This window comes from Ornithodoros turicata, chromosome 7 (assembly GCF_037126465.1).
Source record: "Ornithodoros turicata isolate Travis chromosome 7, ASM3712646v1, whole genome shotgun sequence".
Taxonomy (NCBI): Eukaryota; Metazoa; Arthropoda; class Arachnida; order Ixodida; family Argasidae; genus Ornithodoros; species Ornithodoros turicata.
Window position 1 is genome coordinate 13819844 of NC_088207.1, and position 72089 is coordinate 13891932.

Below are 72089 nucleotides of genomic sequence, written 5' to 3' on the forward strand. Positions count from 1 at the left end.
GATGCAGGACAGCAGTTCCATCGCTGTAGTGGGTGCTCGTGATTGGAATTGCTTGTGTAAGTCCCGGGGGAGTCCATGTAAGATGAGTGGGACGATTGAGCTCTCTGGTAGGTTGCTATCTGCCACCTGGAGCAACTTGCGCTTTTCATAGAAGTATTCGACGGGACTTCCTGACCGGTATTTGTAGAAAATTGCCTGGTCCCATCTCTGGACCGGATTTTCCCAAAATGCAGTTAAAAAGCTGAGCTTCCACTGCTCCCATGTCTCTTCGGTTTCCTTGAGTATCTTGAGCTCGAACCAGCTTTTCGCCATCTTGGTCAGGAATGGTCGAAGGTTCGTGATTTTATCGTCGTCGGTTGTCCAATTATTTTTGCCGCAGGCGTATTCATAGAAGTCCATCCACGCCTGGGGACTTGCTGAGTGGCCGTGAAATTGGTCGGGCTGCACCAACTCTAACCTGGGCCGCGGCGTGAAGATTGTGGCAGCCACACAACGGAGTAGCTCCAACTGCTGCGATGATTGTTCCTGCTGTAGTGTCAGCATACGCAACAGTATGTCGTTAGTCGTCACCGCCGAGGACGACGTTTGAGGTGACTGTCGCATCACGTGCAGCACCTTGGACTGAAACTTGCACATCTTTACATTGATCTTGACAGTTCCTTTGCTCAGAATTTCCTCCTTGTCCTTCTTACTCTTGGAGGTCACGTACTGAATTGTCTCTGCTGTGCTCACGGCAGCTGGTAACGTCACTGGCTCATCATCAAGCTGGCAACGGTCCAATATAAATCCTCCTTAAGACGGCTTTACAAAGAATTCTATCCACATCCTGTCGGCTGTGCCAAAATGTAGTGTTCTTCTTCTTCTTCTTCAGCCACAAAGGAAATGTCCCTCAGCCACACAGAGCGATTGGCCAGGAGTATGAGAGGGGAGTATAGTTTCTGGGGGACGGGCGGGTGTTGTAGAGACGGGAACGGTGGTGGGGGTTAGGTGGTCAGGCTACTCAGGCCGGGCGACTCAAAAGCGGCCGCAGGTAGCTAAGAAGGCAGCGACGCTGGACGCCACTTCGGGGATCCATTTCTCCGTGTGTGAGGCTCCGAAGGAGAGTAAGGACGATAAGGAGACAGGGATGCCTTGTCTGGCAAAGGGCAGGGTGAAATGGTTGCGGCGGGGCCTGTCGTACAGGCGACAGTGCAGCAGCAGATGCTCAGTGGTCTCGTCCTGCCCGCAGTGAGGGCACGCTGGCGATGGATGGGTACCCGCGCGGTGAAGGTAAATGTTTAGAGGCAAGGCGTGGCATCGAAGGTGCGTCAGCAGGACTTCAACACGGCGCGAAGGGCAGCGATCAGTCTGCCACGCGAAGGAAAGGTGATCGTAACGGGGGTCAGGCAAGCGGCGCCCAGACAGCTCCAGCAGCCTCCTATATCTGGCCCGAGTTACTGCGGGCAATGGAGGTAACAGGTCGATGAATGGCCCAGCGAGGGTTGCCTTGGCCAGGTTATCAGCCAACTCGTTGATAGAGAGGCCACGATGTCCTGGACGATATAACTTGGAGTAAGGGACAGGAAGGCGTTCCAGGAATCGGCAGAGGGGTCCGACAGAGCTGCGATGACAGACAGAGAGTCTGACAGGAGCAGAACCTTGCAGAATTGAGGAGGGACCATGCGGAGAGCCAGTATCATGACGAGGAGCTCGCTCTCAAATACTGGAGTGAAGTCCGGGAGGCGAATCAGGAAGTGCGCATCCAGATGCGGGAAGACAATTCCAGCACCCGCCAGCCCGGTGGACACGGAAGCATCTGTGGCAACAACCAGGTGGGAGTGCAACCGGCTCACGTGGTCTGTGAGGAGGGCCTCGAGCCTGGCCGGAGGAGCTAGGACACGTCCAGGGAGGAAAGCTTCGGCGATCAGCAGAGACAGGTCCCTCAGCGGGCGGGTGGGTGGGGCCAGATCAGACAACGATATCTTCAGGAGTGCCAAAAGGGAGTCGACGCATACAAGTTGGGGGGTGTTGGACCTGCGCCACCGCCGAGAGACCCACCGAGTCAAGTTCCTGAGGGACTCATTGTGTCTGAACGCCAGTGGGCTCTGGCAGAGGGAAAGGAAGCAGTTCACTGACAGCAGGCGAGACCAGGTCTTGAGGGGAGGGATACGAGCTTCGGCATAAAGCGCCTGGTTGGCTGCATACTTAGGGAGACCCAAGCATAGGCGCAAGGCTTTCCTCTCGATAACGTTGTCCATGACCAGACCCCTCGAAGGAATTTTCTTAACGATGACCACCTTGGCCACCTTCCAGTCCTCTGGGAGCCGTGTTCTTTTTCTTCGTCCAAGGAGATGATGGCCGTGTTCCTATAGTGTTCCTGAAAGAACCCTTCTTCTTCTATATCTCGTCCTCCTCTTCCTCCTCTAACCTGTCCCGTTCTGACCAGCGCACACCACAGGAAGTAAAATATTTTGAGCTACGAGAGTTCTAGTATTGGAAGCCCAAATACGGTGGCTGCTTCGTGTAAAGCATCACCTCAGAGAACTGGAACAGAATGACATGAGCACTTAATCCTCGAAACTCTTAGAGTTCTGGCTTACACAAGAGTTTCAACACTTGCTCATCCGTCACTGTGAGGCGGCTGTCTACAAATTTTCTCAATGCATACAGCTGCGACCGTAAACGAGGTTGATCCTCAATTTGTTCTGTTGTTTTTCGAATGCATTAGTGGCATTTTTTGTCAGTTTATGGCTGAAGGCCACATAGTCTCAGAAGAAAGTAATCTGGTTGAATTTTAGAACTCTGTGAACCTTTGTCGCTCGTAGTCCCATTGCATGTACAATTCTAAATTGCGATAGTGAAGGAAGTACTTCTCTTTGTTGAATAGTGTTAGCGCTAGCTCTGGCTCAGTAGCTTTTTACGAGAGGTAAACGTTTCCATCAAGTCTTTCTGATAGTCTGACAATAGGTCGTAGGGAATGAACATATGTTCTCCGGTGCAATTGGAAGATCCCTGTCTCAATCGAATGCATTAGTGACATTTTTTGTCAGTTTATGGTTGAAGGCCACATAGTCTCAGAAGAAAGTAATCTGGTTGAATTTTAGAACTCTGTGAACCTTTGTCGCTCGTAGTCCCATTGCATGTACAATTCTAAATTGCGATAGTGAAGGAAGTACTTCTCTTTGTTGAATAGTGTTAGCGCTAGCTCTGGCTCAGTAGCTTTTTACGAGAGGTAAACGTTTCCATCAAGTCTTTCTGATAGTCTGACAATAGGTCGTAGGGAATGAACATATGTTCTCCGGTGCAATTGGAAGATCCCTGTCTCAATCGAATGCATTAGTGACATTTTTTGTCAGTTTATGGTTGAAGGCCACATAGTCTCAGAAGAAAGTAATCTGGTTGAATTTTAGAACTCTGTGAACCTTTGTCGCTCGTAGTCCCATTGCATGTACAATTCTAAATTGCGATAGTGAAGGAAGTACTTCTCTTTGTTGAATAGTGTTAGCGCTAGCTCTGGCTCAGTAGCTTTTTACGAGAGGTAAACGTTTCCATCAAGTCTTTCTGATAGTCTGACAATAGGTCGTAGGGAATGAACATGTTGCCTGGTGCAATTGGAAGATCCCTGTCTCGATCGAATGCATTAGTGGCATTTTTTCGCAGTTTATGTTTGAAGTCCACATAGTCTCAGAAGAAAGTAATCTGGTTGAATGTTAGAACTCTGTGAACCTTTGTCGCTCGTAGTCCCAGTGCATGTACAATTGCAAATTGCGATAGTGAAGGAAGTACATCTCTTTGTTGAATAGTGTTAGCACTAGCTCTGGCTCAGTAGCTTTTTACGAGAGGTAAACGTTTCCATCAAGTCTTTCTGATAGTCTGACAATAGGTCGTAGGGAATGAACATGTTGCCTGGTGCAATTGGAAGATCCCTGTCTCGATCGAATGCATTAGTGGCATTTTTTCGCAGTTTATGTTTGAAGTCCACATAGTCTCAGAAGAAAGTAATCTGGTTGAATGTTAGAACTCTGTGAACCTTTGTCGCTCGTAGTCCCAGTGCATGTACAATTCTAAATTGCGATAGTGAAGGAAGTACTTCTCTTTGTTGAATAGTGTTAGCGCTAGCTCTGGCTCAGTAGCTTTTTACGAGAGGTAAACGTTTCCATCAAGTCTTTCTGATAGTCTGACAATAGGTCGTAGGGAATGAACATGTTGCCTGGTGCAATTGGAAGATCCCTGTCTCAATCGAATGCATTAGTGACATTTTTTGTCAGTTTATGGTTGAAGGCCACATAGTCTCAGAAGAAAGTAATCTGGTTGAATTTTAGAACTCTGTGAACCTTTGTCGCTCGTAGTCCCATTGCATGTACAATTCTAAATTGCGATAGTGAAGGAAGTACTTCTCTTTGTTGAATAGTGTTAGCGCTAGCTCTGGCTCAGTAGCTTTTTACGAGAGGTAAACGTTTCCATCAAGTCTTTCTGATAGTCTGACAATAGGTCGTAGGGAATGAACATATGTTCTCCGGTGCAATTGGAAGATCCCTGTCTCAATCGAATGCATTAGTGACATTTTTTGTCAGTTTATGGTTGAAGGCCACATAGTCTCAGAAGAAAGTAATCTGGTTGAATTTTAGAACTCTGTGAACCTTTGTCGCTCGTAGTCCCATTGCATGTACAATTCTAAATTGCGATAGTGAAGGAAGTACTTCTCTTTGTTGAATAGTGTTAGCGCTAGCTCTGGCTCAGTAGCTTTTTACGAGAGGTAAACGTTTCCATCAAGTCTTTCTGATAGTCTGACAATAGGTCGTAGGGAATGAACATATGTTCTCCGGTGCAATTGGAAGATCCCTGTCTCAATCGAATGCATTAGTGACATTTTTTGTCAGTTTATGGTTGAAGGCCACATAGTCTCAGAAGAAAGTAATCTGGTTGAATTTTAGAACTCTGTGAACCTTTGTCGCTCGTAGTCCCATTGCATGTACAATTCTAAATTGCGATAGTGAAGGAAGTACTTCTCTTTGTTGAATAGTGTTAGCGCTAGCTCTGGCTCAGTAGCTTTTTACGAGAGGTAAACGTTTCCATCAAGTCTTTCTGATAGTCTGACAATAGGTCGTAGGGAATGAACATATGTTCTCCGGTGCAATTGGAAGATCCCTGTCTCAATCGAATGCATTAGTGACATTTTTTGTCAGTTTATGGTTGAAGGCCACATAGTCTCAGAAGAAAGTAATCTGGTTGAATTTTAGAACTCTGTGAACCTTTGTCGCTCGTAGTCCCATTGCATGTACAATTCTAAATTGCGATAGTGAAGGAAGTACTTCTCTTTGTTGAATAGTGTTAGCGCTAGCTCTGGCTCAGTAGCTTTTTACGAGAGGTAAACGTTTCCATCAAGTCTTTCTGATAGTCTGACAATAGGTCGTAGGGAATGAACATATGTTCTCCGGTGCAATTGGAAGATCCCTGTCTCAATCGAATGCATTAGTGACATTTTTTGTCAGTTTATGGCTGAAGGCCACATAGTCTCAGAAGAAAGTAATCTGGTTGAATTTTAGAACTCTGTGAACCTTTGTCGCTCGTAGTCCCATTGCATGTACAATTCTAAATTGCGATAGTGAAGGAAGTACTTCTCTTTGTTGAATAGTGTTAGCGCTAGCTCTGGCTCAGTAGCTTTTTACGAGAGGTAAACGTTTCCATCAAGTCTTTCTGATAGTCTGACAATAGGTCGTAGGGAATGAACATATGTTCTCCGGTGCAATTGGAAGATCCCTGTCTCAATCGAATGCATTAGTGACATTTTTTGTCAGTTTATGGTTGAAGGCCACATAGTCTCAGAAGAAAGTAATCTGGTTGAATTTTAGAACTCTGTGAACCTTTGTCGCTCGTAGTCCCATTGCATGTACAATTCTAAATTGCGATAGTGAAGGAAGTACTTCTCTTTGTTGAATAGTGTTAGCGCTAGCTCTGGCTCAGTAGCTTTTTACGAGAGGTAAACGTTTCCATCAAGTCTTTCTGATAGTCTGACAATAGGTCGTAGGGAATGAACATGTTGCCTGGTGCAATTGGAAGATCCCTGTCTCGATCGAATGCATTAGTGGCATTTTTTCGCAGTTTATGTTTGAAGTCCACATAGTCTCAGAAGAAAGTAATCTGGTTGAATGTTAGAACTCTGTGAACCTTTGTCGCTCGTAGTCCCAGTGCATGTACAATTGCAAATTGCGATAGTGAAGGAAGTACATCTCTTTGTTGAATAGTGTTAGCACTAGCTCTGGCTCAGTAGCTTTTTACGAGAGGTAAACGTTTCCATCAAGTCTTTCTGATAGTCTGACAATAGGTCGTAGGGAATGAACATGTTGCCTGGTGCAATTGGAAGATCCCTGTCTCGATCGAATGCATTAGTGGCATTTTTTCGCAGTTTATGTTTGAAGTCCACATAGTCTCAGAAGAAAGTAATCTGGTTGAATGTTAGAACTCTGTGAACCTTTGTCGCTCGTAGTCCCAGTGCATGTACAATTCTAAATTGCGATAGTGAAGGAAGTACTTCTCTTTGTTGAATAGTGTTAGCGCTAGCTCTGGCTCAGTAGCTTTTTACGAGAGGTAAACGTTTCCATCAAGTCTTTCTGATAGTCTGACAATAGGTCGTAGGGAATGAACATGTTGCCTGGTGCAATTGGAAGATCCCTGTCTCAATCGAATGCATTAGTGACATTTTTTGTCAGTTTATGGTTGAAGGCCACATAGTCTCAGAAGAAAGTAATCTGGTTGAATTTTAGAACTCTGTGAACCTTTGTCGCTCGTAGTCCCATTGCATGTACAATTCTAAATTGCGATAGTGAAGGAAGTACTTCTCTTTGTTGAATAGTGTTAGCGCTAGCTCTGGCTCAGTAGCTTTTTACGAGAGGTAAACGTTTCCATCAAGTCTTTCTGATAGTCTGACAATAGGTCGTAGGGAATGAACATATGTTCTCCGGTGCAATTGGAAGATCCCTGTCTCAATCGAATGCATTAGTGACATTTTTTGTCAGTTTATGGTTGAAGGCCACATAGTCTCAGAAGAAAGTAATCTGGTTGAATTTTAGAACTCTGTGAACCTTTGTCGCTCGTAGTCCCATTGCATGTACAATTCTAAATTGCGATAGTGAAGGAAGTACTTCTCTTTGTTGAATAGTGTTAGCGCTAGCTCTGGCTCAGTAGCTTTTTACGAGAGGTAAACGTTTCCATCAAGTCTTTCTGATAGTCTGACAATAGGTCGTAGGGAATGAACATATGTTCTCCGGTGCAATTGGAAGATCCCTGTCTCAATCGAATGCATTAGTGACATTTTTTGTCAGTTTATGGTTGAAGGCCACATAGTCTCAGAAGAAAGTAATCTGGTTGAATTTTAGAACTCTGTGAACCTTTGTCGCTCGTAGTCCCATTGCATGTACAATTCTAAATTGCGATAGTGAAGGAAGTACTTCTCTTTGTTGAATAGTGTTAGCGCTAGCTCTGGCTCAGTAGCTTTTTACGAGAGGTAAACGTTTCCATCAAGTCTTTCTGATAGTCTGACAATAGGTCGTAGGGAATGAACATATGTTCTCCGGTGCAATTGGAAGATCCCTGTCTCAATCGAATGCATTAGTGACATTTTTTGTCAGTTTATGGTTGAAGGCCACATAGTCTCAGAAGAAAGTAATCTGGTTGAATTTTAGAACTCTGTGAACCTTTGTCGCTCGTAGTCCCATTGCATGTACAATTCTAAATTGCGATAGTGAAGGAAGTACTTCTCTTTGTTGAATAGTGTTAGCGCTAGCTCTGGCTCAGTAGCTTTTTACGAGAGGTAAACGTTTCCATCAAGTCTTTCTGATAGTCTGACAATAGGTCGTAGGGAATGAACATATGTTCTCCGGTGCAATTGGAAGATCCCTGTCTCAATCGAATGCATTAGTGACATTTTTTGTCAGTTTATGGCTGAAGGCCACATAGTCTCAGAAGAAAGTAATCTGGTTGAATTTTAGAACTCTGTGAACCTTTGTCGCTCGTAGTCCCATTGCATGTACAATTCTAAATTGCGATAGTGAAGGAAGTACTTCTCTTTGTTGAATAGTGTTAGCGCTAGCTCTGGCTCAGTAGCTTTTTACGAGAGGTAAACGTTTCCATCAAGTCTTTCTGATAGTCTGACAATAGGTCGTAGGGAATGAACATATGTTCTCCGGTGCAATTGGAAGATCCCTGTCTCAATCGAATGCATTAGTGACATTTTTTGTCAGTTTATGGCTGAAGGCCACATAGTCTCAGAAGAAAGTAATCTGGTTGAATTTTAGAACTCTGTGAACCTTTGTCGCTCGTAGTCCCATTGCATGTACAATTCTAAATTGCGATAGTGAAGGAAGTACTTCTCTTTGTTGAATAGTGTTAGCGCTAGCTCTGGCTCAGTAGCTTTTTACGAGAGGTAAACGTTTCCATCAAGTCTTTCTGATAGTCTGACAATAGGTCGTAGGGAATGAACATATGTTCTCCGGTGCAATTGGAAGATCCCTGTCTCAATCGAATGCATTAGTGACATTTTTTGTCAGTTTATGGTTGAAGGCCACATAGTCTCAGAAGAAAGTAATCTGGTTGAATTTTAGAACTCTGTGAACCTTTGTCGCTCGTAGTCCCATTGCATGTACAATTCTAAATTGCGATAGTGAAGGAAGTACTTCTCTTTGTTGAATAGTGTTAGCGCTAGCTCTGGCTCAGTAGCTTTTTACGAGAGGTAAACGTTTCCATCAAGTCTTTCTGATAGTCTGACAATAGGTCGTAGGGAATGAACATATGTTCTCCGGTGCAATTGGAAGATCCCTGTCTCAATCGAATGCATTAGTGACATTTTTTGTCAGTTTATGGCTGAAGGCCACATAGTCTCAGAAGAAAGTAATCTGGTTGAATTTTAGAACTCTGTGAACCTTTGTCGCTCGTAGTCCCATTGCATGTACAATTCTAAATTGCGATAGTGAAGGAAGTACTTCTCTTTGTTGAATAGTGTTAGCGCTAGCTCTGGCTCAGTAGCTTTTTACGAGAGGTAAACGTTTCCATCAAGTCTTTCTGATAGTCTGACAATAGGTCGTAGGGAATGAACATATGTTCTCCGGTGCAATTGGAAGATCCCTGTCTCAATCGAATGCATTAGTGACATTTTTTGTCAGTTTATGGTTGAAGGCCACATAGTCTCAGAAGAAAGTAATCTGGTTGAATTTTAGAACTCTGTGAACCTTTGTCGCTCGTAGTCCCATTGCATGTACAATTCTAAATTGCGATAGTGAAGGAAGTACTTCTCTTTGTTGAATAGTGTTAGCGCTAGCTCTGGCTCAGTAGCTTTTTACGAGAGGTAAACGTTTCCATCAAGTCTTTCTGATAGTCTGACAATAGGTCGTAGGGAATGAACATATGTTCTCCGGTGCAATTGGAAGATCCCTGTCTCAATCGAATGCATTAGTGACATTTTTTGTCAGTTTATGGTTGAAGGCCACATAGTCTCAGAAGAAAGTAATCTGGTTGAATTTTAGAACTCTGTGAACCTTTGTCGCTCGTAGTCCCATTGCATGTACAATTCTAAATTGCGATAGTGAAGGAAGTACTTCTCTTTGTTGAATAGTGTTAGCGCTAGCTCTGGCTCAGTAGCTTTTTACGAGAGGTAAACGTTTCCATCAAGTCTTTCTGATAGTCTGACAATAGGTCGTAGGGAATGAACATATGTTCTCCGGTGCAATTGGAAGATCCCTGTCTCAATCGAATGCATTAGTGACATTTTTTGTCAGTTTATGGTTGAAGGCCACATAGTCTCAGAAGAAAGTAATCTGGTTGAATTTTAGAACTCTGTGAACCTTTGTCGCTCGTAGTCCCATTGCATGTACAATTCTAAATTGCGATAGTGAAGGAAGTACTTCTCTTTGTTGAATAGTGTTAGCGCTAGCTCTGGCTCAGTAGCTTTTTACGAGAGGTAAACGTTTCCATCAAGTCTTTCTGATAGTCTGACAATAGGTCGTAGGGAATGAACATATGTTCTCCGGTGCAATTGGAAGATCCCTGTCTCAATCGAATGCATTAGTGACATTTTTTGTCAGTTTATGGTTGAAGGCCACATAGTCTCAGAAGAAAGTAATCTGGTTGAATTTTAGAACTCTGTGAACCTTTGTCGCTCGTAGTCCCAGTGCATGTACAATTGCAAATTGCGATAGTGAAGGAAGTACATCTCTTTGTTGAATAGTGTTAGCACTAGCTCTGGCTCAGTAGCTTTTTACGAGAGGTAAACGTTTCCATCAAGTCTTTCTGATAGTCTGACAATAGGTCGTAGGGAATGAACATGTTGCCTGGTGCAATTGGAAGATCCCTGTCTCGATCGAATGCATTAGTGGCATTTTTTCGCAGTTTATGTTTGAAGTCCACATAGTCTCAGAAGAAAGTAATCTGGTTGAATTTTAGAACTCTGTGAACCTTTGTCGCTCGTAGTCCCAGTGCATGTACAATTGCAAATTGCGATAGTGAAGGAAGTACATCTCTTTGTTGAATAGTGTTAGCACTAGCTCTGGCTCAGTAGCTTTTTACGAGAGGTAAACGTTTCCATCAAGTCTTTCTGATAGTCTGACAATAGGTCGTAGGGAATGAACATGTTGCCTGGTGCAATTGGAAGATCCCTGTCTCGATCGAATGCATTAGTGGCATTTTTTCGCAGTTTATGTTTGAAGTCCACATAGTCTCAGAAGAAAGTAATCTGGTTGAATGTTAGAACTCTGTGAACCTTTGTCGCTCGTAGTCCCAGTGCATGTACAATTGCAAATTGCGATAGTGAAGGAAGTACATCTCTTTGTTGAATAGTGTTAGCACTAGCTCTGGCTCAGTAGCTTTTTACGAGAGGTAAACGTTTCCATCAAGTCTTTCTGATAGTCTGACAATAGGTCGTAGGGAATGAACATGTTGCCTGGTGCAATTGGAAGATCCCTGTCTCGATCGAATGCATTAGTGGCATTTTTTCGCAGTTTATGTTTGAAGTCCACATAGTCTCAGAAGAAAGTAATCTGGTTGAATGTTAGAACTCTGTGAACCTTTGTCGCTCGTAGTCCCAGTGCATGTACAATTGCAAATTGCGATAGTGAAGGAAGTACATCTCTTTGTTGAATAGTGTTAGCACTAGCTCTGGCTCAGTAGCTTTTTACGAGAGGTAAACGTTTCCATCAAGTCTTTCTGATAGTCTGACAATAGGTCGTAGGGAATGAACATGTTGCCTGGTGCAATTGGAAGATCCCTGTCTCGATCGAATGCATTAGTGGCATTTTTTCGCAGTTTATGTTTGAAGTCCACATAGTCTCAGAAGAAAGTAATCTGGTTGAATGTTAGAACTCTGTGAACCTTTGTCGCTCGTAGTCCCAGTGCATGTACAATTGCAAATTGCGATAGTGAAGGAAGTACATCTCTTTGTTGAATAGTGTTAGCACTAGCTCTGGCTCAGTAGCTTTTTACGAGAGGTAAACGTTTCCATCAAGTCTTTCTGATAGTCTGACAATAGGTCGTAGGGAATGAACATGTTGCCTGGTGCAATTGGAAGATCCCTGTCTCGATCGAATGCATTAGTGGCATTTTTTCGCAGTTTATGTTTGAAGTCCACATAGTCTCAGAAGAAAGTAATCTGGTTGAATGTTAGAACTCTGTGAACCTTTGTCGCTCGTAGTCCCAGTGCATGTACAATTGCAAATTGCGATAGTGAAGGAAGTACATCTCTTTGTTGAATAGTGTTAGCACTAGCTCTGGCTCAGTAGCTTTTTACGAGAGGTAAACGTTTCCATCAAGTCTTTCTGATAGTCTGACAATAGGTCGTAGGGAATGAACATGTTGCCTGGTGCAATTGGAAGATCCCTGTCTCGATCGAATGCATTAGTGGCATTTTTTCGCAGTTTATGTTTGAAGTCCACATAGTCTCAGAAGAAAGTAATCTGGTTGAATGTTAGAACTCTGTGAACCTTTGTCGCTCGTAGTCCCAGTGCATGTACAATTGCAAATTGCGATAGTGAAGGAAGTACATCTCTTTGTTGAATAGTGTTAGCACTAGCTCTGGCTCAGTAGCTTTTTACGAGAGGTAAACGTTTCCATCAAGTCTTTCTGATAGTCTGACAATAGGTCGTAGGGAATGAACATGTTGCCTGGTGCAATTGGAAGATCCCTGTCTCGATCGAATGCATTAGTGGCATTTTTTCGCAGTTTATGTTTGAAGTCCACATAGTCTCAGAAGAAAGTAATCTGGTTGAATGTTAGAACTCTGTGAACCTTTGTCGCTCGTAGTCCCAGTGCATGTACAATTGCAAATTGCGATAGTGAAGGAAGTACATCTCTTTGTTGAATAGTGTTAGCACTAGCTCTGGCTCAGTAGCTTTTTACGAGAGGTAAACGTTTCCATCAAGTCTTTCTGATAGTCTGACAATAGGTCGTAGGGAATGAACATGTTGCCTGGTGCAATTGGAAGATCCCTGTCTCGATCGAATGCATTAGTGGCATTTTTTCGCAGTTTATGTTTGAAGTCCACATAGTCTCAGAAGAAAGTAATCTGGTTGAATGTTAGAACTCTGTGAACCTTTGTCGCTCGTAGTCCCAGTGCATGTACAATTGCAAATTGCGATAGTGAAGGAAGTACTTCTCTTTGTTGAATAGTGTTAGCACTAGCTCTGGCTCAGTAGCTTTTTACGAGAGGTAAACGTTTCCATCAAGTCTTTCTGATAGTCTGACAATAGGTCGTAGGGAATGAACATGTTGCCTGGTGCAATTGGAAGATCCCTGTCTCGATCGAATGCATTAGTGGCATTTTTTCGCAGTTTATGTTTGAAGTCCACATAGTCTCAGAAGAAAGTAATCTGGTTGAATGTTAGAACTCTGTGAACCTTTGTCGCTCGTAGTCCCAGTGCATGTACAATTGCAAATTGCGATAGTGAAGGAAGTACTTCTCTTTGTTGAATAGTGTTAGCACTAGCTCTGGCTCAGTAGCTTTTTACGAGAGGTAAACGTTTCCATCAAGTCTTTCTGATAGTCTGACAATAGGTCGTAGGGAATGAACATGTTGCCTGGTGCAATTGGAAGATCCCTGTCTCGATCGAATGCATTAGTGGCATTTTTTCGCAGTTTATGTTTGAAGTCCACATAGTCTCAGAAGAAAGTAATCTGGTTGAATGTTAGAACTCTGTGAACCTTTGTCGCTCGTAGTCCCAGTGCATGTACAATTGCAAATTGCGATAGTGAAGGAAGTACTTCTCTTTGTTGAATAGTGTTAGCACTAGCTCTGGCTCAGTAGCTTTTTACGAGAGGTAAACGTTTCCATCAAGTCTTTCTGATAGTCTGACAATAGGTCGTAGGGAATGAACATGTTGCCTGGTGCAATTGGAAGATCCCTGTCTCGATCGAATGCATTAGTGGCATTTTTTCGCAGTTTATGTTTGAAGTCCACATAGTCTCAGAAGAAAGTAATCTGGTTGAATGTTAGAACTCTGTGAACCTTTGTCGCTCGTAGTCCCAGTGCATGTACAATTGCAAATTGCGATAGTGAAGGAAGTACTTCTCTTTGTTGAATAGTGTTAGCACTAGCTCTGGCTCAGTAGCTTTTTACGAGAGGTAAACGTTTCCATCAAGTCTTTCTGATAGTCTGACAATAGGTCGTAGGGAATGAACATGTTGCCTGGTGCAATTGGAAGATCCCTGTCTCGATCGAATGCATTAGTGGCATTTTTTCGCAGTTTATGTTTGAAGTCCACATAGTCTCAGAAGAAAGTAATCTGGTTGAATGTTAGAACTCTGTGAACCTTTGTCGCTCGTAGTCCCAGTGCATGTACAATTGCAAATTGCGATAGTGAAGGAAGTACTTCTCTTTGTTGAATAGTGTTAGCACTAGCTCTGGCTCAGTAGCTTTTTACGAGAGGTAAACGTTTCCATCAAGTCTTTCTGATAGTCTGACAATAGGTCGTAGGGAATGAACATGTTGCCTGGTGCAATTGGAAGATCCCTGTCTCGATCGAATGCATTAGTGGCATTTTTTCGCAGTTTATGTTTGAAGTCCACATAGTCTCAGAAGAAAGTAATCTGGTTGAATGTTAGAACTCTGTGAACCTTTGTCGCTCGTAGTCCCAGTGCATGTACAATTGCAAATTGCGATAGTGAAGGAAGTACTTCTCTTTGTTGAATAGTGTTAGCACTAGCTCTGGCTCAGTAGCTTTTTACGAGAGGTAAACGTTTCCATCAAGTCTTTCTGATAGTCTGACAATAGGTCGTAGGGAATGAACATGTTGCCTGGTGCAATTGGAAGATCCCTGTCTCGATCGAATGCATTAGTGGCATTTTTTCGCAGTTTATGTTTGAAGTCCACATAGTCTCGGAAGAAAGTAATCTGGTTGAGTTTTAGAACTCTGTGAACCTTTGTCACTTGTAGTTGCATTGCATGTAAAATCGCAAATTGCGATAGTGAAGAATGTACTTCTCTTTGTTGAATAGTGTTAGCAGTAGCTTTGGCTCAGTAGCTTTTGGTGGGAGGTCAAACTTTTTCATAAAATCTTTGTGATAGTCTGACAATAGCTCGTATAGAATGAACATGTTCTCCGGTGCAGTTGGAAGATCCCTGTCTCGATCGTGAACTTCTTGATCATACGACAGATCCACTTTCAGAAAGGATGCATCGTGGGGATGCGATCTACATCTAGGTTTTCTTCCTCTATCGGGGGAGGGGTGTGTCGACGTAGCTTGCTGTTGTTGGCCGCACACGAGTGGGCATCGTCACGACTACAGCCAAAAACCAAAAAGAAAGACAAGAGACTTGATGAGTTCAAAGTGAGGCAGAAGCAGGATGAATGATACTGATGGGACGGAGGTGCACTGTGGACCAGAGGTGCTCTAGAGTGGTCTTTCCGCGAGGCCCGTTTCTTGAAGAAAACGCACGAGGTTGCGAATTTTTGTAATTCGTTTTTTTTAATTCTTCCTCTGTCAACCACTGAAAATCTCCATATGGCAACGGCTCACGCATTAGTGATTCATACAGACCGTTAACGTCAATGTGGTTAATTATTCTTGTCGGTTGTGCTGGATCACACTGCTCCATTCGCGGTATGTTTGTGGTCGCATTTCAGAGTGAACATTGTGTTACACCACCTCGCAGATCGTTCTCAATTCTCAACCTCTCTCATCGGGGTCATGAAGGAGCTCTAGTTTTATCTCGTTCATTTTTAGAACGCAGGACATGCTTAACCCTGAGAGAGACACAAAATGAAGGAGCTCAATTTTGTGCACATCGAGTCTCCATTGGCGGAAGTTTTGAACCACATCCACTAGGAGCAGCGTGTCGGTGATCAGGTACAGATCCAAATATTCACCTAGACTTGTCATTTGGATTTCTTCCAAGAAGTTCTGCGTGTGGCAGTAGTCCTCTTCGCTTACTTCCACTTTATTGAGTGTTTTGAAGAATTTCTCTGGGGGTAGCAGACAAGGCTCATCATAAACATCGAAGTCTGTGATATGAGTGTCGCAAAAAGACCCCTTTGCGAACGACTAGCCTAAAGCGTTCTTGGTTTGAGAAAAACTGACGCACACAACGAAAGTTTTCCTCTCCCTTGTTGCACAAAATTTTCACCAACATTTCTAGACTTGCATTTAGAAAACTCATGCTGTCCAGAACTCCAAAATAATCAGCGTCATAGGTTTGAATTTTAACAGCTGCTGGCAATCACTTTTATGTCCGATGTTTTAAGCAAATGCATGCGAGACACAAGAAAACTCATATTGTAGTTAGCCATTGTGGGGAATGATTGGAATCTTCTAAGGTGTTCCGAATTTGACGTCTGAACGACTAACACAAGGATTGTCGAAATGTTCCACTCACATGGTCATGGTTACACACTTTGTTTCTTTGCAAACAACTTGTTGCAAAAGTTGCAGTGGGTGGCGGCGTGCTGGCGCTCGTTCGCTTCGCTCATTTCCACAGGTGCAATCTGTCGTATCCACTCCAAATTTCGTCCTGCAATCTGTGCAGTAGATCCGTGAACGCAGCAACACAATTTGGTCCGTGAAAAAGATGCTTTTGGTGAACATTTGAAACTGACGCTCGTATAACTAAGAGGCAGAAGGAAGATGGCATATGATCTTCATATACGTTTCCTTCATCAAGACCTGGTGACAGAACACTCTCAAAGCCACACACACAGTAGAAAGGTACTTCAGTCAATAGATGTTCACAAGCAAGTGCTGACACGTCTCCTTTCTTTGGGTAAACTGGCTTGCCAGCTTTTTGATGTTTGCACATGTTAAATGATTACTCCAGGACAGCTTCTGTAGTGAAACCTATGGTACATCGCTTGCAATGGAAAAGTCCACGTTGTTGAAACAAACCGTTGAAATTTGTGATGACCACAAAATAAGAATATTCATGAGTAGGTCAACATGTTTTTTGCACTCCTCGTTAAAAACTTTTATAGGATAAGCGAATTTACCTGGTCCATGTCTAGTTTAGGGGTGCTGCTCGATTTGAAACTTGAAATCCACATACCTAGATGAAATTATGCAAGGTGCATCGTAATCCATAATTAATAGGTGGCGGGCGGCTCCACAAATTCATCACGAGATCAGTTTCCCCCAGAAAGTTTCGGCAGCGGCGACCATGTCATCTCCATGCGCCCATTGTTCACCAATGATGGCCTACGCACACCTCACACTCTTCCCGGCGTGCTTTTCGCCTGTGTGTTGCAAAGACGCACAGCAGCTCCGCTAGCGGACGACAGCCGGTCGCCTCCTCACACAACTGTTGCGCGCCAAAATTAGCACTGTCTGCTACCAGCACAGTCTCGACCGACTGCGGGGGATTGGGCTACCGCCCACCCCGAACCCACCCCGCGTGGAACATGTAAACCCAAACTGGCCTAACCCCACTACACTTCGCGTAGTAACAGTTGCCCAACCTAAAAACCGGGCTCAACGGCTGACGCATAGGAGTACCCCAAATGATGCCCGTTGAAATCTATCCTTGTGCATTCTCGGCAGCGGGCGAGAGGGAACAAGCGAAAAGCATGCCGGGAAGGTGCGAGGTGTGGGCATAGGCTATCATAGCTAAACAATGGGCGCATGGAGATGACATGGTAGCCGCTGCCGAAACTTTCCGTAGGAAACTGATCTCAGGAGGAATTTGTGGAACCGACCGCCGCTTATTTATGATGGATTACGATGCTCCTTGCATAATTCCATCCAAGTATGTAGATTTTAAGCTTCAAATCGAGTGGCGCTGCTAAACTAGACAGGATCGAGGCTTTATATCATGACTGGCAGAAAAGATGGGACGAAGAGACAAAGAACAAGCTGCACTGCGTCAAACCAACCTTGTCATGGACTAATATTCCTAGTACCATGGACCGTAGAAAGCAAGTAACATATAGTAGATTATGCATTGGGCACACACGGTTCACCCACTCTCACTTACTGGGAGAGGAAGACCCACCATGCTGCAATTTCTGTGAAACACCCCTGACTGTTCTTCACGTTTTACTGACATGCCCTGCATACCATGCACTCTGGCTTAAACACTTTAAGATGAGGTACGACTTGGGTAGCCCTCTCGATATGTCCCTCGTGGTTGGTGAAGAAGCATTCCTACCTGTTGAAAATATATTTGGTTGTCTCCGAGGTACAAAACTTCTCTACACTGTTTAACTCTGAGCTGACACGATTTGAGGTCGTAGGAACGGGCCGGTAGGCCCTCGCTCAGGCGCACCCCGAAGTCCCTCGGACAGAGGAGGATTGGTGACCCCCTCGCCGGAGGTGTTCCCAGAATCCCTCTTTGGGTAGAGGACCCGGTGATCTCCTCGACAGGTGTACTTCTGAAGTTTCACAATTTGCAACAAAAGAATATTTGGTGACTCCCTCGCCTGGAGGTAGCCAAAGTTCCGCACCTCAGTAAAAGTAACATACTTTGCCTATGGCAAGATAACCACTGACAACGGCTCGAAAATTGACCGTACGTTGCTGATTGCATAACATTACCTGAGGTGGATACACACCCAGTGATACAACGTTATGGGCAACGAATCAAACCAGCTAGCCTTCAACAAACCAATATAATTAGTATGTCGCAGCATGATCTTTGCTGCGAGCATATCTTCGCGCAACAATATTGCAAATCAAAACCAAACTCAAACCGCGGAACGCTGTTGCAACTTGCAATCGGGTGACATCAGTGGCGATGGCGGTTTCGAGGAGAGGCGAGGCATTGAGTTTCACCTCCTATGTGCTTGAAGCACATGGAACCTGGAATGCGATACGGGCAGGTTCAGTAGCTGCTTTGCATTGCTCCATACAACCGAAGAAACGTTGGAATCGTCCGAATGCTACGAAGACATGGATTGGATTAGGTTGCCTTCCTTTTCCTGTTTAGTGTTCCTCATGTGATACCCCGAGTGGACCCTGTCTAACCCACTCTGACTTTCGAAGTAGTTCCAGTTTAACCCACGACCTACTAGATTATAACGACCATGTCGTAGGCACCCCTTCCCAGCGCCGCATTTTTGGAAGCTAGCTGTGGTGCTTCTCATCGTCCCAGTTATTGCTTCGTCTACTTCTACAATGCTTTGTACTTCAGCTTACCTTGGTATTTCTGTACAAGCGGTAGACGTTCCACAGATGTTTCATTCTGAGGTTGATTATCATCATCATTCTACGCGTTTTCGTAGGAGCTATCGCTGTCGTCTGCTACGGTAGTCGTACATACGCTCCTGCACGTTCAGAATTCAAATTTCTATCATCCAATCGTGGCGTGCCGATGAGTAGCGCCCTTAGCGGATCGTGCGGACGGGCTCCTCATAGGGGTTGCTGATTATGACATGGTCGTTATAATCTAGTAGGTCGTGGTTTAACCCACCGTGACCATGCAAGTGACTGAAAACAGAAGAGCATCTATGTGCTCCACACGAACCCAGAAACCCCGCCACTTTGCGCGTCGGAATAGAAAGAAGCGCTCGTTGCTGGCTGCCACGGCCGTGACAACGCGCTCCCCATACGTTGGTTGCGTTAAGTAAGAGCCCCGGAGCACGAGTTCAGAGTTTCAGACTCCACTCTCTGAACGCGACACAAGCACCACTCGCGCAGCCGGGAGGGCGAGACTCTGAGCCACTCCCTGCGCACCCGTTTTGAAATGGGGGCTTTGAAGCAGACGACAAGCGCCCGGGTCGGCTTGAGATTTTGCGTGCCGTACTTCCTGCTGAGCGCCGGCAGGACGACCTTGGCTCGGAAGAAAAATACGGACTTTATACGTTTGCCAATGCTCCGATTTTAGTAAAGGGTAATATTTTTATAACTGTTAGCATATGTTTGTGTATTAGTGGACAGCTTCCACACGGATATCGGCGGTTATTTGCGGGAAATGAGGTGCATTAATGCAGACACCTTCACGCCATACAGCAGCCACAGTAAACAACCCCTATGACATCTGTTACAAATCCCCATCTTTTTCCCATTTCATTTGCTGTTACAAGGAGAAGATCTCGCAATCGTAATCGTCTCTTCCAACGTTACTATAGGTTCAAACTAAGCCAATGTGTCCTCCGTCTGTGCACTGCACGAGCAGACAACAGCCAGGAAGCGGCATGAGGAAGCGAGCAGTGGAACGCTCAGAAGTTACTTGTCGCTGTTTAGTTTCCGATCCGGGTGTTTCGTACTCTCGATTTGAGTGCGCCAAAGGATGGACGCCTACTTAATGAAACCATTGAATAGGCCGGTAAACATACCAGTCTTTCTAACTTACCATACATGCAGGGACCCTACGCCGAAGTTCCATGTAGCGTCATCTCAGTAGATGACCGTTAGGGCCGGGTCCCATACCTTTATGGGAGCAGCAGCAGCAAAGCAGCAGCGGTGCAGCAGCAGCAACACCGCAACATGGCAGCAGAGCAGTTTTCTGTTGCCGCGGCTCTGCTGCTAGTGGCGCCCCATAGCTTCGTTTTGAATTAGCGGCTGTAGTGGCGTAGGAGGTCCAAAACGTGTTGGAAACTACGGCATTGTTTACGTTTCAAACATTCCGAAGGCGTACGCAGCAGCTAAGCCTTTTAGTACGCGCACGTAGTAATGCTATTCTAGGTGAAAAGGCCTAAGTGTGTGAGATGTAAGTATGGATGTGTAGCTCACAAGTGGACTATGAAATGATTGTAATGGAGCCTCATATTACGTGGTCGATTCTTCGTTGATATGTAGGAAGTATCGTGATATTGAACGTAGGTTCGTCCTTTCGCACTGCTGTGCAGAACAACCTCTGCTGCCGTTGTACGGAGACTCTTCTGCTGCATTTTGTCGTATAGATATCTCCTGGTTACTAGTATTCGATATATTGATTTATTGTGGCTATCAAATGCGTTGTCGCTCATGATCTCAGTTGTCTCGCGACGTAAAATCCCTAATTACTAAATGTGTATGTTGGTGTTAGTGAAATAAAGCTGTCTAATGAAAACAAAGGCCTCTTCTGTAGTCATCACCAGTTTCTGCCTGTTTTCACAAGGTAGCGAGTTCATTGGCAATCTCTACCGAACCTTTTTGTAGCCTGAACATTGTCTATCGCTATTGAACCCTTTTCAAGGGTCAATGTCATTTATAACAACCTAGCTCGCAAGTCGTCGATCCCCACAGGAAATGTGGTTGGTGTGGTTTTCACGCAGGATCGACGTGGAAGTAATGTACCTGTACGTTATCAGGCCACTGGCTATACAGTACTTACCAGGAAACAAGCAATCACTCTGGAACAACATATGTTTCATGCTTCACGTGCGTTTTGTCGAACACTTTATTAGCTGCAGATAGTAAAATAAATGAACTGAATTAGGTCCTGAAAGCGCACTTCATGCGGTACCGATGGCTGAACACTCACTCCAAACCACTGGTAATCACAAGCGTGTTAAGTTCTTCAGGAACAAATCACAAAACAACCAGACACAAACCTTCAGCCGTCACCGCCCTCGTAACCCTAAACACCGTCGAATGAAAACAACACCAACGGACCTCCTCATTGGCTTGCGAGACCGGCTGCTCAGGCTGCACAGCAACAAAAAATTCGGATAAGAGAGCAGCAGGGAATTTCTGCAGCTCGACAGCGCTGCTGCTCTCACCAAGTGCTATGGGACCGCCCGTGTCCCTCTGCTGCTGCTGCTGCTGCTCAAATCCGGGCTATGGTATACCCCGCCTTTACATTTCGCAGAGGGACGTAAACCTCCCCCATTAACCTGTTAAGGAACCTGTGTCGAGGATGTTAGCGCGAGGAACTCCTGAGGATGAGGAGGATGTCCTTCCTGGGACGAGGAGGGAACCAGAATGATCACGGGAAGGATATCTCAGGTTGTTCCCCCTTGTGCAGATTTCTGTGGCATGCAGACAGATGGCACCACCGCGAACAGCCGAAATCCCAGCAGGTCAGCATCGGCTAACCAGTGCTCACAAAAATCCGTGTAGCAACTCTACGCTTTGACAATAATAACAAAATATGTTTTGTTAATATAGAGTAATGAATCAGGACAATGTCTGTTCATGCATGGGCTTGACTAATAATAAAATCTGTCTGAGCGACAGCTCGCTCAGGATCGTCGAATTACATATCAATCACTTTGACTGTGCTCCTCATAAAACTCGTAGTGTGTGCATGAGTACATAATGAAGTACCGCTATCCATAGTTACTCCTACCCCTGGTGGTTAACAAAAATTGACATTAATAAAATATTTTCATTTGTACAACTGAATGAAGTCTGTTCACTTGGGCCACTGTGAAATTGGTAAGGAGTGAGAATATTGTTTAATATTGAAATGCACCGTCTTGCTCGTTTCTCTTCAGGTATGAACGTTTTCCAGGTGGGCTTTCGTCCTTGACCTGATTGGTACTACAAGTGGCACTACTCCCAGTACCAGAGCCATGGCGAGGCGAGCTTGTGCCCAGGGCAGGGTAACGTGAAGCACCACCCCCTCTCACTGCCGTCAGACGTTTTATAAACAAGGGAAAGAAAACGCATCTTTGCACTGCCGAGATCGTAAATCAGAATTCTCTTCATTCCCTCTTTATGCTGTCTAACCAACCTGCCAGGGTCTGCCCTTAGGCGCCCTCTCTGGCGGGGGCGCCCGGGGCGGAAGCCCCTCTCGCAGCCCCGTCGCTACTGCTTTGCCCAGTACTACTGGCTATAATAAAAGTTTACCCTTGTACCTTTTGTGGACGCCTTTGCTTCGCATGCCTTTGGGGTTGATTAATTCATACTTTAGTAAAAAGTATATAGTCGCAATTGCAAAATGTGACGACTCGCAACATGCTCAGCGGGTGCGCGCGCCGTTATCCAGAGGAGGAATAATCTACAAGGTGTTTGCTCTAACGTGTTCAGAAATTTTATTTAAAGCAAACGATAAAAGAGAAACGAGCGCTAGTTTTCAGCTGTTTGACTAAGAAACAGGTGCTACTCGTGAAGCAGTACCCGTTTATTACTCAAGTAGCAAAAAAGTCCCACTTGCTTTTCTTTTATCGCTCGCTTTAAATATAATTTCTGGACACGTTAGAGCAAACATCCTGTATATCGCATGCGGGGGATTTAAGTGGCGCAGCTGGCCGTTGCTATAGGGGGGAACTAACTGGGGCCCGGTCTCCTGCGCTCAGCCGTTGTACTACTGACTGAGTCTGGGAGGTGGAATATGGGTATGTTGCCGGCAAGATGGGATTGCTCTTCCGACTTGCGAGGAAGTAGGTCGAAGTAACTGAGGAAGTCATCGTCCTGAATAGCGTAGGACATGCCGGCGAAGGTAAACTCCAGCGGACTGTCTGGCGGCGAAGGCTCAGATGCAGAACGCTGCCCACTACGTAGCGGTTTTTGAATTATTGACCGAAGCTACACCTGGGTCTGCTATGGCATTGCTCGGTGGTTGTTTGTATAAAGATGCGGACATCTGCTCCACTGTCATCGAGGAAATGGCACCAGGATATGTGATCTGTGATATGCAAGAGCCGGTTCTTATTGTCCTCAGCCGTTCCAGCAGTGGTTGAGTGCGGCGTTTCCCTCTCCACGAACAGGATGGTTAGCAGTTCCGGGTTGATTCCACGAAGTCTTGATGGGAAAACAGTGATTTCTGTCCGTAGGAGGTGATGTGTGGGATTTGTGGAGGCCTGACGTAGAAGTGCGTGCAGGCAAGCGATTTTGCTGCTGTTGTGGGCCTATAGATGTCACGTTCTGGCCGAAGGTCGGTAAGGCAGGTAGCTCTAGTCACAGAGGACGCCATGACGAAACTGAGAAGCGCACGCAAATATCCCAGTAAACGACAAATGGCTCAGGGATGTCCATGGAATTGGAAAATGAATATTTAGATATACCTGGGACTTCCTCATGGAAGCCTAGGGACGACCATAGGGCGTCCGGAAGACTTAGCTTTTACCCCAAAACGGATGTCCCAAGAATATCCACGAAACGTTAATCGTAAGATTTGGGACATAGATGGGACGTTGATGAACCATGCAGATTTTTCTTTCAAACTGAATATTTTCTACGTGAATAAAAAGCACGACTAAGCCTGAAACATGTTTATAGGTTTCACTGCGCTACCCAGTGGGATGACATACCATTCACCACCATTCGCCATACCATTCATGCTTTTGTCACTCTATCCCAGTAAACCACGAATATCATGGAAACGTCCAAAATGTGTCGCAGACGTCCAAGCCGTCGACACATCCTATGTACGTCCCATGGATGTTCGTGATGTGATCCAAACTATGTCGCAGATGTCACAACTGTAGCTATGTTCCATGGGCGTTGAATGGACGTCCAGTCTGTCTCCTCAAAATATTGTAGTTGTTGGGGATATCCCATTCTCTATATCCTCTGTATGTCCCAAAGAGGTCCCTGGGTACATCGAGATTTGGATATTCTGAGGTGATAGCATCACAAATAAAAATTATGTGCTAAACAGGGGCTGAATGACGTGAAAGAACTGATGTTCTGAGGCTGGAACAACATAGAAGGGACAAATACATACAAAGCCTCAATTTGCCTAAGAAATTAACGATGAAAGATGAAATTCACTGAAAGGGTTAGGCAGCTGTAGGACTCGGACCCACATCTTCTGGATTGTCGGTCCAGGGCTCTACCAATTGAGCTAAGCTAACACGCCTTCTCAGTGACTTCCAGGGTGCGTCATCTGAAGGGACAAACCAGCCACTCTCTCTCACTCATCCTCTTTTCACTCTTACATTTTTGCACACTCATACACGCATTCATACGACGGGATCGACGCAGGCGGCAACTGATGAACATGAAAGAACTGATGTTCTGAGGTTGGAACAACATAGGAGGGACAAATACATACAGGGCCTCAATTTGCCTAAGAAATTAACGATGAAAGATGAAAGTCACTGAATAGGTTAGCCAGCTGTAGGACTCGAACCCACATCTTCTGGATGGCCGGCAATCTGTGTTACATTGAGCGTTATTGCGAAAGAGGCAGAGATACGGAATTCTGTGGCACTCTCTAATTTGACCTTCGATGAACCTACTGTGTCTGAGACTACGAGCAACAAGAAACACGGGCGTTACCTTGTTGCAGAGTTAATACACCACGCAACTCCTCACTTGACTGTTGTTTTTGTGCATAATCGAATTATACTTAGACAGCTCACCCTCCGTTTTGTTTCGGAGGCGAGCAGCACCCTCAAATTCACGGAAGTTCGCGCGACAGTATATATGGACTCAATATATAGTATATGTTTTCTCTTGGAAAGGGAATGCTAGCACCTTTGGAAGCTTTTTGGACTGACAGGTTTTCCATTTCTCTGTTTGCTTTATTTAAACCGCCGCGCTCTGCGTCCATTATGGGAGATACCATAAACGGGCACAGAGGGGAAACAGGGAACAAAATAGATATGTGGTGGCCACTCTCTATACACCCCCCCCCCCGTCACAACTCTCGCAAAATGTTTCAAAATATTGCTAGCTTTGAAGATGATAAAAGCAACTTCGTGCTCCCATAAGCATCCCTCGATCTCCAAGCTCTCGACATCCCACGGACGTCTACTATACGTTTGTGGGATGTTAGTGGAATGTGCAACAGGGGAAGATTTTTTTGTCCCCTGGACGTACAGGTAATGTCTAAGGGATAGTGGCATGCTCCCTGGGACGTTCAAACCTCCGAGTCAGAATATCACATGGATGTTCAAGGGACGTCTCTGGTTTACTGAGTACAATATGGCTACACCTTGTTGCAGTGGAATATTCACCACCGTAGAGCAACACCCTGTGACCAGCCAGCGCAAGTGCCGAACCCCACCCGCCTCACTTGGACCACTTGGGTAAACCCACAGTAACCTCTATTTGCGAGTTGGATGGAACATATACTGAAATACAACTTGTTGCACACTCGTTGGTTAAGGGTAGTGTTGCGTAAAACATTTGTAACGGTGACGATGATGCGTCTTCGCAATTGATGTGTATCTCAAAGTATCTCAAAACAATAACATTCCTGACATCCCTTCCTTCGGGTACTTTGTCTCTATAATGTCCAACAAACCCCTACTGGATCTCCCGTGGATATCCCTTGGATATCCAGGCTGCAATGGGATACTCAAACATCCAGAGCGCTATATCCCACCGACATAGCAGGGTCATCTGATCTTTACTGCATGGACTAAGCCCATAAAAATGCTCAAATCGGATGGCAAGGCATTAATGCGGAGGTTATGAGGTTAAGAACCATCGGCAGACTGCTTCGGGTAGGATTGATCAGTTGTGGGACCTATCAGTTGTTTGTTGTTATCCTATCAGTATCCTATCACCCTGACCTATCAGTGTTGCTATCAGTACCCACAAAATTTTTGTGGGCTTCAGTCCATAGCATTGTTCGACGCCAGCCGTATTAGTCTATATTACATATTTGTCAAATCGCAAAAATTTCTGGAAACACGAAATAAAGACAATCTCAATGCAAATCTGTGAATCAGTAATGACAATCTCAGTGCCAGTATAAGATTTTATTTACACACATGATTCAGCTGTGATTGTTGCGGGTGTTGTTGTAGCTGTTCTTGTTGTTGCCGCTGCTTCTTCAAATGCTTTGCTCGACAAGCACTTCCCATTAAGGCATTTGCCTCGCCTCAAACGTTTGGTCTGTGAAGATGGAAAGACGTATTAATGGAAGTAGGAAGCCTTCAAATATGTGTGTCATAAATGCGGGATAACGCGGGTTATCAGGATAGCTTTCAACGAGGATTGTCTCTCATTCTGCCCTCTCGCTTTTGCCCGAAAGCCCCTAATTCATTCATGAATTTTTGTTAATTTGTCATCCATAGTACACTCTCTTTAAAAAAAAGCGTCTATGCTGCTCTTATAGCTTTTATATAAAAATCTGAGGAGGATAAAAAAAACACCCTGTATGTACACTCCAGGCCTGTTCTCACACAAAACGATTTGCTACACAGCGCTATAAAACAGCGCTGTGTCTTCCTCCTCTCAGAGCAGCAAGCCGCCATAAAACAGCGCTTGTGGAAGTAGAGCCCCCGTCAAGCTTTCAAGCACTACTTTCAGCGTTAAGTCTGCGTTAACCAATCGGGAGCTTCTTTTAGTGGTGACGTCGCGGAAGTGGCTTTATTTTTCTTGCAGCCACTCGAAGCGGCAAAGCGGAAAGGCGGCGCGACAACGACGTGAAAATGGCCACGAGTTTCTCTGGCAACGCATGACAATCACAGCATCAAAAGTGTCATCCGCAATGCTGCTGGGGATACCTGACGCGTATACAGCAAACAGTGAAGGTAGTACCGGTGCATCACGTCGCAACGCGATTTCCCGTGACCCGACCAGGCGATACGTGCTCGGTTGTATGTGAGAAAGGAAAACAGAAAAACAGCGGAAGGTTTCGAGCGCTGCTTTTTAGCGCTATATGTGGGAACCGGTGTTGGGAATTTGAAATCCCGGATTTTCTTTAAACCCAGATTTAAATCCACAACAGAGACTGGTAGGTTTGACTTTCGGATTGAATCACGGTTTTTCTCAAAGATTTGGATTTGTATTCGGATTTACATTGTTTGCTACGAAATTCAGCCTATACAGGGTGTCCCAGAAAACGTGTCATTGAATTATAATAAAAAAACTACTCAACCTAGAATCATGCGGTCAACAACATTTGCTCTTATTAGGTTTTTCCCACCTCCTAATGTGAATGTCATGTACTCCAAGTTTAATTATGTAAATATTTGCGAACTGAACTCGGAAATTTGCCAAGTAAAGGTCACTTTTTTACCCCACCAATATGAAGAGCGTGCCGAATTCACTCAAATTCATGATAATTCACAATGACATTCACGAGCTATCCCATCGGAAAAAATAGCCGAATATCATGCTTTTCGGAGCATCGGACCATAGCGCGCGATGACTTTTTGAGCGCAATCGCTCTCCGTCCGACGAAAGGAGGTTCCGAAGCCAGCCCACAGAGTGATAGTAGAAAAAGTAACAGTCCCTGAAATTGGGAGAGGGAAAGCACTACCACAGCGAAAGTCGGACGTGATAAGCCGTGCATGATTTATCTCTTTCTGCGATGTCGGGGAGGGCTGGGTTTCCAACCTCCTTTCGTCGGACTGACAAAGATTGCGCTGAAAAATTCATCGTGCGCTATTCTGTGCGACCTCCGTAGAGCATGATGTTCGGCTATTTTTTCCGATGGGATAGCTCCTGAATATCCCTGTCAATTATCATTAATTTGACTGAATTAGACACGCTCTTCACATTGGTGGGGTAAGAAAGTGACCTTTACTAGGCAAATTTCCGACTTAAGCTCGCAAAAATTTACATAATTACGCTTACGTTATACGACATTCACATGAGGAGGTGGCAAAAACCCAGAAAGAACAAATGCCATTGACCGCATGACTCTAGGTGGTGTAGTTTTTTTATTATAATTCAATGACACGTTTTCTGGGACACCCTGTATGTATGAGCAATGCGCATGCTAGGGTGACCGTGGCCGCTTGCTCCGGCTCTGTCTACCTCTGCTATACTTTGTAATTTAATGCTGGCAGTAAGTCCAATGCACTTGAGTACAAGGCAAATAAGCCACTGTGGAAACCTTGGCGACACTTCATAGAATAAAAGGTTGTTCTTCGGTGGCACTATACCCGAACACTGCACTGTTACGAAAGTTTCTTCTAGTTGGCGGACAACAGAGCGGCAGCTGCTTCCGTGGCGGCTGTGTCTAGCTCACGACCGTCTCTATAATACATTAACTCTATAGATACACTCTTAAAAATGAACTTCACCACATAGCACGCTCCTCGCCAACCATCATCCCGAATGACAACGTTCTCGTCCCTGACTTGTTGAGAAGAGGAGGCGTACTCCCTTTTTGTGACACCTATGCTGTTCATTGATTGTCACACAAAAAAAACGTACGCCCCCCGTTTTCAACAAATCGGGGCAGATAACGATATCACACGAGATGATGGTAGGCTAGGAGCTCGTTCAATTTTAAGAGTGTACATTAGCTCTATGCATTAGCTCTATACATGCACAGAGAACCTGCGACAATACACAAACATGCACGCAGGAAGAATTAAATAATTCTTACAGTCTTGGGAATTTCTGTGGGGATTGGTAAGGGGACCTTTTCGTTGGAGAGGTTCGCAAGGTATTTTGGAGTAGGATATAGTTTGGTGACTTGTAATTTAATTACGTTACCTTCATTAAATTGGCAACGTGAATTAAGCCTACACCAAACCGTAACGCCAAAACGTGAAACTTCATAAGTGTCATCCACGTAAACCATCAGGAAGGCATAAAGTCAATTATATTCGGTTATAAATTAAAGCTCTGCTAGCACAAAGCGCCCACAACTTGGACACCAATAGGAACGTTACACAAAAATCACAATGAAAGAATTGCTAAAAAGCAAGCGAGTTGGAGATTATAATTCATATTACTAAAACCCGAGGCTAAGGAACTACGAAAACAGCCGGACACTGTCCGCGTGCGTCTGTTTTAGTAGCTCCCTAGTCTCGGGGGTTTTAGTAATATGCAAACTGAAATCACATTACTCGTGTGAAAAATACAATACAGATTTTTGCATGACCAGTCATCTGAAAACACAATAAGCGCAATATAGAGTGAACGGTAGATTCACACGTGAATTTCTAGGCTAGAATGAATAGATAAATCTGCAAGCGGAAGTTGTTACGATACATGAAAGAACTGATGTTCTGAGGCTGGATCCCGTCGTATGAATGTGTGTGTGAGTGAGCGAAAATGTAAGAGTGAAAGGAGGATGAATGAGAGAGATAGTGGCTGGTTTGTCCCTTCAGATGACGCTCCCTGGAAGTCGCTGAGAAGGCGTGTTAGCTTAGCTCAATTGGTAGAGCCCTGGACCGGCAATCCAGAAGATGTGGGTTCGAGTCCCGCACTCTTAAAAATGAAATTCACCGCATAGGACGCTCCTAGCCAACCATCATTGCGAATGATATTGTTATCTGCCCTGATTGGTTGAAAACGGGAGGCGTACGCCTTTTCTGTGACAATTATGAACAGCATAAGTGTCGCAAAAAAAGGCGTACGCCTCCCGTTTTCAACAAATCAAGGCAGATAACTATATCATTCGAGATTATGGTTGGCTAGGAGCGTGCTATGCGGTGAAGTTCCTTTTTAAGAGTGTACAACTGCACTCTTAAAAATGAACTTCACCACATAGCACGGTCCTAGCCAACCATCAACCCGAATGACAACGTTCTCGCCCTAGGTTTGTTGAAAACGTGAGGTGGAGCCTATTTTGTGCTCATTATGCACGGCACAGAATAGGCTCCGCCTCCTGTTTTCAACAAATTAAGGGCGAGAACGTTGTCATTCGGGATGATGGTTGGCTAGGAGAGTGCTATGCGGTGAAGTTCATTTTTAAGAGTGTGGCTAACCTTTTCAGTGACTTTCATCTTTCATTGTTACGATACTTTCTGCTCCTACACTGTTAAAACAGAACTTCACCACATAGCACGCTCCTGACCAACCATCATACCGAATGATTTCATTCTGTGTCATGATTTGTTCAAAACAGGGGGGAGGCGCCTATCTGGGACAAGATAATCTGTCCCAGATAGGCGCCTCCTCTCATTTTCAGCAAATCAATGTACAGAATGATATCATTCGGAATGACGGTTGGCAAGGAGCGTGCTATGCGGTGAAGTTCTGTTTTAACAGTGTAGGAGCTTGAAACAGGTTGGCGTACGCCACAATGAAATGTTGTGCAAAGAATCTACAACAGACGGAATATTTAATTTCGTTTGGTTTTGAAAAAAAAAAGGAAAGAAAACAAGAACACGGGGAATACGCGTCGGTGTTGTTGTTACAGCTCCACTCTTTGGCTTCGTTCCCGCCACGCATCCCTATTTCTCCCTCTTTTTTGTTTGGGGGCCGTACACTAAGTTCCCGCTTTTGTAGCGCGGTTCTCGGAATCGCCTCCCTCTGCTTAGTGCAGTTACGCACCAGCTTCCATGGCATACGTGTGTATTTGCTTCGTCCTGTGTGCCGCTTCTTCATGATGACGTGTGTATACATAAGTTTCTTGATGGTATTCGAATTGTTGCTTCTGTGGACGACGTGAGGAATTTTTCTAAAGACAATGATCGCACAGATTTTCAATCCGAACACGGAATATCCAGTGCACGCTATTTTCCGGAAGGAGGGCGAGAAAACCCGTGGAAGCTTCTTTCTGGAAGGTACGTGAAGGAAATTTTCTTGTATGTAGTTTCTGCTGTATGTGTGTGCGCGCGTGTGTGTCTTGTTTCAAAGCCAAAATTATGCTTGAATATCTTGTGAATGGAAAGTGACACTTTAGGAAGTTGATGTAACTTTGAATTTCTAGTATTTGTGATACCGTATTTTCAGATTCCCTACGATGCGTTTCAGATCGATTGCATGCCGCGTGATAGGCACTGAGGATATCGCTAAGGCCTGCAGCAAACGAAAGCGGATAGCAAAATCAGCGGAACAAACGGAATCAAGCGGAACAAAACCATCAAGGCGTGAGCCGCAACCGCAACAAACGCAGGATAATGTGAGTGTTTACATATATTGAGCGGTGTATTATCGGCACCAAATTTCTGTCCTTCTGTTGCTTTCCATTCGACAACGTGCCTGAGGGTGCTGCTCACCAGACTGTTCATCCCTGTGGTTTGACAAGCATTTATCGTTAGTTTTGCTTGTTGAAAACGTATACGCATATTCTTGGTATGCAGAGCTACTAACCTTATTTGGAGACTCTTGATATGCCTGTGGTCACAACCGTCTACGTTTTGAGTATGCAATTTACCGTAATGAACTTTTATGGTTTTGTCACTGCGTGGAGCAAACTACTTTTGTAGATCCAGATATGCTCACTCAATTTGGTAATTACTATTCGGTATTTCGTGTATTATTTTGTATTACCTCTTTGGTTATCGTACCTGAACTGAATTTTATTTCTAGGTGCATACCTCCAGTGCTTCAAGCTAGAGCAGAGCAGAGGAAGGCGAAGAAATCAGAAAGAAAATGGAGAGTCGCGACACTGAACGACAAATTAAAGTGTCTGAAAAATATTTAGAACCTGATGAGCTCCAATACCAATAAAAAGTCTTTGAACACGAAGTCGTGCTACGGGCGCTCTGTGTTGCCCATGCCTTCAGGTCCAATCTGTGGAAACCTCAGGCCCTGAAGTAACCGTGGGTCCTCAAACTCTGAGGTAACCCCAGGACCTCATGCTCTGAGGTACCCTCAGAACCCCGAGCTCTGAGGTAACCCCAGGACCTCAAGCTCTGAGGCAACCTCAAGACCTCAGATGTCCCATAATGCCTCAAGACCTCAGACCCTGAGGTAACCTCAGGAATTATTTTCAATAGGGTAGGTGGAACCATCAGGATGTGCGGGTTTAGGTGTAGACCAGAGTCCAAATTATCGTTCGAGGATCTGGTATGAGTCTCGTGCGATGAGGCATCGAACACTATCCTTATCTTGATTGTTACACGATCCTCCCTTATCACTGGGTGGTACTACTCCGTAAGTAGTGTTTGCATGTGAAGTAAATTATGTGTCTCCGAAAGTTTTTTCGATTCACTCTTCCTGGACACATGGATGTATAGGTGATGACTCATTGTCTTATTCGGCAATCGATTCAACAAGCAGTGACGTCATTCCCGCACGAAATTGCCGGTGACCTATTTAATTGATCCCTTCTGATTCAGTTCTCCCATTTTCCACCGCTGAGGTGTTGCACCTCCGCACGCATGCGCGGTATCGAGGAAGCAGACGATAACTATACCGTATTTTCACGCGTATTAGCCGCAACGCAGGACTCGTTTTTAGATACATTTTGAAACTGTTTTTGCAGATAAGCCGCACTCGCAGATAAGCCTCCGCCGGAGTCCATGTACTCATGCGAAAGGCTTGGATTCCCGCATACCGAGCAGTCCGCAGTCTACAGGTTTTCCCGTCCATTTTAGTCCAAGCAGGGATCGGACCCGGTATTTTTTTCGGTCCGGTTCGGGTTCGGGTTCAGGCATATTGGTTCGGTTCGGGTTTAGCTCCGCTGAACCGAAATTATCAGCTTGAACGGGTTCAGGTATATCGGTTCGGTTCGGGTTCGGCTCAGGGAGAACCCCCCCACCCCCGCACATACACAGACAAAAAAAATCCGTCAGCGGTCGGGGTATTTACAGGGATTGGAACAGTTACTTTTTTCGGCTCCGGTTTATCCGGTCCACGGGCAGTAATTTTGCTACATGCAAGCAAGCTTACGCTCACCGTACACGGTTGTAAGAGAAAGGTGTGAGATAACCGTTTCAGGGGAACAAAAAAAGGTCTGTCAGTAGTAAAATTAATTCACCTCTGAACCGATTCCCGAAGCGGTAACCGTATGAATTTTTTTTTGGTTCAGTTCTGGTTCAGCTCAGGACAAGCAAAAAAATTGTTCGGGTTCGGTTCGGTTCGGGTTCGTCAGAAAATAACGGTTTTTTCCGGTTTTCAGTTCGGGTTCAGTTCCGGTTCCGATCCCTGAGTCCAAGTGCCACCTGAATTAGTCCAAGTGTCACACGAAATAATACGAGCGCCATTCAATTTAATCCGGGCGCCATCTGAAAAAATTGAGATGCTATTTAATTTAATCCGGGTGTCATCTGAATTAATCCATGGTGTTTTTAAGCTCTATAACCGTGTACTCACACGAGGGACATCTCCCCGCAGAATATTCTACAGACATGTAGTGGAAGGAAAAGTAAAAAGCTGCTCATGGGACTTCTGTTGCGTCTTATGTTGAGCATTCGCACGGCGCTGAGATAATCGAGAGTTAAAGAGACTATCGCATCCGGGAACGTATGTATGATACCGATACGGTAATGTTCCTCACCGCTTCAGAGTCAACTTTGCCAAATTTCTCTTCCGAAAACAGCTTACATATTAAGTAAACGAGCTTTAAAGGTCCGCATTCCATCTGCAGCCAACAGGATGATGACGTAAGCCAGGCGCACGAATGGGAGCGCAGCGCTGGCGATTGTCTCCAAGATCGTCTGCTTGGCGTTCGCATCGCACTATACTAAGTGAAAAGTCCTCGGTAAATACGGGGGCTGACTTTCGCTTACCACTGTGAGTACAGACGTAACCATGTTACGTGAAACACGGCGTTACACTCCTGGCTGTACGAACACGTTCAACGTTAACCAGAAACAACATTCCGCGAGCCGGTAACAGAGAAGACGCCGTCCCCATTCCGCCTCGCCCGCCCGCCTGTCGGTCGGTTGCCAAGGCTACCAAGGTCTCTCCGGCCGTTCCGTGATTGGTATTCTCCATGTCAAAGGGCGCGCAGTGATTGGCCTCGTCCGTGTGACGTTTCCAGAGAGGGAATCCAGGAATGCGTCGTCTGCTCTTGCAAAGTTTTATATCAAACTACACAGGAACGACGCTGCCAATTCGCGTCGGGTTTTCGGCGTTATTATCAGTGATGAACGCGGAGTAAAAACGCAGTACAGTTTCGGAATCGACCGGGACGGATGCGATAGTCCCTTTAAAGCGGAAGCACAGCAGACGACACCATTGGTCATGTCGTCTGCTACAGAATATCTTCTGACTGAGCTGCAGGATATCCCACACGGTTAGAAGAGCACGAAAAAGCATGACCCTCATAGCAGACGACACCACTGGTGCTGTCGTCCGCCACTGACAGTCTTCCCAGCACTGAGCTGCAGGATATTCCACGTGGTTAGCAGAGCACGAAATGCATGACCCACGTAGCAGACACCATTGGTCCTGTCGTCTGCTATATAATATATAACGTAATATAATAGTATATAATGTAATATCTTGTGACTAAGATGCGGGATGTCTTTCCGTGCTCTTCAAGCCGCAGAGAATATCCTGCGGCAGAGTCACAAGATATTCCCCTCGCAGACGACAGGAACACTGGTGTCGTCTGCTATGAGCATCATATCTTTTTGCGTTCTGCTAACCACGCGGAATATCCTGCAGTTCAGTCAGAAGATATTCTGTAGCAGGCGACAGCACCAGTGGTGTCGTGTGCTATGTGAGTGGTGGTTTTCGTGTTCTTCTAACCGTGTGGAATATCCTGCAGTTCAGAAAGAAGATATTCTGTAGAAGACGACAGCACCAGTTGTGTCGTCTGCTATGTGAGTCATGCATTTTCGCGCTCGTCTAACTGCGCGGAATATCCAACAGTTCAGTCTGAAAATATTCTGTAGCAGACTACAGCACAGTAGTAAGTACTGGACTCTCATAGTGCACAACGCTCAACTGTCCTGAACAGGATTTAATTAGCAATTAGAGCTAATTGGGACCCCCCACATTAATCAGCACCCTCCAGGGAGCCACCACACTAATTGGGGAACGTCTAACTCGTGTCCAGACCAGCTGAGCGTTGTGCACTATGAGAGTCCATAAAAAAGAAAAAATAGATAGAGATAGAGTGGAGAGAAGGAGTTTAGTTGAAGATCAAAGACGCCATCTTGAAGAAAGCGGTCCGGAACGGCCGCTGACCGTCGCTGGGCGACGGAGCACAGAGGCAGGTTGCAAATTATCGCAGCTATGACCACCAGTTCCGGACAATCTGTGACGTCAGCTGTGACGTCATCATGGCATGTCTGGGCAAGTTAGGACAGCTCTGGACATGCCAGGAGAAAAACACTCGTAATACAGAGGCTGGGAAAGCAAGAGTAAATATGCGAACCATCAATAGCTAACAAGATAATAGAACTAGTTACACAATAAATGATCCCACCACAACAGGAGCGCAGAACGATGCGACTGCTCTATCCGACAGCCAGGCAGAGAACTGACTCGTAATGTTTTTTTTCTTCTGTATAAAGCTCCACAGCTGCACCCCTAGCAGTTACTTTCTCAACTAATCTCACAACAAAATTATTAAGAATCACGCCAGCGCTACTCCCGTTCCCAAGGCAGAAGAAGATAGAAAATGGTGGGGATGCCCGGACAACAGCAACCAGCACCCGACGTGCACTGGCACAAAAATCGCAAACAAAGTGGGAACAAAGTTGGCGAAAGCATTAGTTACACAACAAATAAGCTCACCACAGCAGCAGCGCAGACCGATGCGACTGCTCTCCGCGACAGCCAGCGAGAAACCGACTGGGACGCCGCTCCGCGGCCGCTAAGCATGCGCGCTCCTAGCGCCCTCTGGGGCGACCACCTCCGAGAGGCTAAGAGAGAAGCGCTCCTGCGCCCCCTGCTGGCCGTTCTCATTTGTCGTGACGTCATCCTATTGTCTCAGTGCTACCCTGTTTTTTTCACTAATGCTCCTCTAGACAAGGTCAATCTGCAATGAAGCCACGGTATGACGTCATCATGCATCTGCGTGGCTCAAGGACGCGTGTGCTCTAGACAGGGGACCTATTATTTATTGATTGAATCACTATCCCAAGATTATTTCCTTTATTCTTCTATAACGATTGAATAGGAAACTATTGCAGAAGAGCACCATGCATGAAAGCTGATCGTAGGAATTCCAAACTCTTACTAAATGAGACTTGCAAAAGAACAAAATATCCTAACACGTAACTCCATCAACGGCAAATAAGAGGACTAGGCACTCAACAAATCAACACAGAGTATGGGTAACCAGGAGCGCAGAACTCAGGGCAGCACTATCGTCAAGACAACAATCTTCCTTGTCAAAAGAGAAAAAATACAAAGCGTCAACAAAGGAAAGCATGCATATCGGGGCATGTCAGGACACGTCAGGATAAATCGTACGACTGCTGGGCAACACAGGAAAACAAACAAACACTCGAACAGAGTGAAAAAGACACTCACCATCATTTTTCCCGTTCACAGCATTCCCTCATTGTAAATCCGCTCGTCACAAAATCCACCTGCATCGTCGAACACCATTCATCAGTGACGAACCACACATCCGCACCCCATCAGAGGCAGATAGAACCCCACCGAAGCTACGCTCTTCCACTGACGGCCAACGCAATTACCAGGACCATAATTTGCGTGTCCAGACCCGTCAGTGTCCAAGAAAGAAGTGAATCCTTGCGCCCCCTGCAGGCCGTTCTCATTGGTCGTGACGTCATCCTATTATTTCAGGGCTACACTGTTTTTTTCCACTAATGCTCCTCTAGACAAGGTCAACCTGAAACAATAGTCTCGCGGTATGACGTCATCATGCAGGTGCGTGGCTCAAGGACGCGTACGCTCTAGACAGGGGACCTCTTATTTATTGAATCACTATCCCTAGATTATTTCCTTTATTCTACTATAATGATTGCATAGGGAACTATTGCAGAAAAACACCATAGACAAGAGGAGATTGTAGCATTTCATACCCAAAGTCTTACTGTACAGGGAAGAAAAAAATGGTTCAGCAAGACATGTCCATCCCAGCCAAGAGCCATGCACCTAACTGAATAATGACGCTTTGTTCCTCCTGAATAAAGTCACACACCTGTTCCCCTCGCGGTTACTCTCTGAACTAAATGAATCGCAAAATTATTAAGAATAGCTCTACTCCCATTCAAGGCAGCACTATCGTCATCGTCAAGAATATTCCTTGTACAAAAAGAAAAAAACTACATGTAGAAGGAAAGCATGTCAGAACAGGCCCAGGCATGTCAGAGCATGTTTGTCATGTCAGACGCATTGCCCTTGTGCAAATAAAGCACAGGACAGGGATACACAAATTTCCTTAGGTGAGCAGGGAAAAGGCTTAAGACCTCAGGTCACCACACATCGCCACGCGGCTAGCACAACATGACACCAACAAGATACTAGCAGCGGGAAGAACTGCAACACTGCTAAACAAGACCAGACATGCCATGATGACGTCACAAATCAGGAAAAAAGCACACGCACGCACGCACAGAGGACAACGCATTAAACACACGGAGCGCTCAGGAATAATCGTAGCGTTACCGCACATCGCTACGAAGCTCAACGTCTAACACAAGACGACAGCAACAAGATATTAGCAAAGGGTAAAAATTGCAACACTACCGAACAAGTCCAGTCATGCGACATTGCATACAAAACACTGCTCATCGGGGAAAAGGCCTAAGCCTGCGGCGGATCATCATAGAGCATACACAACTTCATTTTTTCTATTTTGCGTAAACTAAACGCGGTCTGCTTGGAAAACGACGTACAAATTTTCTTAGGGAGCAGAGAAATATAGAAATTTCTACTCCGTGCTCAGATACCAGCATTTCTGCTCAAAAACCTGCAAAATTAAGCACTGCTTACTTCGTCAAGATATCGAACACCCAACAAAATCAAACAAACAACCCCACTTCCACCGAGAGAACACTATTCAGCTTTTACGCAGGAGGCTTTCTTCTACATAAAAGTAGAGAAAATAAGAAAAGAGCAGCGAAAAATTATACGCACTTTTGGTCGCATAGCTATAAGAGAGAAAAATAAAATAAAATATCGACGCACACGCTAATAACCTGTGACAAAGACACCCATTTCTGCTATCAGATAATTATTGCATAATGCTAAATACTCATTTGCATTGTCCCTGCCGAGAAGAAAGCACAGGACAGGGATACACAACTTATCTTAAGCGAGCAGGGAAAGTCACTTCTACTCGAACAGCTTAATACCATAAAGTCTGAATTTTTGCGAAGAAAATAAAGCTTGAACAGCGCTACGAAGGTGACAGACACATACTAACAAACAAACACTTCTATTCATTTCTATTGATAAAGGTGTAAACCACACTACAAGAACAAAGCACACTGCTTCAGGAAAGCGTATCAAATGCATCGCAACAGGATCGGCTCTCATAAAATAGCCTGCCCAAAACGAAGACTTCACCAGGTTCGCGAGGCAATTCCATTAAAAACGCTCTCGGTCTATCCTATAGATAGCAATGCAAGCGCTGCTACCATTATTTTTTAAACCACTATTCTACGCAATAGTACATAAATGTATCACTCGTGTCACATGAAAAGGCACACACAAAGAACTTACTTGACAAGTGGGATCCCTGGTTCAGAAAAGCCCGCGCGCACACACAGACACGCACTTACATTTTCACACTCACGAACACGAAGTCTATTCTCACAGCCACATAAATCCATATTATTTCTCAGGTCAATAATTATCCTACCATCGTCAAAAGATGGCTCATTCTTGTATGCGATCGCAAAGCGATAGGTCCTCGTTCCGGATGTAATAGGATATCGCCACTCGACCGACGCGAACCAAAAAAGATAGAAAGGAATGCACGTTCGCTATACCTCCACGAAGAAAACGGTGCCGTGCTTCTACGCAGCGATCATCATACAGGAGTGAATTGTCTTCTTCGTTTTCCTTGGCGCTGGAATAAAAAGATTTATCGCCAGGGTACAACAATGTCAGTTCTGCTTCCGTTTAAGTGATAAAACAGTGCGCCTGCTCGGGGAAACAGATCGCGCGCGTCCAAACCGCGAGGCCCGCGTTGCGCTCGCACGGGGAATCGAGCGCGTCGCGTCGAGAGAACGGGCCCGCGTGCGGCTCGCGTGGGGCGCGGTTCGGGCGCACTGTTTTATCACTTAAACGGAAGCAGAGCTGACATTGTTGTACCCTGGCGATAAATCTTTTTATTCCAGCGCCAGCAGAATGTATTCAGAAAAGCCTTCGGGTGTGTAAGGTCAGCCCAAGGTGTGTTGATGGGTGCGCACTGCTCTGTTTGGTCTCTATAGTATTCTTGCAAAATATATGGGTGCAAGAAAATAAAAGGAAAACGAAGAAGACAATTCACTCCTGTATGATGATCGCTGCGTAGAAACACGGCACCGTTTTCTTCGTGGAGGTATAGCGAACGTGCATTCCTTTCTTTCTATTTTGGTTCGCGTCGGTCGAGTGGCGATATCCTATTACATCCGGAACGAGGACCTATCGCTTTGCGATCGCATACAAGAGTGAGCCATCTTTTGACGATGGTAGGATAATTATTGACCTGAGGAATAATATGGATTTATGTGGTTGTGAGAATAGACTTCGTGTTCGTGAGTGTGAAAATGTTAGTGCGTGTCTGTGTGTGCACGCGGGCTTTTCTGAACCAGGGATCCCACTTGACAAGTAAGTTCTTTGTGTGTGCCTTTTCATGTGACACGAGTGATACATTTATGTACTATTGCGTGGAATAGTGGTTTAAAAAATAAGGGTAGCAGCGCTTGCATTGCTATCTGTAGGATAGACCGAGAGCGTTTTTAATGGAATTGCCTCGCGAACCTGGTGAAGTCTTCGTTTTGGGCAGGCTATTCTATGAGAGCCGATCCTGTTGCGATGCATTTGATACGCTTTCCTGAAGCAGTCTGCTTTGTTCTTGTAGTGCGGTTTTCACCTTTATCAACCGAAATGAATAGAAGCGTTTGTTCGTTAGTATGTGTCTGTCACCTTCGTAGCGCTGTTCAAGCTTTATTTTCTTTGCAAAAATTCAGACTTTATGGTATTAAGCTGTTCGAGTAGAAGTGACTTTCCCTGCTCGCTTAAGATAAGTTGTGTATCCCTGCCCTGTGCTTTCTTCTCGGCAGGGACAATGCAAATGAGTATTTAGCATTATGCAATAATTATCTGATAGCAGAAATAGGTGTCTTTGTCACAGGTTATTAGCGTGTGCGTCGATATTTTATTTTATTTTTCTCTCTTATAGGTATGCGACCAAAAGTGCGTATAATTTTTCGCTGCTCTTTTCTTATTTTCTCTACTTTTATGTAGAAGAAAGCCTCCTGCGTAAAAGCTGAATAGTGTTCTCTCGGTGGAAGTGGGGTTGTTTGTTTGATTTTGTTGGGTGTTCGATATCTTGACGAAGTAAGCAGTGCTTAATTTTGCAGGTTTTTGAGCAGAAATGCTGGTATCTGAGCACGGAGTAGAAATTTCTATATTTCTCTGCTCCCTAAGAAAATTTGTACGTCGTTTTCCAAGCAGACCGCGTTTAGTTTACGCAAAATAGAAAAAATGAAGTTGTGTATGCTCTATGATGATCCGCCGCAGGCTTAGGCCTTTTCCCCGATGAGCAGTGTTTTGTATGCAATGTCGCATGACTGGACTTGTTCGGTAGTGTTGCAATTTTTACCCTTTGTTAATATCTTGTTGCTGTCGTCTTGTGTTAGACGTTGAGCTTCGTAGCGATGTGCGGTAACGCTACGATTATTCCTGAGCGCTCCGTGTGTTTAGTGCGTTGTCCTCTGTGCGTGCGTGCGTGTGCTTTTTTCCTGATTTGTGACGTCATCATGGCATGTCTGGTCTTGTTTAGCAGTGTTGCAGTTCTTCCCGCTGCTAGTATCTTGTTGCTGTCATGTTGTGCTAGCCGCGTGGCGATGTGTGGTGACCTGAGGTCTTAAGCCTTTTCCCTGCTCACCTAAGGAAATTTGTGTATCCCTGTCCTGTGCTTTCTTTACACAAGGGCAATGCGTCTGTGTATGTGGCACTATCAGATACCAGACATGAGTGTCTTTCTCTTAGTTTATTAGCATATGCTTCAGGTTTTTTAAGTCAAGCACAAGTGCGTGCAATTTTTCGCTGCTCTCTTCCTCAAATCACCGATTTTACGCAGAAGAAAGTCGCATGGTGCAGCTGAGAAGAGGGTTTCTCTGATTGTTTGTTAGATGTTGTTAGGAGCTCGGTATGTTGAGGAAGTCAGCTGTTAAAGCTATCCGTGAAGAAATGCTTGCATCTGAGCGCAGGATAGGAATTCCTGAAGCACGACACCCTCAGTGCAAATTAATTATTTTGGATGTGAGTCTGCTTCACTGCATGACAAGGCTGAAATGGGAAGAGAGAAAAAAATTGGAGCGCTTCATTAATAGCGATCCAAGTAATAGGGCAATTATAGTTTCCATAGAAAGTAGAATTTTAATGGGCTCCTAAAATTATAGTTTTGTAGTAGTTTTTCTAAACTACAATGCAAGGTAGAAAATCATTAATATGGTGGGAATGCCATCATGTTCCCGTAAAGGCGTTCTGTGTCTTGTGCTTTGGCGTGCGCGAATGGAACTTTGCTCCTGGCTTTCACGCCTTTTTGCACGCAATGCGCGAATGGAACTTTGCCCACCCGGCTTTCGCGCCTTTTTGCTCGCAGGTGTAGCCTCAGACAACGAATGTATGAGCATAGAAAGGGTCATGTATTACATAAGCCTGGAGGTGATGTGGAGTGGTCTCGCTTATTATTTTAAAAGAGCAGTGGTAGTTTACTGTAATTCTAATGACCATGATGAGCCTTTGGGGTGAAAATCGTTAATATGCAGGGTGCTTTTTTGTTGAATTTTAATGAGAGAATGAATGTCATTAAGAGTAGGACAAAGGAAATAATGTTGCGATTCAATAAATAATATGAGTCTTTGCCGCTGTCTTCTTCTTCAGACAGGATGTGATGACGTCACGCAGTCTGTAGCAATGCATTGACCGTTTCTGGAAAAAAGTGTAGCAATAGAAAAATGGTGTGTATTGCCCTGGACGGATTTATGATGAGCACTGTTTTTGAATAAGAGGAGTGCGTGTGCTTAGAAATAGTTTGATACTGGTTTTCTTCTTCTCAAACATGCGCTGACATGTCTGGGCCTGTTCTGACATGCTTTTCTTCTATATGTAGTTTTTTTCTTTTTGTACAAGGAATATTCTTGACGATGACGATAGTGCTGCCTTGAATGGGAGTAGAGCTATTCTTAATAATTTTGCGATTCATTCAGTTCAGAGAGTAACCGCGAGGGGGACAGGTGTGTGACTTTATTCAGGAGGTTACAAAGCGTCATTATTCAGTTAGGTGCATGGCTCTTGGCTGGGATGGACATGTCTTGCTGAACCATTTTTTTTCTTCCCTGTACAGTAAGACTTTGGGAATGAAATGCTACAATCTCCTCTTGTCTATGGTGTTTTTCTGCAATAGTTCCCTATGCAATCATTATAGTAGAATAAAGGAAATAATCTAGGGATAGTGATTCAATAAATAACAGGTCTCTTGTCTAGAGCGTACGCGTCCTTGAGCCACGCACCTGCATGATGACATCATACCGCGAGACTATTGTTTCAGGTTGACCTTGTCTAGAGGAGCATTAGTGGAAAAAAACAGTGTAGCCCTGAGACAATAGGATGACATCACGACCAATGAGAACGGCCTGCAGGGGGCACAAGGATTCACTTCTCTCTTGGACACTGACGGGTCTGGACACGCAAATTCTGCTCCTGGTAATTGCGTTGGCCGCCATGTGGAAGAGCGTAGCTTCGGTGGGGTTCTGTCTGCCTCTGATGGGGTGCGGATGTGTGGTTCGTCACTGGTGAATGGTGTTCAACGATGCAGGTGGATTTTGTGACGAGCAGATTTACAATGAGGGAATGCTGTGAACGGGAAAAATGATGGTGAGTGTCGTTTTCACTCTGTTCAAGTGTTTGTTTGTTTTCCTTTGTTGCCCAGCAGTCGTACTTTTTGTCCTGACATGTCCTGACAGGCCCCGATATCCATGCTTTCCTTTGTTGACGCTTTGTATTTTTTCTCTTTTGACAAGGAAGATTGTTGTCTTGACGATAGTGCTGCCCTGAGTTCTGCGCTCCTGGTTACCCGTACTCTGTGTTGATTTGTTGAGTGCCTAGTCCTCTTATTTGCTGTCGATGGAGTTACGTGTTAGGATATTTTGTTCTTTTGCAAGTCTCATTTAGTAAGACTTTGGAATTCCTACAATCAGCTTTCATGCATGGTGCTCTTCTGCAATAGTTTCCTATTCAATCGTTATAGAAGAATAAAGGAAATAACCTTGGGATAGTGATTCAATAAATAATAGGTCCCCTGTCTAGACCACACACGTCCTTGAGCCACGCAGGTGCATGATGACGTCATACCGTGGCTTCATTGCAGATTGACCTTGTCTAGAGGAGCATTAGTGGAAAAAAACAGGGTAGCCCTGAGACAATAGGATGATGTCACGACCAATGAGAACGTCCAGCAGGGGGCGCAGGAATGCTCTTCTCTCTTAGCCTCTCGGAGGTGGTCGCCCCAGAGGGCGCTAGGAGCGCGCATGCGTAGCAGCAGCGGAGCGGCGTCCCAGTCAGTTTCTCGCTGGCTGTCGCAGAGAGCAGTCGCATCGGTCTGCGCTCCTGCTGTGGTGAGCTGATTTGTTGTGTAACTGATGCTTTCGCCAACTTTGTTCCCGCTTTGTTTGCGATTTTCATGCCAGTGCACATCGGGTGCTGGTTGCTGTTGTCCGAGCATCCCCGCCATTTTCTATCTTCTTCTGCCTTGGGAACGGGAGTAGCGCTGGCGTGATTCTTAATAATTTTGTTGTGAGATTAGTTGAGAAAGTAACCGCTAGGGGGTGCACCTGTGGGGCTTTATACAGGAGAAAAATACCATTACGAGTCAGTTCTCTGCCTGGCTGTCGGATAGAGCAGTCGCATCGTTCTGCGCTCCTGTTGTGGTGGGATCATTTGTTGTGTAACTAGTTCTATTTCCTTGTTAGCTATTGATGGTTTGCATATTTACTCTTGCTTTCCCAGCGTCTGTATTACGAGTGTTTTTGTCCTTGCATGTCCAGAGCTGTCCTAACTTGCCCAGACATGCCATGATGACGTCACAGCTGATGTCACAGGATGTCCGGAACTGGTGGTCATAGCTGCGATGATTTGCAACCTGCCTCTGCGCTCCGTCGCCCAGCGACGGTCAGCGGCCGTTCCGGACCGCTTTCTTCAAGATGGCGGCGTTGATCTTCAACTAAACGCCTTGTCTCCACTCTATTTCTATCTATTTTTCTTTTTTATGGACTCTCATAGTGCACAACGCTCAGCTGGTCTGGACACGAGTTAGACGTTCCCCAATTAGTGTGGTGGCTCCCTGGAGGGTGCTGATTAATGTGGGGGGTCCCAATTAGCTCTAATTGCTAATTAAATCCTGTTCAGGACAGTTGAGCGTTGTGCGCTATGAGAGTCCAGTACTTACTACTCAGCACTAGTGCCGTCGTTTGATATACTTCCGCTCCAACTCCCAATATCTCAGCGTCATGCGAATGTTCCACATAAGACACGGCACAACTTCAGCTATATCAGCAGTTCTTTTAAACTTTTTCTTCCACTAAAATATCCTACAAAGATGTCCCTCGTGTGAACACACGGTTATAGTGCTTAAAAACACCATGGATTAATTCAGATGGCACGCGGATTAAATTGAATAGCATATGAATTAATTCAGATGGCACCCGGATTAAATTCAATGGCACTTGGATTATTTCAGATGGCACCTGGACTAATTCAGATGGCACTTGGACTAAAATGGATGGGAAAACCTGTAGTATGATGAGCTAGCTCACCATAGTCTATAGGTAGTCATGGGCGTACCGCGAGGGAGCAAGTGGACGGTGGGGGAAGGAGAGCCCCACCCTCTGGAGCCTCAAGGTCACTTGTCAAAATTATACACACTTTGTTCGTAGGATGTCCTGGTTTTTCTCCTATGTCGCAAGTAATATGAACCTCGAACACCAGCACAATCCGCAACGTCCGACTCAAGGGAAAGAGGTGAAGGGGTTGCACGCTTTGCCCCCCCCCTGGAAAAAAATCTCGGGAACACCTATGTAGGTAGACAAGACGTGCGTGGTAACAAAAGGCAAACACGTCACTAGCCGTTTCACCTATAAGTAAAGCAAAAAAAAAGATGTTTTTCGGCGCAATATTTCAAACGGAATATTTGCTACTATTCGCGTATGAAGCGAACCGTGCAGTGGTTTTTAGCAATACTACAGTAATACTCCGGTAAAACGTGTCGCTTACCAGGCACGGGTATCCGTCGTCTTCCTTTTCTCTATAAGTAATGGGGGTCCTGCATCGGTATGTGCATCGTGTCTGTTGGGATATTACGAATCAACTTAGACGAGTAAAGATATATAATAACGGGTACTTTCACATGCAGTCCTTATGGGAAGTGTCTGATGCCGGTCAACGAGCACAACACACTTTGTCTGAGCGGGTTGTTTTCAGTTAACCTATACCACATGCGCTTCCGTAGAGGACAAGCTAGACTCATACTTGCTCACACCCTCTGAGTCGGAAGTTCGTAACAAAAATACCCCAATTACGTACTGGCGAGATGCATATCAAAATACATATACGTTGAAGAAATACAAATAAGAATTGGTGTCACCTCTCTGATAACATCTTAAAGTGCACTGTTAAAACAGGTGGTGGTGGTGGCGTAAACCGGCTTGCCGTTGTTGGCCTCGCTGTTAAAACAGAACTTCACCAATAGTACGCTCCTAGCCAACTATCATACCGAATGATATCATTCTCATGATTTCTTCACAACAGAGAGGAGGCGCCTATCTGGGACAAGATAATATGTCCCAGTTAAACGCCTCCTCCCATTTTCAACAAATCAATGCACAGAATGATATCATTCGGAATGATGGTTGGCTAGGAGCGTGCTGTGTGGTGAAGTTCTGTTTTAACAGTGTGTTGTCAGACCGATTCTCAAAGAGGGCGTGTTTTCCCAATCTGCAGAACCCCAACGCGCCAAATGTATTGAAGGCGGGGAGACAGACTTAATCCATTGACCTCTGAACGTGTTGTACCAAACGATATTTTTTTAAACTCTGAATAATCAGATTGCAAAACAACACACATAGTGTTAATGCAAGAACGGTAAGAAAACATGCGAGCAAGGATAAAATATGAAAAACCCTCAGACCAGGAAACGTAAAAATATCACACAGAAACAAGAGACACCGCTGAGAAGTTTGATACGGAGACGCCCCGCTTTGCTACTCTTGCTGTAGATACACTTGTCGTCCCTGAGATCACGTTTTGCGCGTGCTCTCGCTAGGGTTCCTAGTCGAATTTCATAGCCAGCTATTGTAGCGTGCCATGCGCGTGTGTCATCTTTCATCATCATTTATAGTTCGCCGGCTATATTTCACCGAGTGATGATTCACAACTAACCATTGGACATTCCCTCATCTTGCAAGATGTCTCCTCTCGTCCCTTTCCTATTCAGGTAATTTTCCGGCACACGCAACTCGCCGAAAAGCTCTATCGTTTCCCAGCTTGCCGAAAGGGGTTGACCCTCATCCTCACATATATTCTGTTTAACTGCATTCCGCGAACTGGGATTCGGCAGATTCAGATGTAACTCATAAAGGGATCCCTATTTCAAGGGTCTCTCTTTATCGCTTCCATTGACCTGGACGCTGTATCGCTTCTCGCTTGTCGTGCCCCTCAGTACCGACACGTAATCGCCATTTGCCATGTGCATGTATAGGTATACAGTCTTACAGTTGTACGTACATGTATATATAATCTTCCGTCAACCCCGTGTGTCAACCAGGCGGATGAACACGAAATTGACAGCCGGATAGCTGATCTAAAGAGCGCATTGATGCAGAAATATGTAAACCGAAACCGACTAATTACTCGAAAAAAATCACTAAGTGTCGATGCGGTTTTTTGCTTGCAATATCTTTCGCTGAAGGTCCCAATGCGTAAAACAGAGGTTCCGTAAGCGTGCGAAGTAAAATGTTGAAGTGAAAGTTGTTGAAGTTGAAATGAAGTAAGATGTTTATCTAATTAGTGAGCATATGCAAATGAGCCGCTCATTACTCAATTCATGGTCGATGTCCCAAGGATCTTTACCAAAAAGAAATTTCTTCGATAGCGTCACCTGTTCACGAATTATTCAGCCGCGGGATTTTCTCCGGACACCCTGTAGAAGGAAGGGCTAATCTCTCTGCTTGATCTTTGAGGATAGGAAGCATGGGATAGGAAGCAAGTCATTTAGGAACTAGCTTTTCTTCAGTCTTACACCCCTCCCTCGTAGATGAATATAAGGCAGCGTTTCTTCAATAAACAGTGTTGGAAGTAGCGCGTGTGTTCGTCTATTTTGTCTGTCTCTGCCTTCCTGTTGTGCTTTAACTCTCAGTATAGAATGAACGTATAAATAGCGGGGTATAATGAATAAATTAATGGGAAGGAAAAGCCGTACCTGAGTCGATGGCCACAGCCGTGGACACTTCATCGTGGACCGTGCTTCAGCTGTAATATATTTCCCGCTAATCACAGAATGTTGTTAAGCTTACTTCTTCTGGTTCACCCATTCAGAAGAAGTATGCACTTACTCTGATATGCAATCAGCAGAGCGACACACAGTAGAATAGCAGCCCTCATCTCACACCAATTCCAGGAGAACTATACTGTTCATTAGTGCGACCCTCACGGCCTGGTTATATCGTTTTTGTTCGTTTTTGATAGTTTATGTTAACCTAGAGAATTCATTGTATTCGATATTTCACGAGAAAATCTGAAAGACCTGGAAACGAGTTGCTAAATGCGCCGTGAAAACACCAATCAATTTAAAACTTGGTAAAGAATCAAAACAACTGCACTTGTCAATGATAAGGTGTTTCATTTGGACTTTGATTGACCAGGGTTTCAATTGTGAAATACGAAATGTTTCCGTCAAATATATTGCACGTGGCGTTAACAGGCGTTCTGATTGCAAGAAATCGACATCGATCTTGTTGTGCACCTGCGAAACCTGGCATGAGATGTAGTTCTTAATTGTGGTTTCCGGATAAGAGTATTTCGTCGCTATGGGCATGTCGAAATCATAATGACGACCTCCAGGCTGCCGAGTTCTTTTTATTTTACGACGGCGATTGATACGGTTCATAAAAATGTCACACGAGTGACGTCACAAAGCTTAGCGAGCCTCGTTTTAGAGGCTGCTTCTTATACACTAGTCAGACGGCAGACTTAAGCCCGTTAGCGGAACGGCGGTTACTTCACCTGGAGTCCAACCATCAGTTCGAACGACATCGTTCTCTGCCCTGATTTGTTGAAAACAGGAGGTGTACGCTTTTTTTGCGGCACTTATGAACGGCACAATTGTCGCAAAAAAGGTATACGCCTCCCATTTTCAACAAATCAGGGCAGATAACGATATCATTCGAGATGATGGTTGGCTTGGAGCGTGCTATGCGGTGAAGTTCATTTCTAAGAGTGTAGGGTACCCTAGTCAGACAGCAAACCTAAGCCCGTTAGCGGAACGGCCGTTACTTCACCTGGAGTCCAACCATCAGTTCGAACGACATCGTTCTCTGCCCTGATTTGTTGAAAACAGGAGGTGTACGCTTTTTTTGCGGCACTTATGAACGGCACAATTGTCGCAAAAAAGGTATACGCCTCCCATTTTCAACAAATCAGGGCAGAGAACGATGTCATTCGAAATTATGGTTGGACTCCAGGTGAAGTAACGGCCGTTCCGCTAACGGGCTTAGGTTTGCTGTCTGACTAGGGTACCCTACACTCTTAGAAATGAACTTCACCGCATAGCACGCTCCAAGCCAACCATCATCTCGAATGATATCGTTATCTGCCCTGATTTGTTGAAAACGGGAGGCGTACGCCTTTTTTTGTGACAATTATGAACAGCATAAGTGTCAGCAAAGCTGATTGTCGGAAAAGAGAATCTCCCGAACTCCGAAATCGTCGATCAGAGGAGAAAGCAGCTGTCCAGACGCTCGAATCGCCGTGGCATCGCTATACATGACATTCTCGTGTAAACATAAACAAGGCCGCATCACAACTTTCGGCGCCAAGAAGACTTCCGGTCCTTCCGCGACTACGGGCTCTCGGAACCAGCCACCACGCAGAATGATAGCTTTCACTTTCCTGATTTGTTGAAAATGGGACGCGCACGCCTCTTTGTGGCAATTTGAATTGCCATAAAAAGGCATATACGGTCCTCTCTGTCCTCAAATCAGAAGCGATAACAGTATCAGTCGCCGTAGCGGTTGGCGCTGACCGTGTTTGCTGCGGAACCGGATGTCGTTTTGGCGACAAACCGGAAACGGTGCATTCTCAAGGCCGTGCTCTGATTGGTCGTGCAGCGAATGTCGTGTTCACCCTTTTCCAGAGAAGAATCCGGCATACTCTCCTCAAGATCTGGCTCTGATCTTGTCACGTATTCCATCGAATGGAACTGATCCCCCATTTCACGTGGGATTTTGTGGGTTGTGGGGGGATCAAGTGGGTTGCTGTGGAATTCTGACGCCGAATCGAGTTTCCTCAAGATCAAGGCCGGTCTCGCCGCTTGCTCTCTGCTTTGCCATCCCCGGCACGGCGCGCCGACTACACTCATGGTTGACGCCTCTGGTATAGCCGTCGGCGCGGTGCTGCAGCAGCGGATTGGCACAGCACGGCGCCCCATTAGCCTTCTTCTCCAAAGCCCTCAAACCAACCGAGCAGCGCTACAGCACTTTTGGCCGAGAGTTGCTGGCCGCATTCCTCGCGGTCAGGCATTTCCGTTTTTTCCTCGAAGGTCGCTATTTCTCCATCCTAACCGACCACAAGCCCTTGACCTACGCTTTCTACTCTGCCAGCAGCCGGTATTCCCCAAGGGAGATTCGACAGCTCGCCTATCTTGCTGAAATGTGCACAGAGAGCAGGCACGTACCGGGGGAAGGAAACGCTCCACCCGACGCCGTAAGTTGCTGCCCTTTCCACCACCACGCAGCGCTTTTCGCACAAAGCCCTCGCTTCTGCCCAACTCCACGATGAAGAGCTGAAGCGCTTGCGCACAGCTAACACCACTTCCCTCAAGCTGCAAGACCTCCCCATTCCCGGCACCTCCGTTGCCATCTGTTGCGCCACGTCGACTCCCCAACCTAGGCCTTTTGTCCCTGTCACGTGTCGCCCGGCCGTCTTCTGTTCTCTCCACGACTTGGCGCACCCTGGCATCCGTGCAACTCAGAAGCTTGTTGCGGACCGCTTCGCGAGGCCTTGGATCAACCGAGACGTCCGCGCGTCGGGAATCTTCCTTTGCATCTTTGTGTAGCTTGCGAGGTACGTATACTTTTGTTAGCGCACGAAGTTTTCGCCGAACACATGTGTGATATCGGGAACTTCGACGTCCATCACGGCGGAGTCACGTGGAAGAATGAGCCGAACTCCCTTCAGTGCCGACTCCAGTTGCCCTCGGTCCTTCGCGGGGATCATTTCCGAGGTTATCGCCATATTGATCGCGCTCTCATCGGCTTGCTCGTATAATTCTCGGAAATGATCGTCCACGGCCTCGTTGGTCAGGCTCTCCGCGTACAACACTTCCCATATGACTCTCGCACTCACGGTGACTCCCCAGCACTGCGGGACACTTTGGACAGGGTCACTGAACATGTGGGTTAGAACGCTTGATGCGAAGTGAACAGTGACAAGCAGCATGTAGGCGACGCTAGCGGGCTGGTTGTGTGGATCAGCCAGGAGGCGGAGTAAGTTGGAAATGTCTTCGAGGGGCAGTGGGATATTCATCGGTGTGGGATTTCCGTACAGGTTCATAACACCGATTCGTTCGATAAATTCCCGCCAAGCTCCATCTGACGCTTCGGAAAATACTTGGCGGACAGTATTGATATCAACAGTAACGACGGACTTGCGCATATTGGCGAACCAGTGGTCTTGAAAGTGTCTCAGCTGGGAAACCATAAGAGAAAGTATTGAATTTCCTCTTGAAAAGGTTCAAGAATGTAGTGACGCACTCCTCGCATGTCCACATCGATTTGAGGTCCTTCTCACTGCTCATCGGAATCCCATACTCGTAGTGCATCACAAACAGGAATCTCGCAATCTCTCCGCCACTCATTAGCCGCTGTACATTGACATCCTCTATGATAGCGTCAGAAAACCACTATCCCGTCACCACTATCCCGTCAATCCACGAAAAACACGCAACAAGGGCACAATCTTAGTAGAACACTAGAACTGACCTTCTTTGTTATACATCATTACGACACCGGAATGTGGACAGGGTTAATGGCCTTCCCTACGGTCTCCTCTGTCGGCAGACCCACAGGAAGGGTTCAATACACCTGACATCGGGATAAAGCGTGGTCAGCTAAGCGTCAGTTCTCATTTGACCAGAGCAGCAGCATTCGTGGACACGGGCACGGCAGTTAGAGGTGAGGCATGGCTCCAACGCGAAGGCACAGCTACGACAGCGGCTTCAAACCAAAAGTCGTCGACTTCGCGGACCAGTACGGGAACAGGGCAGCTGGCATGGAGTACGGCGTCGACGAGCGTTGAGCGTCTCTATTGATTTTGTATGTGCATCACTGGTTTAGCGCACAAAGAAGTCGGGTCGTATTACCCGCGGCTTATCTGCGAGTGCGGCTTGTGTGCAAAAACATTTTCAAAATGTATCTAAAAACGAGTCCTGCGGCTTATCTGCGGTGCGGCTAATACGCGTGAAAATACGGTACTCGGCAGATTTCCGAGTTCACTTCGCAAAAATTTACATAATAAAACTTCTGTTACATGACATGCACATCAGGAGGCGGGAAAAACCTAGTAAGAACAAGTGCCGTTGACCGCATGATTCTAGGTGGCGTAGTTTTTTTGTGTGTTTTAATTAGAATTCAATGGCACGTTTTCTGGGACACCCTGCATGTTGAGGAGTAGTAGGGGTCACGGAAGGCCGTAGTGGAGGTGGAGGAGGTAGAGGAATGGTATACTCTAAGAAAAAAGGGTAGAATTTCCCACCCACAGTCGCAGCAGGACGGTACTTCTACCGTTTCATGCCAATCCACACGCGGCTTTTCTCCCGTGGGTATAAGCGGCGGCGTCCCTTTCCCTTGCTCCTCTCTCTCACGTTCATAAGCGTCGAAAACGGGGGGGCAGTGGGGCTCGTGCCCCCCCCCCCCGGGCTGTGAGTTCAAGAAGCCTCCACCTTTCCTTCGCCAGCGGCGTGAGCTTAACCTAAACGCTTCTGAGGTTCCAGAGCCGGGAGCCCCCCGCCGTTGCCATGCAAGCAACCAGTGAAGGCAAGCGCCGCGTCTGCTAGTGACCTTGCATGCTCGCCCCGGCTGCACGGCAGACGCGACGACCATTTCTGTTCGACACGTTGTTCTAGGAGAAGGGTCCGTCAACACGACATGCAGAATGGACAAGTATGTCATCAAAAAGCCTAGATTGTCTACTGATGCTCCCGAAAGCGCCAGCTCGCAAGATCCACACACCGTCAGTGTTTCACCACTCGATAGTGACGTTAACACCCAGTTTGCTGCTGGTAAGTCCACTGGTGCCAGTTCAGCAGATGTTGCAGGAGACGGGCCATCCCCGCCATCTGGAAAACTTACCATTGGAGGAAGTCATGAGAAGAACGAGCCATCATCCAGCAAAGGCAGCGGCGGGCGGGGCTACCTTAAGAGTTGGGAATCCACCTACGGATGGCTTTCCTACAACGCTGAAATTGGTAAGGTGTACTGTGCCATTTGCGTCACTGCCAGGGACAAAAAAATCCCGCTTCCATGCACATCGCGAGACAAAGACTCATACGTTGCATTCGTTGAACGAGGTTTCGAGAATTGGAAGAAAGCTCTTCAACGATTCCGGAGTCATGAGAAGTCAGAGCTTCATCGTGAAGCTTCCACGGCGCTGAGAACTGCAAGCACAGGAGCTAACGTAGCGACTGCGCTCTCTGAATCGAAGCTCAGCCAAATGAAGCAAAGTCGTCAAGCTCTGTTGGCAGCTCTGCCGTCTGTTTGCTTTCTGGCATGTCAAGGGCTCTCACTTCGCGGTCACGATGAGGACGAAGGTAACTTGAGGCAGCTTCTTATGTTGCGGGAAGCGGATGTGCCAGGTCTCGGTCCATGGCTCAACAAAAGTAGGTGTAAGTGGATTTCGCCGGACTTGCAAAATGAGATGCTTGAACTCATTACCCACAGCATGCTCCGTTCCCTAATCAGAGAAGTGCAGGACGCGTTGTTTTACGCGGTGATGGCTGACGAGACCTCTGATATTAGCACGCAGGAGCAGATATCCTTTTGCTTCAGGTACGTCAAAGAGGGTCTTGAAGTGGAAGATGTCTTTATTGGATTTTACGTGACGACCGATACGAGAGCAAGCACCCTCTTCTCAATTCTGAAAGACGTGTTGTGCCGACTGAATCTTCAAATTGAGAACTGCCGCGGACAATGCTACGACGGGGCTGCAAATGTGTCCGGCAAAAGCGGTGGACTTCAAGCCCTAGTTCAGGATATTGAACCAAGAGCGATGTATGTACACTGCCTTGCGCACACTCTCAACCTAGTCTTGCAAGACTTGTGTAAGCAAATTGATGTGCGTCGAGACTTTGTCAGCTTGTTCGCCGGCTTGGTAAATTTTGTGAAAACATCTCCAAAGCGCCTCAGCTGGTTCGAACAGTTCCAGAAGGAGGGGACACCGGCCCTCAAACAATTCTGTAAAACCCGGTGGACGCTAAAGGCATCCTCACTGCGGTCAGTGTCAAGTAACTACTCTGAGTTGGTGCAGTTCCTTTTCGCTCTGTCATCGGATGAAAAGAATGACACAGGAGCAAAAGCCAGTGGCTATGCAAAAGCGCTCGGAAAAATTGATTCATGTTTCATGCTCAGGCTGATGATCCTGGTGTTTGAGAGATTGGAGAGCGCAAATTCTGCTCTGCAGAAGAAGAGCTTGCAGTTTGGGCATGCAGAGCAAATAGTGAAGGCCGTTAAAGAATGTGTTGCTGAACTCCGCGACAAATTCCCTGGCTTTGGGAGCACGGTGAAAGCCACGGCTGAGGAGCTCAAAACTGGGAGCCCCAGCCTTCCGATAAGGCAGCGACAAGCACCACGTCGTTACGACAAATGATCTCAAGCACACGAGTTTAGATCCTCGGAAGCCTATTATCGACAGAGGTTCTACATGGTAATTGACACGGTTCATGCGTCTCTGTGCACTCGGTTTCCTGCCGGAATGTGGGCCCACGTGACGAAAGTCGAAAAGTTCTTGATGGGAGAAACTGACAGCGCTTATCTGTGCGAATTCTATAAAGGAGATCTTGATGCAGGTCGCCTTCAGCTTCATCGAGATATGCTGTTGGACATTGCAAAGCAGCGTTCCGTAAGCCTTACTTCGTTTCAGGACGTAAAAGAGCTGCTCTCAGGAAAGGAAGGTGAACCACTGAGGACGATACTTCCAGAAGTTGTTCAACTTCTTCGAATTGTATTGACCATACCTGTGACGTCTTGCACATCAGAAAGGTCCTTCTCGTGCCTACGGCGGCTCAAAACTTACTTGCGTTAAACAATGGGACAAGCCCGGTTAAATCATATTGCCTTGCTTCATTGCCACAAAGAGCTAGCTCGTGATGTCGACTTGAACGCTGTAGCAAACGAGTTTATCAAACGAACAGCTCCTAGGGAAAACACGTTTCAAATTGTTGGCTAGAAGAATGCTATTGTTTCGTGGCTTCCAAAGACATGTCGTCGTTCGCTCATACTCGTGTCTGCTTCCTACTATCTAATGTGCCGGTACGCACCTGCCATCATGTACCAGCCGAGAATTTGGCAACCACATAAATTACACGTTGCACACTGTCGTCACTTCGTTTCCGGCTCGGGCACCGCTGGACTCCTCCCGTCCCCGCCCGAGTGCCAGGCTCGCCTGCCCCGGGAAAATTGGCGTGCGACGCCTATGCTCACGTTTGCTCTAAGAGAAAAGGGCAGAATTTCCTACCCAAGCAGGTAGAACGACAGATTCTACTCTGTAGTTTGTTTCTACTCTGCTGTTATACCCAAAAGGTAAAACTGGTTGGAGTAGAAGTGTGGTTGCAATGCAGCTCTACCGAAATGGGCAGAAAATCATACCTTTTTTCCTTAGAGTGCAGAGCTCGTGCTTTGTCGATTAGTGCTTTCGTTAAATGAGCATGGAAAGGGTATTTCAGCTGCATAAAAACCGCACGTACTTCGTGAAATGGTCTATGAAAAGCATACACGAAAAATATTTCGGCACAAAGGGTCCCGGTACAACGCAATTTGTGTAGTCAGCTCCTCGGCTGTAGGAGACAGTGTCAATGTTTTCGTACACCTAACAAGGCCTAACCTAAGTCTCTTTCACTGAAGGTTTGAACGAGTCCTATGTTTCGTAATTGATAAAAAAGTTAACCTATTCCCATATACTCTGAGTGCACCTCGACGGAGATTTCAAGGAAAATGCACACTTTACGTCACGTGTACGTTACAAACATCCTTTACGTCAAACGTGACAATATTAAGTTTATGCAGTTCATCAAGCCAAAGCACGGCAATATGCCAACGAATGAGGTTCAGCAAGAAGAAGAGGGTAGTAGTATAGAGGCGGTGAGATTCACAGATCATGAGATTCAGAACCCTGGACCCTTGGACCCTGCCTCGGGTCCCACCAGCTCCGGTGGCGCAGCGGTAACGCGTGCGCTTGGAGACTGGGAGGTCCGCGGTTCGAATCCGCGGGCCGGCTGTGCCGTCTGGGTTTTTTCCTGGGTTTCCCTCAGATATGTAATAGGCGTATGCCGGCACAGTTCCCCTGAAGTCGGCCCATGGACGCAGCTATCCTCACCCCGAGCGGATTCCGCTCGGTCTTCCACTTCACCCTTTCCTCTCCTCCTCTCCACCACCTTTCCCTTCCCGAGAAACATGCCGCCTAATCAGGCAGGCAGACCTCTCGGGTTCCTCCCAACGACACTCCTCCTCCTCCTCCTCGCCTTGGGTCCTTCGCGTATTTTTTCGTGCGCGCGGCGTGTGCGGAGGGTTGTCCGCGAGGTTAAAACATGCATAGACATGCAAAGAGGAGTCATACACAAAAAGTACAAGTTGAAATATATTTATCAAAGCCAATAGTGCTGGGAATTGTGCCAATTGTAATGCCAATTGTGATGTCAATCAGGTGAAGGAGAAAAAACAAGCCAAAACACCTGAAGCAGAAGAAACAGAATACAATACATGTAACAAAGAATATACTTATTACAGGTACGATACAATAGCATGGAATAGGTATAACATATCAAACACAATATTTTTTATGAACTGTAATCATACACACAAGTTTTCAATGAATCAGAATTAAAATGCAGTAGCATATTTAATCAAAGAAGATATAATCAAGAAGATTACAATCAAAATTACAAGTTTTATTAGAAAAAGTCTGAGACGTGAGAACCTGATAGATGTAAGTAATTTCGAGCACAATATGGAAGCTAAGTTTAATATTCCAATATGACACAAATTTAATTAATCACTTTCTTATGCAGTGAATAGCGCAGACATAAGGAAATAATTCGAATAAACACGATCAACACATAGCGTTAATATAGAACCTAACCGACATATCCTTCAACATGTAGGGAAACAATAGCTACACAATACCATATCAAAACGAGAAACGGTCACCACATTTAATCAAAGAAGATATTCTTAATCAATATGATTACAAACAAAATTACAAGTCGTATTATAAAATGTCTAATATTCCTATACGTGAGAACCATCATTGCAATGGCGGGAAGTTCTGATAATTGTATGTAATTAACTGTGAACAGCAGAGACCATGGGACACGAACGACACGAACGCAAGAGAAAATAAAATCTATACCACTACAAAGAAGTTATTCTTAATCAAAACAACAGAGGAGAATAATCTATCATTTTAACAATCATAAAATCATCCTCCTGACATAATCTAATCGAACACTATACAATTTTCATTCTAAGAGACACTACAAACCTTACTTTGTTTTATGAATCCAACACAGAAAATAGATATGTTAAAAATGAACTTCACCACATAGCACGCTCCTGGCCAACAACCAGATCTGATGATATCTGCCCTGATTTGTTGAAGACGGGTGCCGATAGATGTATGTAATTAATTGTGAACAGCAGAGACCCTGGAAGACCACGGAACACAAACGACAAGAACGACACGAACGCAAGAGAAAATAAAATCTATACCACTACAAAGTTATTCTTAATCAAAACAACAGAGGAGAATAATATATCATTTTAACTATCATAAAATCGTCCTCGTGACATAATCTAATCGAACACTATACAATTTTCATTCTAAGAGACACTACAAACATTACTTTGTTTTATGAATCCAACACAGAAAATAGATATGTTAAAAATGAACTTCACCACATAGCACGCTCCTAGCCACAATACCATATAACCAATACCAATAATACAATATAATACCAATAACCATTACAATATAACAATACCAATAACATATATAGTTGGCTCCTAGCCAACAACCAGATCTGATGATATCTGCCCTGATTTGTTGAAGACGGGTGCCGATAGATGTATGGAAGACCACGGAAGACGAACGACAAGAACGACACGGACACAAGAGGAAATAAAATCTATACCACTACAAAGAAGATATTCTTAATCAATATGATTACAATCAAATTACAAGTTGTATTATAAAAAGTAATAGTCCTATACGTGAGAACCATCATTGCAATAGCGTGAATATCTGTCATAACATTTCGAGCGCAATAGGGAATCTAAGTTTCATATTCCAACATTACACAACTTTTAATTTATCAATTTCTTATTAAGTGAACAGCATAGACGTAAGGAAATAACGAGAAACAACACAATCAACAGCTACAATTAATAGAGAGCCAAACCTGCGCTTCATCCAACACATAGAGAAATAATAGCTAATCAATCTATCAAAAGGAGAAATATTACAAATTTAACACTATAGCACAGACTTCACGCTGAAGAACAGAGGAACACTCTAAGCGGCGACACGTAAACAACAACAGAGGAAAATAATCTATCGTTGAACCATCATAAAATCGAACAATATACAATTTCATTCTAACAAACACTACGAACCTTGATGGAGGTATCCAAGACATAGAAAATATGCACTGTTTTCATCTCGGTTTTCACTGTTTTCCTCAAAGCCGGAAGACTTTATGTCTCTATGTATATGACCAAAACGAAGCAACTTCCATGCTTTATCACTCAAAAGGTTCGGGGCTATATTCCTTCGTCCAGCAAACAGGGCACTCCAGAGGTCAGATAAGATAGTTCAAAGACGATATATTTTATTGTGAAGCGCAAATAGATGCCGATATTATTCGCGGGGATCACTATCTTTTCGTATCCTTTCCTTGAAACGGAAATCTTTCATCAAAGTGGTTGACAAGTCGACTAAGTTTGTACAGATGCGATATTGTTATTGAACATGTAGAGAAAGTCCAAATTATTAAATGGTAGCAACAATACTCAATCAAAAACGAGAAACAAATTTAATTACATCAATTTGTGTAATATCTTGCAACACAAAAGTTCTATATAGAAGAACCACACAGAAATATCAAATGTGAAATGCAACTCAGAGGTATGAGGCATTCCCATCTTAGAGATTATTTTTACTTATGTCAATCGAGTGAACAATTGAAACAAATACAACACAATAATTATTTCAGGCAGTAACATCACAACTCATAGAATATCAGTGGAGTAAATACTTGAAACAAAGTCAAAACAATAATTCTCACGACAGGTGAATATTAGAGCATTCTAAACCAGATAATAAAATTTTAATCAATAAAATGAGCATAGATATAATTTGAATTAAGTGTAGACGTGCACATGAAAAGAGACAATTGCTCTACATTGAAAAGATGGACAGATTTTGTACTCGCTACCATAAGTCATGGGAAGATGTGATAAAAAACTGCTTCGAAAAGGAAGAGCCGCGAAACGATTCCATTAGCGCTGCATTTCAATACGTCCTAGACATGGTCGTATTCGGAGATATGGTACAAACTACAGAACTGAAGGTGCAAGAATTTATATGCCGAATCTACAATACTTATAAAAATTTCTCCACATCAACGTCGGAAGGGCCACTGGGATTGATGGCGGAGTTTTTGAGGTTTGCTAATGAAGAATTGAAATACACTAGACCAGATGTAATTGTACTCATTGCAATAGGCATTGCGTTCATCAAGAAAGCACTCAGATGAAATTATCATATACAAGCGGTCTATATCGCACGATTCATTACGGATTTGTTGAAATTACACATATCTGAGATGGAAAGTACATAAAATCTTATCACATGATATGTTCCATTTCCACGGCAAGGCAATTATTTTCTTCTACCAGTCCCTACAACGATGTCGAATGAGCAGAAGTTCAATATTGTTGTACAAGGTCTGATGTATCATCACTTATTGGAACTCAACGAACATATCAACTGCGGTGGACCACCGGAAGATTTTCATCTAATACTGTCTTGTATGCCGTTCAAGAACATTCATACAAAGAAAGGAAACATCAATAAGAGCTTGTGCAAGTTACTGAAGCGATACAAATGCAGCGACAACGTATCGATTGCATTAATCAACGCTGGATTCAAGCGACCATTAATAAGACATCATTATGCAATACATTCCGAATTCATCAATCAAGACAACAAACGAAAACTTCAAAGATTGGAATAGGACAATTGTAATTTATCGGAATATACAAGCATGTAACTGAAACAACAAATGTAATCTTTGTCATCATTATAATGAATTTACGCATCACAATGAAAAACACGTTGCATTTAGCATGGCTAGACTAAGAACAGTGATCGCTAAGGAAACGAATATTCCACACTGTGTCTAAGAATTCTCATATGGAATCAGAGCTGACCATCAAATAGGTTTTACCCGACTACACTCTGTACAAGTTCAATATCCCAAGGTTAGAATTGCCGGAGAAGGAGCGGTCATTGAAATTTAGAGGTATGATACATCAGTCTATGATTACAAAAAAGGATCACTAATCTTTTGTGAAAACTTATCATATTTCATGAATGAAATTCCACAGTGCATGCGAATCTATTGTCAAAGGCCGCGATGCAAATGGATGATTTTACAAGCATGATGTGCAGGCGAAGTCTACATTTCTAATCACGTAATATTTCGTATAACACGGCACACAAACGTATATGAAATAATTTCCAAGTGGCAATCAGATTTTGGGAGAAGCGGATCACACAACCGCCATCAGAAATGCTTAACCAATATACAATGAAGATGAGAGTTATACATAAACAAAATGGAAGATATGTTATATTAATTATAATAAGCAGATCAGCGCAGGTCACACATAAACGTAGATCCAATTCACAAAATATACTCGAGATTTCCCGTAGCCATACAGAAAAACCATCGCATTATTTTAGTGTCATAGCATCCGGGCACTTCAAATGGAAAGGCCATACTTTAATTTTATAAGTTTTTAGCTCATAACGTTGTAAAACGCAAACTCCGCACTAAAGATCACTTTCTTCTATAAATTTTCAAAGTCAAAACTGCACGCTATTTCTGAGTTCAATTTTTTTGAATTTGAATGCAATTTGAGTTCAATTAAGCTAATTCGACTAATTAATGAGGTACACTGATGGAAACCACCTGTGGACACCCTTTGAGCCGGACCCTGTTCATCCTCTGCGTGCCGCCACTTTGGCTAGGATGAGACAGTCGAACACTTCCGACTGCACTCTAGCCTTTACGCTTGCCTTCCCCAAGCCTACATAAGTCTCCCAATTCGGCTACTGGGAATCCTCATTTCGTAGCTCTGGCCAATCTCTGGTTAATGGTGGTTCCATACGGGAGAAGAAGAAGAAGAAGAAGATTCCTTCGACGAGCCATGTTCCTGCTTCTGCTTATTCGTCTTCCAAAATGTCATCTCTACACGACGACAAGCTCAGCCTGAGAGGACAGACAACAACAACAAGAAGATCAACAACGGGACAGCCTGATGGTACCGAGACTACAGCCACATCCAAACGTCTTCTCCCGGTACTGTTACTCGTTCTTCTCGGACTCATAATAGGCGTGGGCGTTTGGTACTGGACTCGAACATCATTGAGAGTCGTGAGTCGGTCCAACAATACCTTCTGCTGCCCCGACGTGGCGGAACAACTCTCGCGGACCGTCAACCGATCACTGAATCCGTGCCGAAGCTTTCACGATTACGTCTGCAGCAGAGTGGTTGGTTCCACCGATCCCAAATATAGCCGCAGAATATACATGCACTTCGCTCCTAAAGTTCAACAGGGGATGGCAAGCGTTTATTCACTACCTGCTGGTGAGGCCCTAGTTCGTTTCTACAGGTCTTGCTTGACACTTAAATCAAGAGCTGAACTTACAGCCCAGTTTGCTGACGCTATCGTAGAGGATGTCAATGTACAGCGGCTAATGAGTGGCGGAGAGATTGCGAGATTCCTGTTTCTGATGCACTACAAGTACGGGATTTCATCCCTCATCCGTTTTGAATTCGATAAAGAGAGGATCTTGATGAGCAGTGAGGGGGACCTCAAATCATTATGGGAATGTGAGGAGTGCGTCACTACGTATTTGATCCTTTTCAACAACAAGTTCAAGACCAACCTGACCGTCTCCCAGCTGAGACACTTTCAAGACCACTGGTTCGCCAATATGCGCAAGTCCGTCGTAACTGTTGACATCAATATCGTCCGCCAAGTATTTTCCGAAGCGTCAGATGGAGCTTGGCGGGAATTTATCGAAGGAATCGGTGTTATGGACCTGTACGGAAATCCCACACCGGTGAATATCACATTGCCTCTCGAAGACATTTCCAACCTACTCCGCCTCCTGGCTGATCCACACAACCAGCCCGCCAGCGTCGCCTACATGCTGCTTGTCACTGTTCACTTCGCATCAAGCGTTCTAACCCACATGTTCAGTGACCCTGTCCAAAGTGTCCCGCAGTGCTGGGAAGTCACCGTGAGGGCGAGAGTCATGTGGGAAGTGTTGTACGCGGAGAGCCTGACCAACGAGACCGTGGACGATCATTTCCGAGAATTATACGAGCAAGCCATTGAGAGCGCGATCCATATGGCGATAACCTCGGAAATGATCCCCGCGAAGGACCGAGGGCAACTGGAGTCGGCGCTGAAGGGAGTTCGGCTCATTCTTCCACGTGACTCTGCCATGATGGACGTCCAAGTTCCCAATATGACACATCTGTTCGGCGAAAACTACGTGCGCTACCGAAAGTACACGTACCTCGTGAGCTACACAAAGATGCAAAGGAAGATTCCCGAGGTCACGACGACACTCTCGTTAACTCCACACGTGGGGTTGGACTTCATTGTAGTTCCCACCGGCTATTATAGAAGCAGTTTGTTCGGCCACTCGCGCAGCTTCTTTCTCGATATGGCCGTCTTTGGTCTTCGCGTCATGACGGTGCTCTGGGCCAACATGTTCAATTTCGACAAACTCTACTTCAGCTCCGAGAGTGCAGCAAGTGTACGCCGTTTCGAGCACTGTATCGAACAAAAGTATCAGGGGGAGACCGCTACTATTCAGGGTGCCGTGCTGGCTTTCCGGTCGGTACTCCGTCTAGTGAAGAACAAGAAGTGGAACGTCGACGTGCTCGCGTGGGGCCTTTGGAGGTTGTCGGAGGGAGAGTTGTTTTATATTCGCTACGGAGATTCATATTGCACAGTACGTTACGCAGCACACATTTCAGTTCTTTTAAATGCAGTTTTGAGAGAGACCCGGGACTTCGCTTCAACCTTCTACTGTCCTTCAGGGACGCCAATGTTTTCAAACGAAACATGTTTAAAATGATCGGAAGAAATTGGGGATGCAGTCTGCACGACCTTTACATGTTCTTCCGCTGGACTTCCGTCGAGAGATTCCATTGTGCTGAACATGTTTCGTACATATATATATATATATAAATAAAAAAATTGGTAAGATGTACATTACTACCTTTAAAGCGACGGTCGCATCTGTTCCATTCCATTTCGACACTACACTCTTAAAAGTAAACTTCACCACATAGCACGCTGAATGCAAACCATTGTACGCTCTAAAAACATAACTTCGCCGCAGAGCACGCTGTACGCCAACACTCTTAAAAATGAACTTCACCGCATAGCACGCTCCTAGCCAACCATTATCTCGAATGATATCGTTATCTGCCCTGATTTGTTGAAAACACGGGGCGTACGCCTTTTCTGTGACAATTATGAACAGCATAAGTGTCACAGAAATGGCGTACGCCCCCCGTTTTCAACAAATCAGGGCAGATAACGATATCATTCGAGATAATGGTTGGCTAGGAGCGTGCTATGAGGTGAAGTTCATTTTTAAGAGTGAACCATTGCCACGAATGATAGGGTTATCGCTTCTGATTTGAAGACAGATGGGGGCGTACGCCTTTTTGTGGTACTTCGGGTATACGAAAATTGCCACAAAAAGGCGTACGCCCCCTCTGTCTTTCAATCACCAGCGATAACACAATCATTCGTGGCAATGGTTGGCGCGTAGCGTGCTACGCGGTGAAGCTCTGTTTTTAGAGTGTACAGAGTGATGCCTCTATCTCTCTTGATTTGTGGAAAGCTCGGTGCGTACGCCTTTTTGTGACAATTAACATTTCTGCATAAGTGTCACAAAAAGGCGTACTCCTCCCGTTTCAGTAAATGACGGGGGAGAGCGATGTCATTCGGGATGATAGTTGGCTAGAAGCCAGCTATGCGGTAAAGTTCATTTTTAAGAGTGTATGGTGTCACTTTATTCCTCGTTGACCACTCACTGCGGCACTGGAAATCCCACGTGAAATAGGGGGTCATAATGCATGACAAGAGCAGATGCCACACTCTTAAAAATGAACTTCACCGCATAGCACGCTCTTAGCCAACCATTATCTTGAATGATATCGTTATCTGCTCTGATTTGTTGAAAACGGGAGGCGTACGCCTTTTTTGTGACAATTATGAACAGCATAAGTGTCACAAAAAAGGCGTACGCCCCGTTTTCAACAAATCAGGCCAGATAACGATACCATTCGAGATGATGGTTGGCTAGGAGCTTGCTATGCGGTGAATTTCATTTTTAAGAGTGCAGATCTTGAGAGTATGCCGGAATTTCTTCTCTGGAAAAGGGTGAAAACGACATTCGCTGCACGACCAATCAGAGCACGGCCTTGAGAATACATGCCCTTCTGCGCCGTTTCCGGTTTGTTGCCAAAACGACATGCGGGTCCGCAGCAAACACGGTGTGCGCCAACCGCTACGGCGACTGATACTGTTATCGCTTCTGATTTGAGGACGGAGAGGACCGTATACGCCTTTTTATGGCAATTCAAATTTCCACAAAGAGGCGTACGCGTCCCATTTTCAACGAATCAGGCAAGTGAAAGTTATCATTCTGCATGATGGCTGGTTCCAAGAGTCCTTATGGTCGCGGAACACTTCTCTCTTCGTCTTCGTGGCACCGAAAGCTGGAGGTGATGCGGCCTTGTTTATGTTTACACGAGAATATCATGTATAGCGATGCCACGGCGATTCGAGAGTCTGGACAGCTGCTTTCTCCTCTAAGCGACGACTTCGGAGCTCAAGAGATTCTCTTTTCCGACAATCAGCTTACCACACGTGACTATTTCAGCGCCATCTCTCGCTTCTCCGCTCTGTCGGCGGGTCTGCCCTTCCTTCCACGAGGATTTGATGCAGCAGAGATTAGAGTAGCATTTTTATCTCCGGGGCATGTTGGAATTTCGTAGGGCGATGTGACACCCGTTTATGCATCAAGAAATGCAGAACGTTATACTGCTGTGTCATTCTGTTCTTTCTGCAGAACATAGTGGAGACCCTAACGACTCGAGATCTTTGAGTATCAGGACCCTTATGGCGAATTCGGGTGGTCATTTCGTAGCAACTTTTTTTGCCAGATCTCGAGCAGTCATGTTCACTTGGTCAAAATGAAGCAATCTCGCATGTTCGCGTGGCTCTTTCCGAGCGCTCGAAATTTGCCAGCTAGCACTTTTTTTTTGCCCGGTCTCAAAACGATCGAGCAGTAGATTGTTCAACTGTATCCAGTGTCGTCACATCCGCACTGTAACGGTGGCGAGTGCCCTCATTGGCCCGCATGTTGAAATCACGTGGTTTAGCAGGCGACAGAACTCGAGGACGGACGACCGCGACGCCCCTAGCGTGATCCAAGTACCTAAAACCGCTAGATTCCTAGCAATCATGTTCGGTTGGCAACGGTCACGTGATCCAGCTCGGTCGCCGACCTAGCAATTTCAGAGCGCTCGGCCGTGTTGCTACGAAAGGACCACCCGAATTCGCCAATATTATGAACAACCCGTACAACGTCTCAAAAGATAACTATCCAACAACGGGAATGTCCGACAGGCACCCAGCGGTCTCGCTCCCCTAAACGTCATCTTCCTCGTCTCTACGACAACCAACCTACATCTTCCTTTCTTACTTAGAAACAAAATTCGGATCCGTTGGTAATGGAGAGGTTTCTTTTTTGGACGTTCACCCCTGCGATGTGCGATGCTGTTCCTTGTGTAGTGTGTTCCCTCGTCATCCCCAGCGGTGTATCTCGAAACCCTGACCGATGCGGGTCCGCGGCGGCTACAGAAAGTCTGGTGCTGTACGGACGCAAAGTCGCAAACGTCATAGCATCGCATCGGTGACAGGAAGAGTCGCGCAGGGAGTTCTTAAATTATTTGCTATGCCTTTGGATTACAAGCAACGGTGGATCAAGTTTGTCTGTTGTGATCTAGTAGATGCGATTGAACATTACGAAATCAGCGTAACCCAGGTGGGCATTATCTCGAGCATATGCAGCCAAGAAATAATGAAGGTGGCGAACACGTATAGCAACTAACGATGAAAGATGAAAGTCACTGTAAAGGTTAGCCAACTGTAGGACTTGAACCCACACCTTCTGGATTACCGGCCCAAGGCTCTACCAATTGAGCTAAGCTAACAGACCTCCCCAGCGACTTCCAAGGGTGCGTCATCTGAAGGGACAATCCAGCCTCTATCTCTCACTCATCCCCCTTTCACTCTTACATTTTTCTCACTCATACACACAATCATACGTCGGGATCGACGCAAGCGGCAACTGTTGAACATCATCTTTTATCGTTAATTTCTTAGGCAAATTGAGGCTTTGAATGTGTTTGTCCTTTCTACGTTGTTCCAGCCTCAGAACATCAGTTTTCTCGTGCACGTATAGCAACGACTGTTCATTAAAGCGTACGTTTGGAAATCGCCGTATAAGCAACAATATTCCTAATCGCACTATTCATAATGTCGTTGCCGCTAATTGCATTGCAATAGACGGTGATGTGTATCGAATAAGCAGGCCGCTCATCTTGGTCACGCGGCTGTCATTGAAGATTCATTCTGTATTTCGTACGCGTCCTGTAAGCAGAATGAGCAGAATAGACTCGTGGTAACGTGCACAACGCGTGTATTGATGTCTCAGTACAGTATAGTAAGGGTTCTTAGTTTTCGGGTTAAACCCAATTTTTTGGACGACATTTGCACTCCGGAGCAATTTTGCGAACAAAGTTGCAGTCGAGCCTATCAATGCAGCCTGGACAATATAGTAGTGGATGAAAACTACGTTGCGCGCATCCTATGCATGTGGCAATAACCCCCCCCCCCCCCCCCAAAGGATCGGTAGAGAAGTACGAAAGGAGTTGCATCAGGACAGGAGCCGCCGATATTTCGACCACAGACTGTTCTTGTTTTGGGCACCGTCCTCATCATTGGCATGGTATTTAAAGGGTTAAGTGTGACGTGTTAAAGATTCATGCAAATTGTGGGTCAACAGCCCGGATCGTCCTGTACGGACGCTTTCTTCCCTACGGGCTGTTGACTTTTACAAGTCACACCTAACGCTTTAAATACTATGCCGATGATGAGGACGGTGCCCAAAAGAAGAACAGTCTCTCCTCGAAATATCGGCGGCTCTTCTCCTGATGCAACTCTCTTCGTACTATGCATGTGAAAAGCTGCCACATTTCGTGGAAGATCTTGCGAGAGACGTGTACGGTTACTTTCAGTCTACACTCTTAGAAATGAACTTCCCCGCATAGCACGCTCCTAGCCAACCATCATTTGTAATGATATCGTTATCTGCCCCGATTTGTTGAAAACGGGAGGCGTACGCCTTTTTTGTGACAATTATGAACAGCATAAGTGTCACAAAAAAGGCGTACGCCTCCAGTTTTCAACAAATCAGGGCAGAGAACGATATCAATCGAGATGATGGTTGGCTAGGAGCGTGTTATGCGGTGAAGTTCATTTTTAAGAGTGTAGGCCCAAGAGACGGCCTTCTTGGCCCCGTACAGCGAGTTAGTCTAGTCAGTGGAGCGTCACAAAAGCGGTGCTCCTCCGCTTTCTGTTTGATACGGGCCTCTTGGGCTCCCTGTGAGCCGAATTTCGTCTTTTATTTCTTTTTATTTATTTATTTGTCTTTTTGTTATTCCTTTTTTCTCCCTTATTTATGTTTTTTTTGTTTGTCTAGGGAATAGCAAGCCGGTTTGCTGCATGGCTGACCTATCCCTCTTTTTTTTCCTTTTCCTTTTTTCTGCCAATAAATCCCTCCCCCCCCCCCCCAAAGAGACGGGGCTTACTGAAGGTACACTTTAAAAACAGAACTTTACCGCATAGCACGCTGCATGGTTGCACTCCAGGTGAAGTAACTGCCGTTCCGCTGACGGGCTTAGGTCTGTCGTCTGACTAAGGTATAAGAAGCAGTCTAAAACGAGGTTCACGCTCAAACGAGGCTCGCTAAGCTGTGTGACGTCACTCGTATGACATTTTTATGAACCTAATCAATCGTCGTCGTGAAATAAAAAGCACCCTGTAGCCTGGAAGTCGTCATTATGCTTTCGCCATGCCCTTAGAGACGAAATACTGTTACCCGGAAACCACAATTACATCTCATGTCAGTTTCTCATGTGCACAACAAGATCGATGTCGATTTCTGGCAATTAGAATGCTCGTTAGGGTCACGTGCATTGATTTCAGATGTGGCACACAACCTTTCTTCCTTGCTTATTTTTGCAATATGCAAGAGCCACCCTCATATCCCAGGCATCCCAAATTGCTGCGGAAACGAGATTGGTCAACAGAACCTAGAGATAAGATTTATTACAGCGAAGTAACAGCTGGTGTTTAAAGTTTTCATCCGCTAGCTTTGAACGCTTCAGCGACAGCACATCCTTGGCCAAGCTGAACACTCGTTCAGCTGAAGCGGATGACGGGTATCCCATATTATATTGCAGAAACATCGTCTTGATCGTACGGAACTGGTCTAGCGAATCTAAGCTGCGATCCTCTTCTAGCCTCCACCGCTCCAGCTTATCAGCGGGACTCACACGTCTTCTCTTCACTTTAAAAAAAGCATCACCAGAAGAGGCCACGTCGCACTCTAGAGTGTGATCCAGCTCTTATGAGTGAGTGAGTGAGTGCGAAGAGGAAGTGGCACGTAGCCCAAAGGCGATTGGCCACGGGCCATTGTGGGACGAATCAGATGGGGAAGTCCAGGCGACTAGAAGCGATATGTGGCCGAGATGAACGAAGTCACAGCGTGAAGAATGGCAGGGGGCGCAGTGTTGACGGAACAGCGGCCAAACGAAAGGATGTCGGGATGTGAGGGAGCGATAGAGTAAGCGCGAAAAACAGCAAGAAGAAATTGCTGGCGAATCGAGGCATAGCGCGGACACCAGAGGAAAAAGTGCTCGGCAGTGTCGTCATACAAGCAGTTGACGCAGGATGGACTTGGCGCCAGGCAGGCGCGGTGGAGCTCTGATGATGGCGGTGCAAGCCTCTCGTACTCATGCAATGGCTAGCCCGCCATACTCATGCCGCACGCGCTGCCGTCCAGCCATTTCTTCGTTCTCGTCCTCAATCCAGGACAACCGGAACCACGGGGGGTGGGGGGGGGGGATATGTTTAAGAATAACAAAGAACCACGGGTGGGTACACTCTTAGAAATGGATCTTCTATCGTGTCTTCTACAGACACCCGAAAAACGGCAATTTTGGGGTTTCTACGTAGAGACCACGCGAAAGCGCGGGGAATGACGTCGCATCACGTGGTTCCCCTCGTAGAAGCCACAAAAGTGGCGTCTGTTTTATGCTTCACAGTTTCCTCGTTTCCCGGTCGTTCCCCCTCCCCGCGTGCTACTGCTTCCCCTCTCCCCCGGCGCAGGCTTGGCAGGCAAGCTTGCAGTCAACAGAATTTGTTTCAAAGGGGATTGAAGACTTTATTTCGGCAAAGTTGTGAAATTGTGGCAGTTATACAGTGAATATTGAATAGACTTGCAAACTATGCAAAATACCCTGTTCACAGAGAAATGACCCAGAGAAAATAAAAATGAATAAGAACCACACATAGTCAAAATATCACAGATTGCACAAAACGGCGCGGCTCGACGCCGCTGCTGCGAAACTATTTCCAAGCTTGAAACTCGCTACGAAACAAGTTTCGCTGGGATGCAGACCTGTTTGTTGCTCAGGGCATATGATCACCATATTTCAGCGACTCTACATCTCTTTGTGGGGGCTGTTGATATGGCAGTTGTCACCCGTTGTGCAGCGTTTCCTCCATGCTTGCCATCCTGGCTTCGAATCGGAATTCTGCTTCAAGGCGTAACTGTGACAAAGTAAACGACAACAAAGACGCATTACAAAGTGGATAGGAACAACGTCAAGTGTAATAAAAGTTACTATCGACAGTGAAAGGGTACGAACTATAGCTTATACTAAAACGATGATAGGTGAGGCAGCGAGGAGAGAAAAATGGTACATTGGTACCACAGCAGTACCAAGCATGTAGGAGGAGAGATCAAAGAGATATCTTACTGAATGCGGTCATGGTCGACAGGTGAGTGTTAGCATTGGACGCATGTTCCGGGTAACACTTGTGCCGTGTACCGGCTAATATCTGTCAGTCTTCGGTATGAATCGCACGCACATTTCCTCCAGGCGGCACGTTGAACACTAGTGAAGTCTTCGTTGGTGACGTCCATACCCACTGCGGCCAGCTGAGACATAGAATGGTTACTCAAACCTCGGTTGAAACGAGCCCCCGAAAGACAAAAACATCCTGTGCCATACACAAACGTTAGCGCTCGTGAAGTCTACGCTTAGAGGCAATTCTAACAGAGCTACAAACCGGATACAGCTGATAACACATTAACATCGCTCGAATACCTTCACTACTCAACTTCTCACGCATGACCACATAACTATCGTTGGCGTTCTGTCACGACCGCCATGACACTTCCATTCGCACTTGCACCTTCCAAATTCTCGTTAGAAGCGTGAGGAAGTAACAGGCAGCCACTACAATAGTAGTGCTGCTAGCATAGTTATCGCAATAAATTTATTAAACGGAAGTGTCTTACCTGTAAAAGAATCCCAGAATCAGCAAAGCGAGGAAACGCTGGCGGCAAGGCTTCGAACAAGAGGTGTGAGCAGTGCCGCGCCACCAGCATGTCTGGCCCCGTCGCATAGTTCACGTGACTCCGGTCCTCGACGCCGGTCAGGTGATCACTCCGAGCGCATAGAAACCACGGCAAAAATTTAGACAACACGAAAGAGACTTCACGACGTACGATTCCTGGTCACGTGATAAACGTGTCTTCTACACGGCGTACGCGTCAAAAAAAGCAAGACAATTTTTTAATTGTATTTTCTTTTCTCCCGGATCACGTGGGCATCTGTCGTCTAAAACTTCGGCCTTGAGCGCGAATCTAGAAGACACGGTAGCTCTTGACGGCACGATAGAAGACCTATTTCTAAGAGTGTAGCCGTGGCGATCACGTACTCAGGCTCTACGAATTGCTTTGCGAACCTACAAAATTAAACGGGTTGTATTAATACGGTATATATGAGATTGGAAAACTTAGGTGAGTAATCATTATATATACCTTCTGGCGAAGGCGCTCTTAACCACATCTGCTAAAGTAGTACAGAACCTCATGCGCGGCAATTCGTGCAACGCACGGCGTAGACACCACAGCGTGGGGAGGAGCACCCCAATGTACATGTAATGCTCCCCTTGCACAATACCCAACGCCTTAGCTAGTGGCTGCATCACCTGGTTTAAAAAATCTGTCATTAACTTGGCACGCAGAAACAACTGCCGCATGTGAATCATGCCTGCGCAACCACACTGTGTCAGTAAAAATAAGGGAACAAAGGAATAAGGGAAGCGATTGCAAAACAATACTTACAGTTGTGTACTCGAGAATGAATGTGATGTCTTCTTCCTGAAACCTCTGCACGTTTAGCGCGTCGCACATACTGTCTAGGCTTCCGCGGGGTGCCTCCCGTAGCTGATCCAGAGCATTGTAAAATGAATTCCACCCTGTCAAGCAGGGTTGAACCAACTGACGCCCCATGTGCCGACCTATCACTTCGGATGCTACTGTGGAGTATTGCTGCTTACTCCAAATGATCTTGCTTTTCGCTACAGCACTCTGTGATGCCCGTCTGTACATGGGATCACTGAGCGCTGCATACGGGTCAATACGTCAATAGCGGGTACGAGGTTTAAGGTGTGCGCAGTGCACCGCATCATGCTTCGTAAGGAATGGCACCATGTAGGCGTATTCTTCCGAAGGGCAAGGCTTGCGGCTAAGGACGCTGTGCATGCCTTCACCGACTACATCGTCGTCGTCACCTCCAATCCCTTCATCATGTCCGCCGAATACCCTATACGAAACCAAGGGTCTTAGACAAACGATCTTACACAGAAGTCTTAGCAGCCTCAAGTCAAGATCACATGTAGTAATATAATCTACAACGTACCTGAAGGCCTTTGCAAAGTACATTGTCGGGGACGGTTCTTCTTACTTTGTTGAGTATTTGGTAGTCTGCGAATATATCATGCAACGCGGTGGCTAGGACGCTGAAAGTGTGGTGTCCTGTTATCCGCCTGCACTGCACTTTCTCTCTCTTGTTTCGCGTCCAGCCAGTGCATCGTCACAGCTAAGAAGCTCCTACAGCGAAAATAACAGTTAATTGGTATAGCTGTAGCGTCCTCTT

General features: G+C 45.4%; 2 protein-coding genes across 2 annotated transcripts; one reads left to right on the forward strand and one right to left on the reverse strand.

Moving 5' to 3' along the window:
• Positions 1-22578: 22578 nt before the first annotated feature.
• On the reverse strand, positions 22579-47630 carry LOC135400476 (uncharacterized). The gene is made up of 5 exons (XM_064632307.1): positions 47535-47630; positions 47402-47451; positions 45199-45270; positions 25973-26100; positions 22579-22804 (listed from the first exon to the last, which is right to left on the reverse strand). Exons 1-5 carry the CDS (start codon positions 47581-47583, stop codon positions 22579-22581), a joined length of 525 nt encoding a protein of 174 aa, XP_064488377.1. The 5' UTR covers positions 47584-47630.
• Positions 47631-52350: 4720 nt separating this feature from the next.
• On the forward strand, positions 52351-54060 carry LOC135400477 (zinc finger MYM-type protein 1-like). Its single transcript, XM_064632308.1, has one exon. It carries the CDS (start codon positions 52351-52353, stop codon positions 54058-54060), a length of 1710 nt encoding a protein of 569 aa, XP_064488378.1.
• The last annotated feature ends 18029 nt before the right edge of the window (positions 54061-72089 follow it).

Coding starts and splice junctions, on each gene's coding strand:
- LOC135400477 (XM_064632308.1), top strand. CDS start 52,351: ATGGACAAGTATGTCATCAAAAAGCCTAGATTGTCTACTGATGCTCCC.
- LOC135400476 (XM_064632307.1), bottom strand. CDS start 47,583: ATGAGGGCTGCTATTCTACTGTGTGTCGCTCTGCTGATTGCATATCAG. Junction 45,271..47,401: donor GGCTGTGGCCATCGACTCAG/GTACGGCTTTTC, acceptor ATATCCCAACAG/ACACGATGCACATACCGATG. Junction 22,805..25,972: donor ATCACAGCTGAATCATGTGT/GTAAATAAAATC, acceptor ACCGCTACGTAG/TGGGCAGCGTTCTGCATCTG.